Below are 72,089 nucleotides of genomic sequence, written 5' to 3'. Positions count from 1 at the left end.
ATCTAAGATAATGACTGGAGCCGAATCAACGAGTTTATCATAGTGGGCATTACCATCAATGTTTTTCATCACTTTGATATTCAACGGCTCCCTAACAATCCCCATATTCACAGTGTTCTTGTTAAACTTCCTCCATACCCTCCTCCTATTCTTCGTTATCACCTCCCCACTTTTTTCCACCAAAAGTTATGTCATCTCCTTAGTTAGAGATAGAGCAGGGCTAGGGTAGGAGTCTCTAGAATCTGGACATTGGTATCTTCCTGCAGTGAGGCCTCATCAGCTTTTCTTTTCCTAGGGTTCCTCATCACATTAGCTAAAACCTCCTCCTCCTTTTCACTTTCCCTCCCCTTCACCTCCTCCACATTTTCCTCCCCCTTCTCTTCTTCCTCTGAATCTATCTCCTCATCTTCATCATTGTCTTCCTCCTCTTCAGGCTCAGACTTGGGAGGAATGGGGGGAAGGATTCTAGGGCTCTTTCTACAAGGGATGCAGGCAGAAGAGGTGATATTCCTTTCTTCCTTAGGGATTTTTCCTTTAGAGGAGGTATTATCCTTGTCATCAAATTTTATGGTATGCACTTCCTCAGAGTCCAAACTCTTAGTTTCCTCATATGCACTCCCGATATCACTAAGGGATTTTCCCCTTGTCTAGGTCTTCAAATACGCATAGACTAGGAGGAGTAATCCTTCATGAAAGGCAGGATTAGCAGTGGGTATCCTCTTAAAACCCTCGATACCTTTGCTCATAGAGGAGAAAAGATAAAAAGGAAAAGAGATTTTGATACCATGCCTAAAATGATTAAGAAGAACAAAATGTTGTGTTCTGATACTATCAAATCTAGGGTCCAAAGAAATATATTCAATGATGACCCTAAGGACATACCTCCATAGCTTTTTAATGGACTCCATCTTGTAATATGTCTCTTCCTTGACAAGTTTCTTCCTTTCATCTTCATCCTTCACAAATTCTTTGACAGCATTGGCCGACATTTTCTTATCCCTGAAGAAGTTAATCCCTTCTAGAGGGATCTCTGTAACCTGAGCAATCAACTCTGCATTAACATGGTGGGTGACCCCATCTATTTTAACTTTCCTGTTTTTCCATGAATCCACCATTAACTTGATGATTTCCACATCAAAACCATGGAGCTGCTCTAGAAATTTAGTAATATAGCCCTTTTCTAGCTTATGTCAATCCTTCCTTTTATTCTTCTAGTTCTCCACCTCCCTTGATGGCTCCCTTCTAATTCTCTCACCTACCATGGTTTCCTCTAGTTCAAAAAGTCTCCCACTGCTCACAAAATTATAGACTTTGGCCTACTTTGAAATGCAAAACTCGAAAACATTTTTGCAAATTTTAGTGGTTCTATTCATGACAACCCATAAAGCATGCTGAATGTACACACTATAATTATTTGAAAAGTGTTTCACATGATTTTTAATAACTCCTAGTTTGACATGCAATTTGGCGTATCTAACCATTATTAAATAGGGATTATTTTGGTACTTCCCTGGATTCGGTCCTGCCAGATTAAATCAATCACTCTAAGGAAGTGCTTAACATAAAATCTAATGATGAGGATAATACCTCCTCTAAAGGAAAAATCCCTATTGAAGAAAGGAATGTCACCCCTTCTACCCGCATCCCCTATAGAAAGAGCCCTAGAAGCCTTCCTCCCATTCCTCCCAAGTCTGAGCCTTAGGAGGAGGAGGAGGAGGATGATGAAGATGAGGAGACAAATTCAGAGGAAGAGGAGAAGGGGGAGGAAAATGTGAAGGAGGAGGTGAAGGGGAGGGAAAGTGAAAAGGAGGAGGAGGTTTTAGCTAATATGACGGGGAACCCTAGGAAAAGAAAAGTTGATGAGGCCTCACTGCAAGAAGATACCAATGTCCAGATTCCAGAGACTCTTAGTGCTGGCCCTACTCTATCTTTGATTGAGGAGATGACAAAAATTCTGGTGGAAAAAAGTAGGGAGGTGATAACAAAGAACAGGAGGAGGGCGTGGAGGAAGTTCCCTAGATTTTGGTACTTCCCTGGATTTTGGTACACGCTATAATATATAATATAATTTTATAACATTATAATATATATTTTATCACAAGGTCTTCACTAGATAGGGAACATTATATCACATACATTCGTATTGGGGATATTATATCTCAAAAATATGATGTACTATATTGAGAATATAATATACACATAAGGGATTTAAAATTTTGACAAAAGAATAAATAGTTAAAAATATTTTTTATTCAACAATATTGAGAAGCATGTAAGAAGTAGCAAGAAAAATTATGGACAACCTGAAATTCAAAAATAATTTCCCCCATAAATTAAGCGATAAGTTGGACAAAACCATTTTGATCTTCCAAAAATTGAAAACATGTAGAAACCAATAGAGAAGTGGAAGAAAACTATCAATGAAGCGGAAGGACCTAAAACTTTAATATATTTATTCTTTTGGAAGCCACACACAAATTTCAGTCATAGGTGCACAACATTATATCTACTCATTTTTTACTTCCATTTTTTAAATTCTTAGATTGTTGTAACAATCATTTTTAGATTAAAGCTATAAATCCTAGCTTTCCATTTCGTTCAACTCATTTTTCTATGTACACCTTGATAGATTCTTTAGTAGAATTGTTTTCATATGTAATTTGTTTCCTTATGCAATATAAGATGATTTATATTATACATTATCCTCAGCACATGGGTCAAGGACTAATTTCATTATTTTCAATGTGTTCAAAGGGGTTTTAGAGAGAAAATTATCTTCTATTGATGAGAATGTGGGTAATTTTTAAATTTATTTGTATAGATAACTACCAACGTGTTAGAAATAGATAATAGTGAGCGGGGGGGGTGGAGGTGAATCAGTATTCTACAAATTTTTCCCACAACTATATACTATTAATTACTTTATAACTTGCATAAGAAATTAAACCAACAATATTGAGTAGTAAATAAAACCATACATGTTTTAGATTACGGTAAAAGTGGGTTTTGAAGGGACCCCGAAACCCTTTAACAAAAAAAAGAGAGATAAAGCAAGACAACCCAACCAGGAAAAAACCTGCAACAAACTAAAGAACAGTATCAAAATCAGGTTTTACAGGGACCTGAAACCACTAGAAAAGTCCAAAAACAAACTAAGCCAGGTTTTACAGGGACTTGGAACCACAAACAGTCTAAACTATAAAAAACCAGAAACCAAGACCAGAGTCCCCAACCAGCGACCAAAATCAGATAGGCACCAAACCAGAGAACCCACCCCAATGCCACTATTGCAGCTCCAGGATCAATTTAGCTGCTTCCTTACCAATTGGAGCAGTCTGTTGAATAGAAATAGCATCCATAGTAGTAGAAGCTTTCATAGCACTCTTCCTCAAGCTCTACCTTGTTCTTTTGCTCGAACCCTCAGTCAAAATGATATCTTCATTCGCCCTATTGCCCAGGCTTGCAGCGGCTGCACAAATACTCGAGGTGACCAGTTCCATCTTAGTGCTACTCTCCTTGATTAACATTGTGAGGTTTTGCTCATAGTTGTTAAGTTTGATAGGGATGTCTCCCATCTGTCCTTCCATATGACTAAGTTTAGCATTGATAGTATCCAGGTTATGTTGCAGAATTTCCACCTTTTTCTTCAAACCCATTATTTCATTGTAGATCTAGGAATCAACCTTGAGACTGGTGTTAGCTTTCTCCTTAGCAAAATGCCAGAAGGTAAGCATGGTATCCCTCTACATAGCATCACAATCATCTTCAGCAGTCTCGTGTGGGGGGGAGTAGACATTGTCATTGAAATCCTCCATTTCTGTTTGATCCTCCTTTCGACCCTCAGCATAGTCCTCAGGATGAGTAGAGTCCTTCCTTTTTTCTTCCTCTATCCCCTTAACAGGAGAAGCAGTAATAGCTGTATGGTCCTCCTTATTCTTCTCAATGGGATTCCCGATAGTTTTATCTTCCACTTTATTACCCCCACTAGAAATAACCTGGTTACCCTCATTGTTAGATTTACTCTGTTTGAAATTACCTTCACTATTGTTTTCCTCTTTTCCTTTTTCATTATTATCTTCAGTCTTCGGATACCCATCCAAATTAGAACTTAACTCTCCAGTTTCAGTATCATCCTCATCCTCAGGTTTCCAATTCTCACAGCTTACCGAATTATCAATCTCAGACTCCTCATCCTCAAGAACTTGAGAGGCAGAGGGTTTCAAATTTAGGGCATTTTCTTTACCTTTAACAGAGTCACCCTTCTTACTCTTAATGGGCTCTTTCTTCTTATCCTTAGAGGGAGTAGAGGAAATGTTCTTATTTTTACAATATCCCTCGATAAGAAGGATTAGACCTTCATGAAGAATGGGTCTGGATTCCTTTTTCTTATGGGCTTCTAAACTATTAAGTAAAGAAAACAGCAAAAAGAAGGGGAAAGATATTCTATCTTTATATCTAAAATGATTTTTTTTTTTTAAATGACATTTATGAACTCTTTTATTTCTTCCATCAAGTATGAAATACTCACAGATGCAGTAGAGAACATCCCTCCAGATCTCCTTTATCTGGTTCGCATCAAAGAAATCACCATTCTTTTCCAGAAGCTTCTCCTCTTCTTCTGTTTTCGGAAACTTTTTGTAGGCTGCATTTGAAATACTAGTAAATGCTTACTGAATTTTATGCCCACCATAGGAAGCCCCGTGATCTCAGCAATAAACTCCTCTGTAAGTTTCACAGTCACACCATGGAGAGTGACTTTGTCATTGGACCAGTTCTTAAAGAAAGCCGTAGTGATGTGTGGCTTAAAACCATTGAGTCGCTCCACGTAATGAGTCACTTTTCCTTTCTGTAGAATTTTCCAAACATCCTTGCGAGCCTTCCATGCCTCACAATTTTTTGGTTCTTGTTTGCGCGGTTCACCCCCCATCAGCAGAGAATAGTAAACACATTCAAACCAAAAAAACTAGACGCATAGAAAGAGAGGGTTAGAAAGAAATCTATTTTTCTTCCCACCAAAAGAGACACCTTTGTTCAGAGAAATGTGCGAACACCACGTCGCATTCATTTGAGTGTACTTCATAGGGGATGAAAATCTGGCAATAATTTGATCACTCCACGAAATCATTAACTTTCCAATCTTTTCAAATCTTACCCACCCACGCATGGATAGCTTCATAATGAATAATTGCTTTGAGATCAACTTGATTAGTTAATTCATCGATCCACCTCACCATTTGCCCCGTTAGGATAGCATAGTTGGCAACCCAATCAGCAACACCATTGGCCTCTCGAAAGGTATGAGATATGACAACTTTTTCAAATTTTTGAATAAGGTATTTAATCTCCTTGATAGTGGCCTCTATCGACCATGAGATAGCACTTTTATTATTACGGCTATTAATAATATTTAAAGAGTCACCTTCCAACCATAATTTTGGACATCCCAAATCCACTGCAATTTTCATAGTATAAAGGGCCGTCGTAGCTTCAGCAATGTGACTATTAGTCTGACCTATAGGGATAGCTATAGCATCTTTAACTATTCCCATATGATCTCTCAACACACCTCCACAACCCGCACTCCCCAAATTTCCCTTAGCAGCACCATCAAAGTTTCCTTTAATCCAACCATTCAGAGGGGGACTCCAAGTGACATTCAATCTTGGGTTATCAGTTCGAGTCTTAGGGTTTTCAAGAAACATAGGATTATCAATAGGTAAGGTTTGATCAGATATTTTCAGAGATCTGAAATTCTCCTTACAAGCTCTAATAATATTCTGACCAAGCACCCATCCAGGAACCTCTTTGTTTCTAAAAATTATATTATTCCTTTCTTTCCAAATACCCTAGCAGAGATGAGGCAGAGTAATTTTCCATACATGTTGATAATGTATAACACCATTATTTGTTAACTAGGGAAACCCTAGCCAATGGAAAACCTCGGTGGGGATGATACCCACAAGATGATCCACTAAACAAAAGAATCATGTTAAGGATATTGACCCTGTTAGGAGTCTATCAAATACATATAGTGTCTTGAGTCCTTGTTAAAAGCCTCAACCATGTTAGGAGTTGGTAGAACAATTACAATATATGCAAGAAGAGCCCATTGCCCTAACATGCAATATACAAATAAGTTTCTTTACAAGTATAGATATACATATAATAATGTCTTACTACTATACTTTGTGAATCCTCTCATTGTACACGAGATCTAGCATCATAAAAAGCTCACATGTCATATAAAATTCATTCACAATAGTTTGCATCACATCTTCACTTCCCATTAGCTATGGAAGATACGATCTTTACTTATACCTCACAAACTATCAAAACTCTTGATCAGTGGGCCTTAAAGCTTTCACATGCTTGGCTAATTAATAAAATAACTTTGAGGTTAACATCTAGTATTTTGGCCCATCATGGCTAAGTAATTATTTTTTTACCAAAATAATTCTTTAAGTCGTACAATCAATTTTATTGTCATACTCTATTATCTTCTGTTAATTACCTGTACTGGTAATTCCTCTATAACTATCACTCTATTGTCTATATAGATTTGCACTTTGACATACGTCATCATGATATTTTTGTCTATCAGTCCTTAACTGCACATAAACTAACTTGAACTATGTCATCCATACTAACTGAATCTCTCTTTGTGCTTTTGCAAACTATCTAATACTTAGACAATTTTCTAACACTGATTTCATAATGAAATACCAAAATATGTATGTTGCCATAAATGACAACAATTCAACATCTACTTAGCCATATTTCCAACACAAAGGAGTTAGATCTATTACAAATTGACCAAGCTCTCTTACAAGCTGACCAAACCCCCTTACTAGTTTGATGAACAAGCCTCATCAATAGATTCTATAAGGAGACTGTCAGTCTAGATCATATTCATCTTGCTCTATGTCTAAAGTTTCTTCTGGTTATCCAATATCCAAATATGCAAAAATTTTATTAATCTATGGTTGAAGTTAGTACATACTATACATTTTGCTATAGTAAGGTAACCACCATCTAGTACATTGACCTTCTCAAGATGAGAGGTGGTGAAAATATCACCATTATTTTTCACAAATTTGGCAAATGGATTAATGTCTAGATTTTCCAATCCTTCACAAAATAGAGTTAGAAATTGAGAAACATTTTTTCTTATTTTCTATAGCTTCAACGTCAAAAACTCCAATAATAAAACATTTTTTATGGTATATTTTCATTTGCATCATTGTCATTGAAATACATGTTTGTACTCATCATACAACAACACATCTATCATCCTTGAAGCCCAGTAACATGCTCCAAATATTTTAGACACTATGGTAAGGAATATTTCTAATAAATCTCAAATGTGGCAATGATTTGATAAAATTGGCCCAACAACCTACTTGATTGTAGGTAATCTTGGAGATTGAATAACATTTTCAACTAATTATCAACATTGTTCTCCTTGTAGTTGTAACATATACCAGAGTGAAATTGTCCTACCATACTTCTGTTTTAATAAACTCATAATAAAAAAATTCTATTCAATATAAAACTTTGCATCACCTTCTCCTTTTATAGGCAAAAGCCTCTCTTGTCAATCATTGAAATTTGAATCTTCTCCTTCCCCAAAACATTAGGAACAAATATTAGCATAATTTGTTTATTGTCCACTCATAATAAGAGTATATGTATTATATATCATATATTAGGCTAAAATAAATTTTTAATATGTCCAATTTAGATAACTATTCTATGGAATGCTATAACAAAATCTAGAAATGTAGAGGGGAATTTTAACGCCTCACTTGAGAACCCAAAAGAAATATACCAATATTTTACAATGTTCACTAAATATATTTTTTTAAGTTTATGCAACATCAAAATAACAACGCAAAAGCAATGTACATAGACACAATATTTACACTTATGCAATTACAATATAGATTTCAATTCTCAAGGGTTCCTTCACATTGAGTCATGTTTAAGAAATTATTATTAATAGTTTAATTCTTAAGCACAATGTCCATAATCATAAAATGAATCATAGATACATAATCTTGAAAGTACAACTTATATGAAAGTACATCCATATAACATCATCTGCTACACATGTTGCACAGTATGTAACAATAAATACAATTACATCGTTACACAATACAACATCCCATAGGATCTCAAGATACATGATACATGGATATATAAAATGAATAGAAGTCTCCAAGACAAGAAAAACAATGATAAAGGTACATTGCATCAACGAACATCCAATAACTACCAATTTGTGAGGGAACCCAATGGCAAGAAGTCACTACCTTCCGACCTTGTAGCCACCTAATAAAACACCACTCCCACCATGTAGGGAAGATAATGAATGATCCATACATATATAATAAAATCATAAGTCACTTCTAAGAAAGGAATCCCAATAGCCAAAGCTACCTCAGAGTTACATAAACTACTGATAAAGAAAGTCAACCAAAGTTGAGAAGACACTCAACCAATTCCAACACCACATACCAAAGTCAACAACAAATACCAAGTACAAAAAAAGTATCAAAATAAAAGAGACAAAACATTGAAATACTATCCATTTCCAAACCAAGTCCCAAATGTCAAAAGTGCAATAACCAATATATAACCAACTATCATCACTTAAAGTAAATCGTCAACAATAAATAACATCCAACAATAAAATACCACCAGAGGAATATACCAAAAATATATGGAGGAACTTAGGTTACATACTAAGGAGCATCATCACATGGTCAAACTACTTGAGTTACCCTAAACTGGTCTCTCACTAGACCCTAGACCCTTAAGCCTTGAGTTACCCTAGATTGGCCACTATGGACCCTAAAACCTCAATGTAACATGTGCAGAACAAGAAATGTCCTCTCATAATGATGAGGAATATCGGTCATGCCTCTCACTAGGTATCATCCCATTCCCATCCTTAGCCTATACAACTACTCAAGGTATGGACAAGGAAATATCTCTAACTTATCTTTTTAATTTATCTAAAAGCATGGACAATGCGAGATTTTAATTACTATGTTATCACTTGTTACACAACTTACCATAGGTTATCCTAGTACTAACCACTTTGGGCCACATACCTCTATTGTAAGCCACTCTCATAGACATGCACCTAGACAACCTCTCTTAAATCCATAACTTATATTTGTGTCCCATTCCACAAAACAATAATAATCAAACTTCGTTCTCTAATAGGAAACTTGAGAAAGCATTGGTTCTCAAATCCAGGTCAAAATTCCAACAACATAAAACTCATAAATTATAAATCTCAATTCAAAATATAATGTACATATTGACATACAGTCAAAAAATAACATAAAAGAAGACACTCAAAAAGCCTTTGGTGTACATCTCAGTTGGCCAACTAAACATCTCATAGGAAAATCACCATAAAATAAAACCTGTATGTTCTCAAATGACCAAAGAAAGTCTCAAATAAAGAGCTCTAATAAAAAATATTTTCTATTTTCTATTTTAAAAAAATTTCATCATTATTAATTAATGATAATAATATTTTATTTAAAATCCAAAAATTTAATTGTATTTTTATTTCAAAAATAATAATGAGTTGTTATTATTATTTTTACATGCCTATGATCTTTTAGCATATCGGATCTTTCCTAATTTTTTAGAGAATACTAATGTTTCCCTTCCATGAATAGTTCTTTTTGTTATTCCTTATCCAAATCCTCATGTTCTTTGCATGGAAGTACTTATTTATCTTCCTCGATTATAGTTTAGGCCATACTTTTCGATTATCATTGCCCACATCTTTATCAATTTTATATAATTTTGTTGTGACCTAATTGTGTAAAAAAAAATCTTCTTTATATTGGACTTAAATGTGTAAATTTGACTTTCTTTGTATTGTTTCTTCTCCAATTCACCAATCTGAGTTATTCACCAAATCACAATATAGTGAAATAGTGATATACACCTTCTTCCATATCACAACCCTCTTTCCTCTTTTATTTTAACCGTGAGTGAATGATTAGTATATGATATTGAAGTAAAATCATAATTTTGAATCATTTCTATTAAATTTTTTATGCTCTTTTTCAAAATAGCAACATTTTCACTATTTTGCAAATCTGCTACTATAGTGAATCATACATTCCTTGAAATAGTGATGTCTTTGATATTTTGCGACCCCTTTATTTGAACAAAAATTGTATTTTATGAAATTATGAAATGAAATTTATAGGCACATTTGGTTTGAGCTTTTTAATTATAACTTTATCCATTACATAGATAACTGATACATTCTTGTGGGTTTAAATATAGATGAATCCAATGGTGAATATTGAATATCAATGAAGAAAATTATATTGTTGGTGCAATCATTTGTCAAAAAAATTGTACACCTACTAACATTTATCATGAAAATGTGGTTGACAAATTTCAACTAATTGAGTATCCATTTATATATAAATCAAGAATTAAAAAGGATAACTACAACACATCTTATAGGCATTAAGAGGAAACATGACACTGTGTATATTGGACTGGTGGGATCAAATATGGTGGAAAGTACACCAAAATATTAAATACAATAGAGAGATTATGGACAAAGGTATGCATAAACAACCAATAGTTTGAGACGGATCTTTGTTAGTGGAAAAAAGCATAGTTGTTGATCCTAATGTATTGGCATATTGGAATCTAAGAGTGAATAGTTTAATGGAAGAATTTGTAGAGGATAAAATTATTCTCAAAGCATATTTATAAAATGGAGAACTTAAAATAAAAATCCATTATGAAATTTATGGCATTGATTATGGAACATGGGAAGCATCATAGTAGTGCAAACAAATCATAGTTACAAAAACAATAATAAAAAAACAATGTTCCATCAATGTCACAATTAAAGGGAGGAAAACAATGAAGATGATTCAAATAGCATAGAAATTTAGACAATATTGATTAGATATTGATGAAGAAACTAAAATTATTGACAATTTCAACAGGACAAAGAGCATAATTTTTTCAAGGTTCTTGTAATCTTTAAGGATAATAAAAAAGTAAGAGTGGAATGTATATGATGTAATAAATGGTTTTTTTTTTGTGTCAACAAGTGGTAATTTTGGTAGTTCTCATCAACACATGAAATCAAATAAGCACAACAATGCTACATATAAGGCTTCATATGGTACTATTATTTTAAGAAGCAGAATAGCTAGGAGATCTAAGAAGCCTACCAATAACAAGCTCCAATAAATTTTGAAACAATTATTTATCCTATCACCACCATTTGCACTAAATAGGGCTTCTACAAATAAAAATCATTCTAGTTCAAGTGTGTCAATTATAAAAGTTTAAATATATTTTGAATATATTTTTTGAAATATATAATTATTTTTATTATCATCTTGTTTAAGGGAGTTCATCACCATTCATGTTGTAATGTTGGGGATATTGGTATTTCCATATAAATAGAAATGGGGAGATATTAGACATAGAGGTCCTATGGATCTTGAATGGGGTGGGAAATTATGGGCCATGGATAAGCCTACCAAGATGATTCTATGTTGTGGTTAATGAATATTAAATACGCATATAGGAATATTCATTTTAAGAAAGGTTTTGAGATGCAGATCCTATTTGAGTCATTAACATGTAGATTTTGTAAGATGATTCTATAATGCAATGAATTTAAGATTTATTTATATCATGAACCAAGGTGTGTCACTAAAATTCGTGGAGAGGGATAAGACTAGACCTGTTGGAAATGATTGCAAGGATCATGAATGAAGAATAATGGAACTAGTAAAGAATGTTTTCAATCATTGTTTTGTTATTGATGTCAAACTTGCTACTTGTAGGAATGACAATTGCTTAAGTGATCCAAGTACTATCAATTGGTTGATTGACAAGGAGGAGACAATCAATAAGATGTAACTAGAGCACCTAGAGAAAGGTTGAAGTTATGATGTTCAAAAGAAGTATAAGGATCAGCTAAGCCATTGATGAAATAGTGTATTGATGACATACTCTAATACATAGAGAATGGATACACTAAGACACATCAAAGATGTAGGGTTTAACTAAGTCATTTGTAAAGCCTAGCTAAGTTCATTAGAGAGAGTCGAACAAGCTAGTTAGAGCCGAGCAGATTCTTAGTTGAATCCAAGCAAGTTCAACTTTAGTGTGTGCCAAGCAATCCTTTAGGTGTCAAGCATCAGAGAAAAAAAAGTAATGGATGCTGAGTAAGTTTTCAAGTGCTGAGCAAAGCAAAAATTCTATAGGTACCAAGCACCAATAAAACAATAGTGGGAGCCAAGTAACATAGAAGGTGTTGAGCATCAGTAAACCAAGGATGTCGAGTTGCTGCATTATTTGTTAAGTCAAAGATTTTCCAGATCTGTAATGATAAGTTTGTTACATTGAATTTTGTGAAATTAGTTAGATGATAAGGATGATGAGTAGATGTCACAAAATTCTATGTAAACCATGCAAACCAATTCAAGGCGAATGATGGTGGACTTATCATAAAGTTTCTAGAAGAAGCAATTTGGAGGGAAAACAATATCATTTTCTCAAGATCAAATTAAGATTTGAGCAGGAAATGAAGAAAAAAACTTCTTTATAAGGAGCTATAGGTCCAAGATCAAATAAGTGTGAGAGGGAGTTGGTCATAACTGTGATCATGCAAAGAAGAGAAGACAAGGCTAGAGTGAAGTGTCAAGAAGAGGACATAGTGAGGAGTAAGAACAGAGCATTAAGACCCTGAGTTGATCAAGTGACCATAAGAGTGCATTAGCATAATGAGTAGAAGAACTCAAGGAGACACATCTTGAAGGGTGAACAAGCTATCAGCACTGCAAGGGAGAAAAGCCAAGCAAAGAAAGGAACTAAAGAGTGATCTAAAATCTGCAAGGTTAGGGTTGCAATCTTTATCAGGTCAAAACCCTTCTAATACTCTCTTACCATTTTATTAGATATTGAAATCCTACATTGCTAGGTTAGCTTAATAGCTAGGTGGATAAGCCTTAGGAAAATGATAGAAGATCCCCAGGAGAAGGAAAAGAGATCCTTAGGAGAAGGATAGAAGATCCTTAGAGAGGGATAAAAGATTCTTTTGAGAAGGTGACTATAAATCCCATGCACTTGGGTGAGCCTAATAGCTCTATGTAAATCCTTTAATAGGGTGACATTGTAAGTTGAATGTTCTTAAGTCCTTTAACAGGGCACACTCCTAACAGGGTGTAGAAATCCTTTAACAAGGTCACATCTGATAGTGTGTAAAGCCTTTAACAGGGTAGGCCTTTAACAGGGAAAACCATCAAAAGTGGTTGAAATCAATTGCGCAGCTATTTTGTGGGTGTCATCCCCACTCCAGTTTTACCTTCTTATTCCTGGAGGGTTTCTGGGTCATCAAAATCCTTTGTGTTATGTGGTGATGCATGATTACTTTTCATGATTGTTTAATGTTTTATTGCATGCATGATAAGAAAGGAAAAAGGATAATACTTCTAATTCACGTCTATTTTATTAGAAAGTTTTATTGGACATTATTAGACCCTAAATAACTGATTCACCCTCCTCTTAGTTGATCTAAAGAATTCTAACAACCATTTGACTCAACATGACCTTAGAATAATTACTAGGGTTTCAAATGCTATCCAAATATCAACATTTCATGTTATTTGGTGGAAAGAATGCTAGGGTTTCTATTCTCTATAAAAAAAATTAGATCCCTAAAGGAGAATTTGTTTGAATTAATAGAAAGGAAGGATGTCTCTAGGTTTTGTAAGGATGTGTGTGAAACACATACACAAGTAAAATTAAAAGGTAAGGTTGCAGTTTGGAATTATTTCAAGGATATATTCAAAACCTAATGCATCTAAAGGAAGGGAGAAGGGTATAGCACATCCAGTTAATCCATTTTTGAGATGATAAATTTATGTGAAGGTATTAGAACATATAGCTTTATTAGCTTGAATCTAGATGGTCCTTCAATTTTGACAACTTTGAGGAAAGTTAGAAATTCATTGGCATGCATCCCATAGTAGAATGGCTATGTATTTAATGTAGTAGGAAAACTGAATACTTCTTATAAAACCAACCTTGGCATAGATGTCCCAATTCATGTGTACCTCAATAAAGATTAAATTGTTATAAAAAAGTATATTATTAGGTGGGTAGAAAAAACTAATGGTTTGCTTTTTTTATGGTAATAAAAAAGAACATAAATGTTAACTATGTTTCTTAGTGATAATTGGAAAGGGAGTTGCAAATTATGATATAATAATAGATTCTTTTAAGAAAAAATTTATTGTATACTATGTACATGTTATTATTGTAAATCCTTTACATGAATAGCATACTTATTTGGTTGTGATTTCTTATCCAACATGAAATATGTTTGATGCAACTTTCATTTGTAAAAAATGAGAAAAAAATAGAGTTATTATGGAAGTGGCATGTGGAAATAATTTGGGACCTATTTTTTGACATCCCTTAAATGGGGGTAGTAAAATAAGACACCTTATGTTGATGTAGTACTATTCAACAAGAGGTATTCTATATCAAATTCTATGGGAACGGTGGGGATGAAGTGGGTTATATAATAGTTGACATGTAATAGGATTACATAACCAGTCATACATCTACAATGAAAAAAAGCTAGTTGATCCTTTATTTAGAGGTTGGGAAGAATTTTTTAAGTATAAAATTGATCATTTTTAATCATTTTTGGGTGGTTCATATAAAAATTAAAGTGTATATGATCACAAGATCAAAAGTAATGTTATAGAGAGGATAGATTGACAAATTTGGGGTTCAACATAGTGCATTACGTGAAGGAATGTTCAAAATGTTAATCTCAGATTGGTTTTGACAACTGAGTGTCAACACACTTAAGCCATTTACTTATTTCATGTCAAACTAGTAATACATGCCAAGCACAACATATATATTAGACCATACTGAGTAACAATATGTGTCGAGTCACTCAAGTGTTGAGCAGATAGACCATGTTGAGTGATTCAAGAGCTGAGTAAATAGTGGATGTCGAGAAGTGTAGGTGTCAAGTTAGAACAAAAATATAGTGCATGTATCAGTGACTTCATATGTCGAGTGACACAGTTTGGACATATTTATTTGTAATGGCACAAACAAATGTGTAAACCATTTTTCAACTGACTTAAGAATAGATTACGATCTTTTGGTGATAAGGACAAATCTTTATTTGGATTCCCTATGCAATTACATGCAACCAATTAGAAAATGGGAAGGTTTAAGTAGTAATATGGATGAATCTCAATTGTAGATTCATACCTAACGCTAAGTCTCCTAGTCTTCTTAAGGAAGAAAAAACCCTAAACTTCATATGAATGTGGAATGAATGTCAAAGAAGCAAATAGAGAAGTTTGCATGCACAAACAGAGAATTCATGGAGACTTAGAAGTTATGAAGAAAGAGTGAATTACATAATCAGTTAGAGAAGAATAGAGGATAGAGAGAAGGATACAACATTGAGACATCTGATTGAGAAGGATCAAGAAGATAAGTGTTTAGAGGTGATCTATCATTAGGTAAGTAAGTGCCAATTGCAGGATCTATGCTGAGACATTTTAACAGGTTATTTTAGTCAAATCTCTTAATAGAGTAGTCCTAGCAGGCTATATGAAATCCTTTAATAGGGTGCTTACTTAGTTGTAAGATAAAATTCTCTAACAAAACACACTTCTAATAGGGTGTTGAAATCCTCTAACAAGGTAAGACCTAATAGTCTTTGTAAGCCTTTAATAGGGTAGACCTTTCATATGATAGACCATGATTCATGGTCAAATCATTGTAACCTTAATTGGATACACTTTACAACTATAGTAGTGAAGATTTTTGGGTGTCATCCCCACCCCAGTTTTACCTTCTCACTTGGAGGGTTTATGGGTAACCATATATGGTGTTATGTGTGTGATTTCTTACTTGTTTACATGATTTAGATGTATGTGCTTTACATATTATTTTAGTTTATCTATTGAATGCATGAGATGGATGTGAGGTGAAAGTTTTATGAGTTCAAGTTTTAACTTTTGATTCACCACCCCCCCATCTCAGAAGTTTACCTTTCCTATTGTAATTCCAACAATTGGTATCAGAGATTTGTTCTCTAAATGAGAAAATTTGTAGCTCTGAGGAAAGATCTTGAAATGGAAGTCTACAAGTTGGGAAAGACTATTGAGAACCAGGAGATTGAAATACATCTTATACTACATCAACTAAATGAAGCAAGAGAAGCTTTAAAGAGTTCCTTGAAGAGAAGGAAAGAAATTGCTATTGTAGAGAATGAAACACACTACAAAGAGATAGACACTACTAAGCTATTTGCAGATGTAGACTCAAATGAATTTGATGTAGCAATTGTAGATCTAATGGAAAAGAACAAAATCCAAGCTGAGGAAATCAAAAATCTCAAGTTAGAACAAGAATCACAAGCCATACTAGTGTGTGAAATAGTTGAACAAAAGAAGAAAGCCATGGAAGACAAAGCCATGATTGAAGAAGACAAGAGAATTTTGGGTAACAAACTAGAAGAAAAGTTAATCTAACTGACCAAGATTCCCAACATGCAATTGGATACTCTAAGTCAAATGATGAATGCCATAACTATAAACTGAATGTCAAAGACATTGAGATAAATGCATTGAAGTTGCAAAATAAACAACTGCAGAATGACATAAAGAGAGAGAAGGAATTTTTTGAAAGTATCAACAGACCAAATGAAGCCATCAAATACTTTGAGTAATTACTGAGATCCCCTAGATCTAACAATGATCCATTTGGACTAGGATACATAAGCACCGAAGAAGGAGAGTCATCTAAAAGTGTAGAAGAAAGAAACAAAAAAGGTAAGAACTCCAAACCTACTTATCATAATTGTGATTAGAAAAGACATACTACTAATATGTGTAGGAGAAAAACTATAAATCAAGATGCTAAGCCTAAGAACATGGTTCACTACCACAAGTGCAACAAGCAAGGTCATCAGGAACATGAATGTAGAACTAGGACCATGAACACACAAAGATTTGAAGGTTATTTATACAACTATCAGAAGTATGGACATAGAGCTTTTGAACGTAGATCCAAATCCATGTGTTCATCAAACAGGCAAACAAAGGTAAGGAATAATGACAACTCTTATAATTTGGACTATAATACAAGGTACAATTGTCATTATTGTCAAGAATATGGACATGTTCCTAAGAACTATATTTAAACACACTTTAGTGGTAACTACAAAAGGTGTCTAAGTCAAACCACATGCTTTAGCTATTTGAAGACTAGCCACATCAGTAAGCATTATCCAACTAGTTCAAAGGCACCAAGTTGTGAATTTGATAAAGGCAAAGGCAAGGCAGATGTTGAACACATCAAAGATGAGATCAATAAGATATGGAAAAAGAAAGATGATTTCAACACATCAAATGGATAAGGGATCACTTCACCCAATGGGTTAGGTGATCACACCTCATCAAACTAGACAATCAAGAGGTATGTAGGACTGATATTCAAGTGTTATATCATACATTAGTTCCAAAGGAGTTAGTGATGAAAAGTCTACATTAGCATGAATAAAGATGCAAGATGTTGTTAAAAATTCAAGTCAAATCTTTAATTTTTTCATGTTGTTGCCAAGCATGAAATGTTTCCTATGTATGCTGAGTGGAATACTAGTTGACACCAAGCTAGCAGTCTGGCTAGTTGATGTCGAGTTCGTAGTAGTTCCCAAGTGATGGAAATATCAATGGATGTTGAGTGATCCTAAAATTGGTTGATGCCAAGCTTACAACTATGTAAGCACTTAGCATTAAATGCAAGGTTTTTGAAGGGTATATGATCAATTTTTTATCATTATTCATCATTTTGAATTCAAGCAAGAGCGAGCAGAGCAAAAGGTGATTTAGAAACTTGCTCAAAGTTTTTATAGGGATTTTAGCAGTGATCTCACACCATTTTATTAGATTTCACAAGGTATTTATCACAAGCTGATCTACGCAGTTTAATTTTGCATAAACCCTAGCTTGATGATATGGCATCTAGTTCAAAAAATGATGAAGGGAAGGAATTTTTAAATGTTCAGCTTGTCAGTAATGAAGTTAAACAACCTATGTTTAAAGCCATTCTTGACATCACCTATAAACAAGATCCTTTTGGCGCATTATTAATGATCTCGCCTAATGTAATTATGGTGTAAGATGTGAAGAATTGTTACAATTGCAAGATAGGAGGCATTGGTGACATCAAAATTAGGGATGCATATAATAAGTTATGTGAAAATAGTATTTTAAAGGATGAATTTAAAATTGTTGAAAGAAAGGGTCTAACACGAGCCCTAGATTTTCCTAATGTGTTTAAAACTGAGTGGATATGAATTGTGTTGAGCCATATTCATGATGGTTCCTTATGGCTAGAGGGAGGACCTATCAAGATATCCAAGAGAATAATTCATAGGGTTACTGGTTACCCAACCCTAGATCAGCCAAAGACACTCAGAAGTGATTCCAAGGAAGTAATTGAGAAGAACATTGGAGCAAAATGGAATAAGAGAGGCATGACAATAGATACTATTACTAATCCATTGTTGAATTTTGTTGTATGGATAATCTCACATAAATTCTATCAATCTAGCATATTGAATAGTGTACCCTGTATAGTTGTGGATGTTGCCTACAAGATTGTAAAGAAAAACCATACATATGATCTGGCAGAGCTACAATTGCAACAACTGATGGAGAACCTTGGAGCTATCAAAAAAACCAAGATTGCACAATGCAAGTTTGATTCAATATTGATTTGCATATTCTTTTATGTGCAAAATACATTCCCCTCTTTTGGTGTTGTAGGATGGAAGACCAATATGTTAGTTGTAGTGCATATTAATGAGTACATTGAGTAGATGGGAGAAAACTTTGAAATTTTGATGACAAGTTACTTTGAAGATTTCAAGAAATTAATGAAGGAAAGAATGAGGATACCATTTTCTTTAGTTGAACAACACTATAATGATATATGTTTTCTTTTTTATGTTGATTACACTTTTGTGAAAGTTTCCACACAAGGGGTAAGGTGGTTGAGACCACTTGGGTATGAAATTAATGTTTATAAAGCCTTAGTAGCCATCACAACACTACTAGTAGAGGAAATTGATAAAAGTTCAAAGATATTTGGCAACTATGATATGGTAAAGTCTAAGGTTACCATGGAGTTGAAAACTACATCATCCATCAAGAAGAAAGATAAGATAGTGAAGAAGTTGAAAGCCAAATTTGGAGAGGATGCAGAGGAGGAAGAAGATGAAGAAGAAGAGGATGAAGAGGAAGAAGAAACACAAACTCAAGCAACTCTTGCATTGACCCAAGGCATGGGAGAAGACAAGGAAGAGGAGGAAACTGAAGGTGCCAAGGGAGAAGAAGCTAAGGAGGCACTTACTCTTGTCAAGCCAAAGAAGAGGAAGGCTAAGATATAGCTAGTGGAAAGGGAAAAGAAGATTGTCAAACCTAGCCCAAACAAGCCCATTTCCCCTACCACTAGAGCCAGCACACATGCTACAACTTAGAAGGCCAAGGAGAAGACATAGAAAATAGATCAAGGAGACCAAGTGCAAAAGAAACAAAGAAGAAAGTATGTGGCATAGCCAAATTCTGATTAATAGAAGACATAATCAGATGAAAATAGCCAATTCAAGGTGGTGAGTCATAATCCTCTCTCAGATTTGAGAACTTATGTGAAAATGTTAAGAACAATGTAGACATGTTAGGGTTTTCACATGTTGATTTTGATAAATTGGGTAAAGTAGAAAAGAATCAAGTGGAAGAGGCACTATATACCATGATGTCAAAGTTTAAGACTACTCCACTAGAATTTTCTAACTCAGTACCTAAAATTCTTTATAGACATAGTTGAGAAAAAATGGCACTATTTTCTAAAGTTGGAAAGACAAATTAGGGAGACCCAATTAGCCCAAGTAATGCTAGAGTTAACCAAGGGACAAACTTCTAAGGCTATCAAGAAATATGCAATTAGGTTCACACCTAAATATAAAGCCTTCAACATTCTTCAAAATAATATTGAGGATCTTATGAAAAAGTCAACACAAATATGAAAACTCATTTATGGGTTAACCATAGTGAAGGAAGGAGAAACTGATTCTTCAAAGACTAAAGATGATGAAAATAAGGATGATGATAAAGATGATGATGACAAAGATGATGACAAAGATAATACTATAGGAGGAGAGATAGAAGTGAAATAATATGACATGACAATAGCTAAGTCTGAGTAGTAAGAAGAAAAGAGTGTGCATGACACACAACTACCAAGTGTCAGTCCTCCTCATGACACAAGTGTAACAACTGAGACTATAATTGTAAAGGATGTTCCTGATGTTTTAGCTTAAAACATCAATCCACATACTACAAAAGACTTGAAAAATATTCTAGACCAATCTACACTTCAAGCTAAACTCTGTAAAAATCTAGTTATGGTGACTGTAGAAGAATTACAAAAGGCAGTAACTGAGGTCACAAGGGACAAGGTGAATCCATAAGAACCACCTTCTATCATCCCTCCAATTACTAATGTATAACCTTTGGTTCAAACAATAGTAGATACATCTACTAAGGTCGATACAAGTGTTAAAGTTGATATTGTTGAGAAGAAAGTAGAAGAGAAAGATACTACAAGACAATAGAAAATAGGACAGATAGATTCATCTGTACTTACAGCACAGGAACAAGGTGCTAGCCAAGTCATAGTTATAGACCAGGGCAAGCTTGAAGAGCATGAGCAAACACTAAAGGTGAAGGAACAAGAGGCCATCTAACCACTGGTAGCCCTACCCACATCTAGCACTCCTTCTACACAAAGTCTTCAAAAGCCAGGCACAAAAGCCATTCCATTGCAAACCTCAGTGCCAAGCCCTAGCTCATCAAAGTTTGATAAGGTAATTCATTATGGAGACATAATTCTTGATGAAGAAATTTTTATTCCAAAGTATGACTATGATACTATGACATTGGAACAAATAGGCATATTATAGTAGGCCTTAGAAAGGAAAAAGCATCAAGCAATGCTTAGGAGAGAACATAGGCAGAAGTGATCACTCCAAGATATTAAGGACATAAAACAACTCCTGAAGAGACCAAGCCACTTATAGAAAAACTAATAGATATAGTGGAAAAGGTCAGTAATGAAGACCTTGTTACTAATGTAAAACTTTTAGAATGGTCATAAAATAAGTTTCAAGGCAAGGTGAACGAGAAAATATCTAGTGAGATAGCACTAAATCAAGTTGCATTGGCAACTAAGGTTGAAGAGGTGAAGAAGGCAATTGAGAATATATTCTCATTGTACACAAAACTATGTGATCTTGCACTCTTCACTCAAGAATACAGAAGTCACATTCTGACACTGGAATGAAGGATAACTACATTAGGTGCAACCCTACCTACAAATCAGCTCAGAGTGAGAAGCATTTCAGGACATTGCTTTAGACACAAAGTCAATTAGTTGTATTAATAGCAGAAAAGGCTAGCATAAGAGCCAAATTGACATGTATACAGGCATCTTTCAGTCCACAAATGGAGATATTGCACAAGGAGCTAGGTTATGTCAAGACTTTACTGAAGAAATACCCTAATCTTTCTACTTTAGATGGCCTAGTGCACCTTGTTGCCAAGCTTGCAATCCAAATCAAGTCATTGGATGTTGCATGTGATAACTTAGATGTAGCCCTCAAGATAATAATGGATGTCCATAAATATTTTTTGGACAAACACATTACACGTGTATAAGCCATTTGACATAAGTGTCAAAAGGAGGGAGATAGATATACTATGGGGAGAATAAATAATAAAGCAAGGGGGAGATAGAAAGGGGGAGATATAAAATGTGATAGAAAATTTTGGGAAGATACATCATTGAGATAGAAATAAAATGAAGGAATATCAGCTAAGGGAGAGCATGAAAGAGTATCAATGCATTGAAGTCAAAGAGTATCAACAAAGACACATTTACTTAGAGAGGAGCATAGATTTTGGATACATAACAGACATATTAACTCAGGGAGAGTTATCAAATTTTGAGGTATATAGGTTATTGCAAATTTTTGAAATTTTGAAGTTTTGTATATAAGTCGAGTCATGGAAATGTTATGCTCAAGAAGATTGAGATTGATTATGTATATTCAACTATTTTTGACACTCATGTCAAACGGGCAGATTGTTGATCTCAGATTGGTTTTGACAAGTGAGTGTCGACACACTTAAGCCATTTACTTAGTTCATGTCAAACTAGTAATACATGTCGAGCACAACATATTTATTAGACCATGTCGAGTAACAAAATGTGCTGAGTCACTCAAGTGTCAAGTAGATAGACCATGCTGAGTGATTTAGGAGAGAGTAAACAGTAGATGTCGAGCACTGCAAGTGCCGAGTTAGAACAAAAATATAGTACATGACGAGTATCAGTGACTTCATATGCCAAGTGACATAGTTTGGACATATTTGTTTGTAATGGCACAAACAACTATGTAAACCATTTTTCAATTGACTTAAGGATATATTATGATCTTTTGGTGATAAGAACGAATCTTTTTTTGATTCCCTATGAAATTGTATGTAGCCAATCAGAAAATGGGAAGGTTTAAGTGGCAATATGGATGAATCTCAGCCATAGATTCATACCTAACCCTAAGTCTCTTAATCTTCTTAAGGAGGAAAAAACCCTAAACTTTATATGAATGTGGAATGAATGTCAAAGAAGCAAAGAGAGAAGTTTGCATGTGCAAACAAAGCATTCATGGAGATTTAGAAGTTATGAAGAAAGAGTGAATTATAGAACCAGTTAGAGAAGAACAAAGGATAGAGAGAAGGATATAGCATTGAGACATCTGATCGAGAAGGATCAAGAAGATAAGTGTTTAGAGGTGATATGTCATCAGGCAAGCAAGTGCCAATTGTAGGATCTATGCTGGGACATTTTAACAGGTGATTTCAGTCAAATCTCTTAACGAAGTAGTCCTAGTAGGCTATATGAAATCCTTTAATGGGGTGCTTACTTAGTTCTAAGTTGAAGTCCTCAAAAAAGGCACACTTCTAATAGGGTGTTGAAATTCTCTAACAAGGTAAGACCTAATAGTCTTTGTAAGCCTTTAACAAGGTAAACCTTTCATAGGGTATACCATGATCTATGGTCAAATCATTGTAACCTTAATTGAATACACTTTACAACTGTATTAGTGAAGATTTGTGGGTGTCGTCCCCACCCCAGTTTTACCTTCTCACTTGGATGTATGTGATTTACATATTATTTTAGTTTATCTATTGAATGCATGAGATGGATGTGAGGTGAAAGTTTTATGAGTTCAAGTTTTAACTGTTGATTCACACCCCCCCCCCATCTCAGAAGTTTACCTTTCCTATTGCAATTCCAACACAAAAGATTTTAAAAGATATGAGAAGTACATCTATGGAAGGGTAGAGAGGATATTGGGCATACATACATATCTAATGAGTGTTCTTGATGACATTGACATCATTATGTCTTAGAGTTTGACTCTTTGAGAAAGAGTGCAAAATGCTTCACAAGATCATCATTTCTTGAAATTATTGTTATTTTTGCTACAAAAAGAATCTAATAATAATGTCAACATAAATTTCATCTAGACAGAGGCATATCAAGATGTCAAAATTTATTTCCACTTTGTACTCTATTGAGATTATTAATATCACTCTCAAATGTCATGTCCTTTTCACTTTTATTATGTGGGAACTTCTTTAGCAAAGATCGTGGGATAATTGGAGAAAAAATGGCCTATGATTTCACTGACTTGATTCACATTTTTAGAACCCTTAGTAAAATTGTAGAAGAAGAATCAAATTCCCAAGCGATTCATAGTAATAAATATCATAAGAAGTAAGAAAATATTTGGAATATATTGCACCAATAAAGGATAGAGTACATTAGCATATTATAATAATGTGATTCAATATCTATAAATTATAAAATTATATAAACCCTATAGATAGGATATAAGGATGCACAAGAAATTATCAACTCTTTGCATGCAACCAAAGAATCCCACATAATCTTCTTGGTGGGTTAAACAATGAACAAAAGATAAAAATTATCTAACATTCCAAGTTGTGGATGAAGTATAAGTTGATTAATCTCCACAAAATTATTCCAGATCTATATTCCAATCTATGTATTTAGTGTTACACAATCATGGTGAATTTAAAATAATGGAAAGTGACTGAATTCAATAGTTGGACGAAATGTTAGATTTCATTGATAAAAATGTAAATAAAACTATAAAACTTGTGATAGATCTTGATGGTAAGGATATATTCAAATCTTTTTTTGGTTATCTCGTTGAATGTAAATTTGATGTTGTGAAAAGATAGGTTGACTAAAGTGAGGAATGGGACCACATGTCTCATTCCTCACTTTAGTCAACCTATCTAAAGTGAGGAATCATGAAGAAATCAGATGGAAAGTGTGAAAATAATTTTCTATGGGCTTTGAATAAAGCCTATGCTTCGAAGGAAGCCCCCCTAGGAATTCGTTTGAAACCATGCTCCTAGGGGCTACATTTGAAGCCCTAGGCTTCATTCGAAGTCCCTCGTGTCAATCGACACATAGGGCTTCGAATGAAGTGACACATAGAACTTTGAATGAAGCCCCTAGGTTCAATAAATGGTCAAAAAGTGGGCTACAGGGCTTCATTCAAACCCCCCAGGGCCAATAGGTGACCAAAAAGTAGGCCAGGGGGTTCATTTGAACCCCCCTAGGGCCACCCAAAATACTCCTAAAGGGCTTTGAATGAAGCCCCCTTAATTTGAAGCCTCTTTTAAGGCTTCATTAAAATTCCCCTTCATTTGAAGGTTCCAAAATAGATTTTTTTACAAACTTCCTAAATTTTCTATCAAATTTTGCCTTTTTGAGGGCTCAAACAAGGGCTAAATAGATCCATTTTTTGAAATTAAATATATCACATTTTTTTACTCTAAATAATCTTTCTAATGACAATAATTTTAATATAAATTTCATTTATTTTCATGATTTATTGATAATTTAATTAAATATAGGTTGTTTGGCCATTTTGATAAATCATCGTTTGAAGCTTCGAGAAAAATAGAAAATGAAACAAAATAATTTTTGAAAAATATGTTCATCAAAGGTATGTGTGTTACCTTTCTATAAAAATAAGAAAAAATCCATTTTGATTTATAAAAAATAAATTATATCAATCAAAATCAACCTATGTCTAATTTATCATTGACATAACTTTACCATTGAATAAAATCTATATTTTTTTACAAAAATTAATGAAACCAACAAAATTTTCTAGGTGTTGATGTTACCATTCTATTCTTGAAACAATTTTTTCATTATCAATTTTTTTTTAAAAAATTATGTTGATCAAAACAACCATCACTCTTTAAAAATATTGATTTTTCATATATACCACTTCTTGAAGGAGAATGAAAAATGGACATCAATCAATTGAAAATGTAAAATAAAAAATGTTTTTAGAAACTAGAAATAAAATTCTACAAATCACTAGTTTACATCATCTTCAAATTCATTACTATTTCTTAGTAATAAGAAAGTGAAAGTGAGTTTTTTTTTTTAAATATCTAATTTAGTGTCAAAATTGGCCAAAAAGTGGGAACCATTATTGTGGGACCATATACAAAGGAAAGATGAGAGGGTCCCTCAAAAGGGTGTTTCAACTAGGTTTGGTATTAGAACATATTGCGAGGTATTTTTGTAAAGTAATTAAATACCTCCCACTAAGCATGCTACAAGAAAAGGTATTTTCTGAAGTACAAGACAAGGTATTTTTCAAAGTACAAGTCAAGGTGTTTCTTCTGGAACCTAGTACACTATGAGTTATGTAAAGAAAGGATTTTAGTAGGATGTTTTATCTCTATAATGAAATTGACTTTTTGGATAGTCTATAAGGCATCAAGCTTAAATTATGTTGGTATAATAGAATAAGGGACAACACATGTATAACATACTAAATGGTGAACAACCCAATAGGATAAATCACTTATCAAAGAAATATTTTATGTTTAGGAAGATTCCAAGACCTTGAACTAAAGGAAACTCAATTAGCACAAGATAAGGTACCAATTCACCATTTTATGAAAGTAGGGCCTTGGTTTCTTATTCCTTTCCCTGAGAGAAGTTGTAAATGATATGTAATATAATATATGAAAGTTAATGCTATGAAATGATAAAGAGGTAAGTGTACTCACCTTGAGGGATAGTAGAAGATGCAAGTTAAAATATGATAAATGGACTATAAGACTACACCTGAACCTAAAACAAAGCTAGATCTGATACCCAAAAGTTGGAAACTTCCAAGTGTAAAAATCTAGTGCCCTCAATAATAAGTAAAATTCCCTAGTATATGTTAACATTTTGGGTATAGGTCGACCTCAACCTATACCTTATATGCTCAAAACTTGAAATTTTTTATCTATAATGACAAAAATTGCAACTCCAAATCTTCCAAACAAAATCCGAAAAATTAAAAACTCCTTGAATTTGCTCCTACACACAAGAAAAGGGGAATTTTTTGATAGGGAAGGGATTTCCATGATCAAGCCCCATTTAGAAATTAACCTTGAATTGAAGTAAAGGAAATGCTAACATGTAGTAAAGACTATATCTAACAATGGAGTAGCATGGTATATAAATGCAATTGTCCTTAGTATGTGATCAAGTATACTATGCACTAGCTTTTGACTCAATACAATAGCAAAAAAGTTTAAATCATGTCAGATAAAACCATACATGGTGGATACTTGTAATTTTCCTCAAATGTATGATTGAACAAAAAGAAGAAGTCTTCAATGTATGAATTGAGATCTATTCCTTTGATGGCCAATTTTTTGGTCTCCAATGAAAAAAGAAGCTACATCTATGGAAGGAAATTCTTAAGTTATGGATGAATGCCTTCAATGATTATTCTTTGCTTGAAATTACCAAAATATTTTAAATACTTTCTTGAGAGTAGATTCTCATGAATTGTGGATGTCTTTCAATTTATGGAATGAGTGCCTTGTCAAATAAAGGAAGAAGGTATCTTTTTATGATGATTTTGGGCTTCAAAATTGAGAGGGATGACTACATTAGGTGGTAAAAAGTGGAAAAATTTAAAATAAACCCCTAAATCCTACAAGTTAACAACATTGGGTATCGGTAAACCTAGACCTATATGAGGTATAGGTCAACTTGTTGGACCTATACCCAATAAATTATATTTAATGGGAAAATCTCAAAGCTCTTGACTATGAAAGTAGTTAAGAGAGGAACAAACATATAAGTGAGAAAAAGTGATTTTAGTGTGAAAAGGGTGGATACATAGAAAATGGTGAGTATAAATTAGATCAAACATATATTTCAAAGCAAGATTAGAGAAAGAAAGAGGACCTTAATCTAAATTATGTGTATAATTAACTGCAATATGAGGCCTAATATAAGAAACATTATAAAGAAGGCTATAATTTTCCTAGAAACTGTATAAAAGTAAGTGCTTATATTTTATTAGAGTGCTATAAACTATAAAAATATGATTTTGAAGATCATGCTTTTATAGAACTTGAATCTATCATAGTTTACTATTCTAAAATGTTAACACTTAATTCTTGCTCATGTTGGAACCATTTTGAGCCTACTTTAGTGTTTTTATTATGGTAGGACCTCATATTACACTTAAAATGAATAGTTAATAAAAATATAGGTCTTCCTCCTCCATTAGACGCGAGGTTGGATCCAACTTTTGTACATGATTTATCATTTTTCATCCTACCACATAATTGATCTTCCACCTAGGACCTATGCTTCACTTTTAGATTTTGGGATTGGTCATGATCTCGTGGCAAGTTAGTATTTTAAACACTACTTCTTAGAACACTTTTCGACACCTCAATAAATTTTAAGAAAATTTCTCTTTGACTAGGTCATCTATTTCCTAGGTTTTTGTGCTTATACTTATCTTGGATCCTCGTATGGGGGTTTTTTTTCAAGGTTTGAAATCATAGTCTACCTTGATAAAATTTGAGGCTTGAAATGTGTATAAAAGGATACTCTTCCTAACATTTTTGGATCTCACTATTATAAAATCATTATCAAGTAAGCTATTTTGCATTCATGATATCCAAGTGCAAGAAAAAATATATTGGTGAAAGCATCCATTATAAAAAACTAAGAAATAAAATAGTCAAGTGTGAGGAATCCATCAAGATACATTAAGCATTTCAAGTATTCATTTTCATCATGAATTGAATAAATTTCCTTCCATGTATCAATAAGTTTTGTCTTAAATGAGTTCATTTTGGTTTTTGTGTTGAGTCTAATCTATTGCATCAACATACTTGATCAAATTCTAAGAGACAACTATATTTACATGGTATTATATATTTCATTATTCAGTTCTATTTTTTCTACACAAAAAAACTCTCTTTATTACATTTATTTTATTTCAAGTTGGATTCCTAAATAAGGGTTTGACAAATGAGAACCTTTCCTCTCAACAATAAGTGTTAATAAATCTTGAACGAATCTCAATCTCTAGACTTTGGCTTCTCCTATCCTCCATACCTTGGTTTTGTGAATTACCATCAATGAGAGAATTCTCCCATAATTCTATCATTATTTATAAGTAATGCATCACCTTCTTCCAATTCAAGTTTGAAGATTTTGAGTACCATAAAGATCTTTTTATAGATAAATCTATCAAATATGGAACCCTAAAACATAGAGTCCAAAATTCTCAAAAGTATCAATAAATTTGACTTATTGATGATACTATGGTCTTGAAGTAATACTTTGAGAGAAATGAGATCATCTATGTTGAGAGGTATAATCCTACAAGTTGGACCTTCTTCTAACTTAGGGAGGAAGACTAAATATGAAAGGGCACTTGAGGATCTCCCAATCACAATTAAATGTGAGAATGATGGAGCTCTCTAGGCCTCCAAAATTAATAGATAGCTCTAGAATATCATATATATATAGATATGCTAGAGAATGGGTTAAACTAGTGGAGCTCAAATAGAGTATTTATGAAAGAAAGTGAAATAGGGATGATTTATCCACCAATTTTTATAGGTTTGAGATCCCTCAAGATGCTTTATTTCCAAACTCCATGCAAACTTTGGATTTAGTTCTTAAACTCACCTAGTCCTAGAATGCCATACTTAGTTGGTTATCGTGCCAATCACTGAGCTCATTTTTTCATTAAACCAAGACACCATCAGTTTAGCATCCTAGATCGTATACTTTATGTATTTCATAGTGATGAAAAGATCCTAGACTCATGAACAATTTCCTTCATTGAGGAGAAGGAACATAACTACTTGAATAGTCACTAGTTGAAGAACCACCATAGGGATGTCTACAAGATTTCTCTTAGTATGCCCTAATCTAATTTCATCAGACTGATCTAGGAGGATGTCATTTTTTAATGTTGGATCTTTGGTGAACCCATAATTAAGAAATTATCCCTTTGTATGTACAACTTCCTCTACTATATCACGATGGGGAAGGCATATTCTAACTAGACTAGCATCATCTCCAATCACATCGACCTTCAATTTTAAAACATTTCAAAATGTAACTATTTCTATATAACTTTATATTTTGTGTGGTCAATGACCTAGTACGTAAGAGGAAACTAGGGATTAGAGAAAAAAAGTAAACTTGGCACAAAGATGCACCAGGCTCTCCTATGGGACCATTTCCCTCATATTCAATAGGATGCTCATTTTCAGGCATTTTGCAAGGTGAACAATGCCTTTTCAATATAAACAACATCAAGGAATTCACCAAGGATGTGGAATTCTAATTCATCCTAAAAAAGATAGATATAGTGGATCTATGGTTCATCTAATTCTACCAACATACATATATTTGAGTATTTGAATTTTCATGACAATCATTCCTCACGCCAAAGCACTGTAAAAACCATATTATATATTTTTAATTTTTGTTAAAAATGAACTATAAATACACCAAATCTCTAGAGATAATAAAATTTAGATGGTGTCAGTTATGGTAACTTATGATAAGTATACTTGCACCCTAATAACTATGCAAGAGGTTGAGGCTAAGCTGAGAAACCTAAATCTGGTGCATTTCTATTTGCAATGTCATAGTTTTTATCCTCACAAGAGGATGGAGAAGGTAATGCCCCATAGAGCCTAACCCCATGTGCCACACTTATAAAAATTTTGGGAAAGTTTCTAGGATGGCTTCAAATTCCATGAGAGACATTATCATTGGCGTACAAAGGGCCAAATAAAATCATTAGCATATGTTCCTTTCCTAAGAATTTTTAAGATTGAGGACTAGTCAAAGACCTTCTGTACATGAAAATGGGCATCAAGAAATAGAGCCTCCCTTTAATATATTGTGATAACCCAAAAAAATTTACAATAGAGGATATGTTGGAAAACATAATCAAGCATAGTTATACACAGTTTTAGAACGTGTGTCATCTTAAATTAGAATCACTTCAATTTAATGATAGTTTAGCACCCATTTAATATGATTTCATCATAAATTGCATTTAATTTGTATTGTCTCATTTATTCTTATCTCTATTTATTCCTCTTAGATAGAATTAGGGTAGGACCTAATAGCTCCTCCTTGGTATTCCTATTTCATGACACAAAACTCAAGGTAGGACCTATCCACTTGGGTCCTTCCTTTCTTTTCTTCCAATCACTTGAAATCTCTTCTATATACCAAAATACTTTTTTTTTCAAAATCTTCATATGATTTCCCAAAAATAGAGCTTGTTCTAGGACACCAAGGGAATCTTTGGGGTTTTTGTGCTTGGGAGTTAGGGATACAGTGTATCATTGATGATGAACTATGTCATTTGTGATGCAACGCATCCTTCATTAAGACCCATTTTTTGGTCCCCTTCTCGGCTCATGTATCAAGGTTGATCTAAGGAATTAATTTCTTTCTTGGTTAGTTGGTAGGAGAAATTGTATTCCAAATTCTTTATAAGCTCATCCATTTGCCTTATTTTGACATCCATTGTTCACATGCACAAGAACTCAATCTTTCAAGCACTCAAATGTCCTTTAATCATTCAATACATTCAAGAAAATTCTCCATTTAAGATCAAGGATTAAAGTATTCAAGCAATTGAAGGGGTTTATGCAAGGTCTTTCATAGCATTTTCAAAATTCAAAGATATCCCTTCATACATTTGGGATCTTTTGTTGCGTCTTCTACATTTATCCCTCCATTATCCACATTCATTTCTAAGGTGAATTTCAAGCATATCCATTAATGAAGGTTTTGATTTACTTTGATTATCTTTTCTATGTTTTTTTATGTTGAGTCAAGGCTATTGCATCAACATTTTTTATTTCATTCTAAATTCAAGAGCATATTCATACATTTAGAGTACTTCGTGTTAGATCCACTTCTTCTACTTTCTATCATTTCCATTTATATCTCATTTCAAGGTTAATTCCTAAACTAGGGCTTGACCAAGGAAAACCCCCTATCAACAAAACAAAACTATTTTTCTTGTGGGTTACATAGTTCAAAGTAAATATAGAGCGCATATTTGGATACCCTTTTTTCAAAACTTCAAAGATTTGGAAGTTATTTTGTGATCAGACATTGAATATTAGGGATGCAATGAAATCATGACCTCCCTCCATTTTGACCCTAACCATTTTAACCTTGACCTAGAGCTGAATGATTTAAGGGTTTTGTAGATCTGAGAATTTTAAGTTGAGATAGTGAGTTTCAACAATTTTAGAGATCATTTGACTGCACATTTATAGGTTTTTATTATGCAAAATGACTCTTCTTTCCTTCTCTATATCAACACATATTTCCATTTCCTTACATTCAGCTTTATATATATATATATATATATATATATATATATATATATATATATATATATATATATATATATATATATATATATCTTCATAAAAGCCCTCTCTTTGTGGAGGTTCGGGAGAATTAATTCACCCTTTTGCATTAGGTTACAAGTTAAGGGTTTATCTTATCTTAATCAGGCCTACATTAGGAGGTTAATCTTAGTTTTTACCCTTCATTTTTGCATAGTGTAGTGGATTCATTTTCCCCCTATACATAATTGGTGATCTCGCATGTGACAACTCTTTCTTTTGTGGTGCTAGATTCCCCCTTGTGTTCTAATGTGCATTCACCTTCACTGTACATTTTTTTGAATCCATGCTATAACACTTATACCTTTTCTCTTAATGATTAGATCACCTCCTTTGTTAAATTTTGGAGTTAGATTTTCTTCCTAGTGTATCTACATCTAGTTTGTATGCTATTTTTTGCATTAGTGGTATTTAGATCTCCTCTTTCATTTACATATATATTGCATTTTGTATATTTGCATTGTTAAAATACCAAAAATAATGCATCTAGTTTCTTTTAGAGTCATTATATTTCTTTTTAATGGGGTTGTTATCTTGTTTTCAAGTTTTCTTCATTATCTTCAATAAATTCTTTTTAATCCATATGATGAGGCTTCATTGTGTTCTTTCATTGAGGCTCGCCTTTTTTTTAATGATGTTGATCCACCTCTCATGCATCATGATGTTCCTAGCACATGTACTTATTATTCAAGATGAACCCTTGGCTAAGGACATGGATTACTATCTTCCTCAGGAGACAATTTTGATGATGACATAGTTATTTCTTCTAACGGTTTATTACTTTTTATACATTTCATTGACATTTCTTCTATAAATGAGGCCTTGATGATTTTTTTTTGTTCTTCTCCTAAGAGTTGTTTTGTCTATAGAAGACCACACACTTTATGCTTCTTCTTGTTCATTTCAAGACATGTCTTAATTCAAATTAGATTGTATAGAAAATAATTATCATTATGACCTTATTTTCACCAATCCAAACTTAGATCATAACAATCCTAATCACATTGACCCTATAAGTGGCTTCTCGACTGTTCAAGATTGAGAAATATTATATTTCACACCAAGATCCTACATTATTGACTTTGTGAATCAAACATCTTTTTTTAATGAGTGCATGCATATTGAATGATTCTCTTTCAATTTCAATGTACTTATACCTAAGAGGTCTTCATTTATTACGCTTCATCCTAATTTGAAATCTAAAGAATTCATTGCTTATATTATGTTTCATATCACTAATACATTTGGCATCAATTTGTGATGGCTATGTGTCACAATTACGACAACAATGTGTCGCCACTGCGACAGTAATAGATGTCGTAGTTTTTTAATTGCAAATTATGATGTCTATCCTTTACTGTCACAATTACGATGCCTATTCATCACTATGCAGCCACTTTATTATGACATCAACCTCACCACAATTCTTGTGTCTGACGTCACAATTGTGACGGCAATGCTAGAGGTTGATGTTGCAATTGCGATGGTAGTTGGCATCGCCTCTACAGAAACCCCATCGCAATTGTCAGGGAGTCCGTCGCAATTGCGATAGACGCCTTGGCAATTGCGAAGGTAATGCTAGAGGTTGATGTCGCAATTGCGATGGAAGTTGGCATCACCTCTACACCAACCCCGTTGCAATTGCTAGGGAATTCGTTGCAATTGCGACAGATGCCTTGGCAATTGCGACGGCAATGCTAGAGGCTGACATCACAATTGCGATGGAAGTAAAGTAAAACAAAAAAAAAAAAATCCTTAATTATATTCAATTGTCAATACCTGCCCATACTGACCTTTGATGTCCTCCTCATCTTCTTCATAATCTGCCCTTGCATTAAGGGCAAGCATTTGGCATATAAGCCAAAACAAAGAAGCATCTAAAGCCAGGAAGGCAGCTCCACCATATAAGCCAGTCTTTGCAGTTGGGCATTTTTTTGTGAGATCGTGATGTACATTTTGTGTTCTATGTAGACTCTCTATGATTGTAGCCCACATCATCAAGGCTTTCATGAGAAAAGAGACGGCCCTAGTAAAAAGATACATGATATTAGCACAGGCAAACACATTTAGCTATCCAGACACCCTTTTATTTATATCCAAAATTGAAAAGGTTAAAGTAGTAAGTTGTTTCAAATAGCTAGTTGATTAAACTCCACTGGCTCATCTTATGTTAAATTATAACAATGTTATCCAATCCTTGAATTTTCTCTTCCATTCAAAATTTACATCCTCAAACACCTAAACAGGGAAAAGAAATTGACTATACACTGTAGACAGAGAATATTAAAAATATGTTGACTCGTATATTGAAAATGCACCTATCATTTTTCTATTTTGTTTTTAAGATTCCAAACATTGATGATAAAAAATGCTAGCACAGTTAAATTCAAAAGCTATCAAGACATATGTTTGCAATTACTTACACAGCAATAACGAAAAACACCAGCAGAGAAGTGGTCCTCTAGAGAGCGTACATAGGAACAGCTTTCCCTTTGTAGGGATAAAATATAGCTACAACCCCAAACACAGTTGATAAGAATGAAAATATGATTGAGAAGCTACCCAATGCAATAGTTGGATCAGAAGGGTATTTGCAGATGACAATGCCCTTCCCTGTAATAGCGGTTCTCGAAGCAGGCTGCAGAACACATAAAGGAAGTAAAATATTAAAATATTACCCAAAAATTTATTGACTAAATGGTATGTTGGAGTCATTGATTAGAAGTTGGTTTAATAGTATGTACCACCTCCATGATAGTAGCCTCATTTGTATCTATGTGGTTCAAATTGTAATCAATAAGAAGCTCTTCCCCTGTACATATTGATTTTATCGCATAGATGAATACACGATTTCCCTTGCGCACCTCAAATATGCAATTGGGTTGCTTTATAGTTGACCCGGGTCATGTACTATTTATAAAACTTGCAATATTTCCTGTTGCTTTTGGCCTTCCATTAATGTATATAGCCACACTTTTACTTTGATTATTGTCTTCCTGTTGTATATAATTTGCCGAGAGGGCATACCTACGCATACTTTTTTTATATTGAACAATATGCATCCAACTTTTGTAATCATAACATGGTCCAACATACTCCATCAATTCAGAAACTTTTTTGTAAGACACCTTTATGCCATCCATAGAAAATAGGCCCAAACCATGTAATGATGATGGTGCTATGCGATATATCCTCTCGTTAACACAAAAATCAGTGTTTATTGGAGGAAGTTCCTTGGGTACCCAATGTTTCTATAGATGTTGGTACCTCAAGGGCACCTCGATGTCACCTTTCATCTCATCATCATAAGAACATGACCCCCCTTGAGCAAGGAAAAATTTCATGCGTTTATTGAATTTCCTTCTAGTCCTTTGACCTCTAGTTAATCTCCCTGTTCTAGATAAACTGCATGTCTCACTTTCCTCTTCTATTCCTATATTTCCCTCACTCGAGGAAGACACTTCTAACAAATACCTATTCACGGTACCTGCAAATGGGAGAGGTCTTAGAAGACATCAATCTTACTATTGATAAGTGTATTAAATAGACTATCTATAAGGAGTATTGACTTATACCTATCGATCCATGAGACTATGTGGGATGCTCCTGAAAGGGGTTCAGTTTCTTGCAAATGTAATTCAATTATCATGAGCATAATCACATCATAATCATAATCACATCCATCATAAGCATCACATAAAAATTAAAAATATTAAAAGGTACACAATATAACACTTAAATCAGGCTCACATTATAAGCCTACTAGGGAAGTAGGCATAGTGAAGGGCTAAGCACTTATATTATGTTTTCCCTATAAATTTTATTCTAGGTACAACTCCCTTTTATAGATATTTAATGAATTCCCTTTTCTAAACTAAACACTTACAAATGCTTTTGACCTGAAAAAAATAAAGCTCAATAAATTCATGCATCAATATGTGTTTTAAATAGTTTTATTTAATTAATTTAGATTAATAGTTAATTTAGACTAGCAGTATTCTATTTCTAGTTGAAACTTGTAGCTTTTAAATAGATAATGAATAAACTATGTAACCATATAAGACAAATATATTTCTATCAAGAAATGAATATTAAATAGATTAAGGATTGATGGCATACCTCTAAATTTCATCATCATCATCCTCGTCATCATCATCATCATCATCATCATCATCATAATCATCCTCATCATCATCATCATCATCATCATCATCCTCGCCATCATCGTCGTCATCGTCGTCGTCGATGTCATCATCAACATCATCATCATCATCATCATCACCAACATCAACATCATCTTCATCTCATCATCAGTAGCAGCATCTACATCATCTTCTACTTCTTCGGTATCTTCTTGTTCCATCGCATTATACTTTATTGGCCTTCCTCTCGGTTCATGTCTAACAACAAATGACCAACCCGGTTTATGTGGAACCTTTGAGTAAAATACCTGCTCACATTGGCTTGGAAGAACATAGGGCTCATCCTCAACTGGCTCAAATGACCTTGTATTAACCATTGTAAATCCATTATCATGTTCAATAATAGTTCTATCAGGATCATTTGGATTAAGTCATAGCCTGTACCATTTGACAATGAAGAGTACTAATTTGAAGGAACTAAAGTCACACTCAAGTACATCATCCAAAATGCCATAGTATCAATTTTTAGACTCTCGAAGATGTAAGTCATTTCTAGATGAAATATTAGTCACTTGAAAGACTGCAGTTATTCCTGAATCACAAGTTTTCTTTGTGTCATCCAACACTTTGATGCAAAAATTTTGACCATTACAGAACATAGCCTTGTGGTGTTTAACCTGCAATAATATGTGAAACATGTCAAAATTATTGTATCATGAGTTGATAAACATACAGGTGATTAATAAATTTGTACGTACCTAGAAATCTCTTAAACCACGTGCTAAATCTATTTCCCTATGCGTAACATTGGAATCTCCATTACGATGAGCTTCTTTAACTAATGAAGATACACTTTCCCATGTTAATGTCCGACCAGAATGTTGACATCGTTCAATCCATAATGTCATCCAATCAAGATTGTTTGCAATATACAAATGTAGTGCATCCCACTCTCGAGCACCTGTACAAAAAAAAAAATAGACAACTTACAATTGATTTATTTTGAAGATTAAGAAATAATTTATTACAATAACATCTTATAATTTATTACCTCTCACTTTCCTCAATTTACCTTTCCCCATCAAGTACTCCCCTTCTAATTTTTTAAAAGGCTCGAGATCCCAAATGCGATCTACATGGATATTTGATGCAAACTTAGAAAGATATTCAGTAATGTACACCATAGTCTGGTATACCATATATCCCTCTACCATAGAATCCTCAAGATGTGCTCTTTGTTGAACCAAAGCCTTCAAAGATTTCAAGTGCCTCTCAACCATCCACATTGACCTAGTGTGTACAGGTCCACACAATTCAATCTCCTCAACTAGGTGTATGAGGTAGTGTTCCTATGCATTGAAAAAAGTTGGAGGTAGACACTTTTGCATTTCACACAGTAAATGAGGAATTCTTCTCTTCCAATAGTTTATATCTTCTTTATGGATTTCTTTAGATGACAACCACCTACATTAAGAGATTCAAGTCACAAAAAATATATAGATACGAGACTTTACAAAATAATATACAATAGATTACATAGCAAGAAAAAAAATCATGAATATAATAAATATATACAACAAATTGAACAGATATTACTGCTTACCTCATGTATTTTCCAAGATCGTATATCACTTGTTTGATGTTATTGTTGAAGGGCTCTGGGAGAGATAGAGGAAGCACATACTACAGTAATTATAAACCAATTATTTCATTGTTTTCTAACATAACATAATGAACAGTACACATAGTTTATGAATATATTGTAAATATAGAAGAACATAACTTACCTTGATGAAAGTATGCCAATCATGCATTTTGAGCCCTGGCCCAAATTCACTTTTTTTTGATATGAGATTGTTTATGTTCACAGCAAATCCTATGGGAAATCAAATTTTTCGTATGACTTCTTTTATGGCATCACTTTGCTACTCTGTTAATAACCAAGGAAGGGCACTTATATTAATCTGATCTCTATTGCTATTTGAGTGAATGAAATTCTTCAATGCATGATTGGATTCATGAATGTCATTAAAAATTTTGACAATTTTTTCTTTGTCACACCTTCCATCCAATATTTTCCACAATGTCTTTGTTATATTCTCTCCAATATGCATAGTATCAAACAAATGCACAATTTGTAAGTGCTCGTAGTAGGGCAACCTGCTAAATTTTCTGGGATAGCTTTTTAGTCTCTTTGGAAGGTTGTCAGTACTGCCTTGACGACCTTCACGGTCATCAATTACACAATTAGTAAACAAAAATCACAATAGAAATATATAAATTACAAACATAAACCATAGGTGGAACGACATTACCTGGACGATTAATTCTATTATATTCCAACTTCCATAGGTGAGGTGTCATTCTTCGTGGCTTTGATGTAGTCTCTTCTTTCCCATTGAAAAGATGTTTTTCTGTACTTCGATACTTATGTGTTAACTTGTGGAGGAAGTGTCTACACTCATCAAACACCTACTTTCCTAAACTTTTTGAATGACGAGATTTCATCTTTGGACCACAAATTGGACATGCAAATTTTCCCTTTGTTTGAAGACCTACAAGATAATAATATAATTGGATTATTAAATATGTTGATTTTTATAATTAGAATTATTGTGCGCAACTTGAATTCACTATAACAACCACAAAAATGTGTTAGCCCTGGGGCATCATGTATTGTCCATGCAAGTATTGCATGGAATTGAAATTGTCTTTGTCCTATTAGTCTAGACACATCATACATTGTGACACCATTCCATAACTCCACCAACTCGTCGATAAGAGGCTCAATATATACATTCATATCTTTAACTTGATATTTACCTACTTGAATGAACAGTAACATTACATAATTATTGTGACTGTTTTACTGCAAGATTTGTAAGTACATGTAAATTAATAACTATCAAATGATAAGATACCTGGAACAATCATTGCCAACATAATGTGATCCATCTTTATTGACATCCACGGAGGAATGTTATTGTTGATAACAAAAACAGGCCACACCGAGTAAATAGACCTCATCTCTCCAAATGGATTGACACCGTTCACTGCCAATGAAAGCCTGAGATTACGAGGTTATTCTTTGAAGTGTTACCACTTTTCTTCTATGTGCATAAATGCCAAACCATCCGTAGGGATTCAAATAATGTCATCTTGACTTCTATTGCGTGCATGATAATCCATAAATTAAGCCAAGCTACTACACCTGAATAATTGTAGCATCTATGGAATAATGGGGATGTAACGAAGAACCTTTTGAGGCACCTTTTTTGTTAGTCAATCTATTCGATATCTACTCATATGACATACAGGGCATTGTGTTGAAAATTCATGTTCTTTATAATATTTAATATGATCATTGGGACAAGCATGTATTGCTTGATAATCTATTTCAATATCTTTCATAACAGCAGATAATTCTCGATATGAGCAAGGTAGAATATTTGATGATGGTAACAGAAACTCACCTATCAATCTACAAAAAAAAATATAAGTTGTTAATATAAACAATATTAGTGGTACATTATTCACCCTTTGTTAACTATAAAGATATATATGACATACCTTAACATATGTGACATTATTATGTTGGATAAACCATTCATAACCTTCAAGTTCAACAACAACAATCCAGCAGAGAGAAGAGCTGTTTGGGAGTCTTTGTATAGGGGTTCGTATGCCTTCTTAAGTAGAGGTACATCGAGGCTATCATCGTCATCATGATCAGATACGCTTGGACTAAATGTGTTATGGATCAATGTATTTATACCATCATCTTCAATTGTATTTTTTGGCGCATGATCATCATCTTCCATGGGATCATTATCTTCACCTTGGATATTCGTACCTCCATGTTCCTCCACTTCAAAAACCATATTCTTTGGATTGTTTTGGTTCATATCATGTACTTCCCTAGGGAGATCAACCTATATAAAATTGATTAACGTAAATAAACCATGATCATCAACTCATCATCAAGTGATTTCATTTGTATATAAATTGTTAAAATGATATAATGAACAACTTACCAGTGGATTATAGTCATGCCCCCATTCAATGTGACCATTCTCCCTACAATGTCTCTTAACTATTTTGATTAGCAGTCTTCTATGGTTTAAGCCCTTACAAATTTTGCAAGGACAATAACATTTTCCATCACCGTTTCTTTTCAAGTTAGACCACAATCTAGTGATTGTCTCCCTATTTTGTTCTTCACTTATATTATCTAACATGATCGTTCTTCGCAGGAAGCAAAAATTGGGCTATGAAAACTTCAGTCTACAACTTTCACAAACTAAGAAAAACTGTCGAAAGTACACAAATATTCTTAGACCTAGCTAAATACTTTAATATTTTAAAAATACTTTCTTTGACTTTATTCCTAAGACATTTAACCCAATCACTTTTTATAACATTCAGTCAATCGCTCTAGGCAAATTTGTGGATAAGATTATTTGTAAAACTTCGACCAACTGCCTAAAAGTCTTATTTCAAGAGACCTTACAACATTAAGCCATGAAAAGAAATTTCAAAACATATAAGCTAAAATTCTAGTTAAAATATAAATTAGATTAAAAAATATACAATTTTCATACCCGAGCGCACGGCTATAACTTGTGCAACGGCCTTCTTTCTTAGCTGTAGAAGTTGTCCAGTAATCAAATTATACAAGCTACAAGGCCTGACAGAAATTTCAAAAAATATAAGCTACAAGTCTAGTTAAAATATACATTAGATTAAAAAATATACAATTTTCATACCTGAGCACGCGGCTATAACTCATGCAACGACCTTCTTGCTTAGTTGTAGAAGCTCTCCAGCAATCAAATTATACAAGCTACAAGGCCTAACAGCAATTTCAAAACATACAAGCTACAAGTCTAGTTAAAATATACATTAGATTAAAAAATATACAATTTTCATACCGACCGAGCACGCGGCTATAACTCGTGCAACAGCCTTTTTGCTTAGCTATAGAAGCTCTCCAGCAATCAAATTATACAAGCTACAAGGCCTAACAACAATTTCAAAACATATAAGCTACAAGGCAAGACATATTACATGACATGGAAAAAGGAACAAAATTTACAAGCTTTAGCAAGACATATTAAATGACATCATAGTGCTAGAGAGATCATAATTATATGAGTCAAACATAATCATGAAAAAACACATAAATTAGTTATTATATGTAATTAAAAGATATATAGTTAGATAGGGACATCCATAGGGCATATTGAAGAAATGAAATGGTCATATAGATTTCATATGGGATTTTGAATATGTTAGTGTTCTAAGGCAAAGAATCCATTCATATAACCATAATGACTCTATTAAGGTTGATTCTAGTGAAAAAAGACTTGAAATTTTTGAAACTCCCGTGCAACAAGATATAACTGAAGAGGTTGAGATGCACCTAGTGGAAAAGAAGGAATCTCCAAGCATAGTTCAATCATCAATTGAGATCCTGTCTGATGTAGAGTAAAACGCTTTGGAAGCACCAAAAAAAATTTGGCACCTTGGAAAAACAAAGAAACTAAAATCACCACCCAGTCTTCTACAACCTCCACCAAGTTATACAAGGCTTGACTCACCTTACAAGGAGGACCTTACTAAGGTTTGCTACTGCTGCTTGAACTCACAGACCTAAAACTTCATGAAATGTTGCAACTCTTCTTCTTCTCACTTATACAACCCAAGCATCACACACCAACCTTGGAACAAGGTGATCAAGCAACCCCAACCTTCCTAGAATAAATGGAAACCAAAACAAACATCAATACACCCAAACAAATCAGGTCTTATGACAAACCTACTGTTACCATTCATAAGGTAAATTGCAGCACTTGACTCTTAAACCATACACACACCAAGAATGCAATTGGACACTTCAGGGCTTCTAAACACCTTGGACAGTTAAAACAATTCCAACATGACCAAAATAAGGTGAAATAAACATTGGAAACCCTGCCAATCACTTACCATGCAAACTGTTGCAACCAACCAAACAAGTACCTAGGTTTCTTAGCACTTTTTTTCACCAATAACTCAAATTTTTTACAAAGGACTAGGAAAACAAAAGACACATTCAAATACCCTTTTCAAAGTATCAAAAGACTCCAAAGTTTCAAAACCCAACTCCACTCTAGCATACCATAACCTTAATCTTGCACTCAGGCCTAATTAGCAACTTTAGGCTTGGTCTACAATGAAAAGGCTAAAAATATGGGTGCATGGATTAGTTCTTCAACTCCAGTATATTCCCTTGGTCAAGTTTAAGATGCCTTGCCTCCACACCAAGTCCCAAGTTCCCCTTTTCACTCTAACTCATCAAATTGCAAAAACAAGGTCTAATACATGGGTCTTATTAGACCTAGGGCTTGCTCTTAAAAATGCCTGCTGCAATCTCCTACCTCTGGGCTTTTGACATTTGATAATACACTACCCTAGTTTTCTCCATGCCAAATTGGAGAAAATTCCAATGGTGGGAATTCAAACTAAGGCCATTTCTTTGACCAAAACCCTTTTTTTGAGGGTTTCACAAGCAGCAAGGAAGAAAAATAGATATCTTGCAAATGAAAACTGATCTTTCCTTGAAACCAATTCCAAAACCTCTTAAAATGCAACCTCCAACTTTTCAATGCAAAATAGCCACCGTACAACCTTCAAGAGTTCGTACAGTACAGAAAAAAAGTCAAAATGGCCCAGAAATAGCAGATTTTATTGATTTCAAAGCAAGTACATCAATTCTCATACATCCAATGGATGTTTTGAGGCTTTATAGGCTTGTACAATGTGGGCAGAACCACCCCATGGTAGTTTCAGCCGTTGGGAGTGGTTTTCATTAGGAGTTATAACATTTTGCAAAAAGTTGCTAATGCAACTTTTGCAATTTTGTGCATTTTTTAATATTTTAACTACCCACCATTCTAAAAAGGTTCTAAACCTTCCAAATGTTTATTCTAAGACTTTAGACCCCTAAAAAAACCTAGAAAACAAGGAATAAATCCAACTCCACCCTAGGACCAATTGATGCCCAGGTTCATATTGTTACATGGGGTCTTGTGTCTGTTACAATGGTGGATGGCCTTGAGGATATTTATTAATCCTAGGCTTTATGACATTGCATAAAACATAAAACAAAAAAAACAAAACAATTGTTTAGGTGCTTTGCACCACTATCTCGGAGTGATGATATTGTGAAGTAGTAAGAAGAAGCGTTGCTAATTGTGGAGCTGGTTGTTGGAGTTGATGCTAATGCTTCTGCTTCTAAAGAACCCAAGTCTCAAGGGGTACATTCTGGTGTTGATGTTCAGAATGAAAAAAATGTGGCAGATAACTTTTCTGCTGAAGCCATTGAAGGTAGTCAGATCTCTGATACACTAGATATTGAAGAGGGAGAGATTCTTGTTGAATTAGATGATGTTGAGATTGCTTCAAGTAATCTGGATAGTTTCATAGGAGATATTGAGCTAGTATCTCATGATGAGGATAAGCGTGAAATGCAAGATGAAGGTTCTACACAGCTGGAATTTGTCTTGCCCTCTGAAGAAATTATAGAAAATTTAAATTAGACACCAAAATCAACGTTGGTTGAGCCATCTTCTTTAGTTTTATGTATCCTCGTCTAAAATCAGAGAGTTTATTTGAGAAGCAAGATTAGTTCTTCTTTGTAGTCTCTATTTTTTAAATATTTTAAATATATATTTTCAATCAAAAAACTATTTTCATTTAATTTTCTTTCATTGGATTATTTTCTATTGGATCAAGTCATCTATTTAATGAGAAATCATTAGGAAATTATAATGAGGGTTTTATCTATTTTTCTAAATATTCTATAATGTTTCTATTAGACCAAAATCAAGAACAGTTCATCACAAAATTAAGAAGGGTTCTATCATTCTATATATTTTGTGTTATTTCCATTGGATCAAGTGGTCTAATCAAGGAGATGCCATCACAAAATCTCAAAGAGGGTTTTATCTTTCCTCTAAATGTTCTATGATGTCTCAATTAGATCAATGATCAAGGAGAGCTCATCAAAAAATCTCAAAGAAGTTTTACCAATTTTTCTAAATGGTCCAACATGTCTCTCTTGGATCAAGCATCAAAGAGAGGTTATCTCAAAATTCCAAAGAGGTTTATCGATTTCTCTATATGTTCTATGATGTCTCTATCAAATCAAGTGGTCTAATCAAGAAAATGTTCGATGTTCAATAATGTCTCCATTGGATCAAGTGGTATAATCAAGGAACTGTTCTATGTTCAATAATGTCTGCATTGGATCAAGTGGTCCAATCAAGGAGAGGTCATTGAAAAATCTTAAAGAAAGTCTTATCTATTTTTTTTTATGTTGTATTATGTATGTATTGAATCAAGTGATCTGATCAAAGAAAGGTCATCCAAACATTTCCAATAGAAACTTGTATATTTTTTAAAGTATTATATAATGTCTCTAATATCTATTGCAAAAGATTTGATTTATTTCTCTAACTATTATATGTTCTTATTTATGAGGACTGGCCTTTAATAATGTTTTTCTAAATGTGATAAGTGAGCTTATCTCATGGAGGTTCTGAGCATTGTTCATTATACCCTCAATTTGAAGAGGAAAAACCTCGGGGTCCTACGGTTAGGATTTATTGTGAAGCCAACCCCAACTTTTTCATGGCTGCCCATGGCCAGCTTGTTGTCCTTTCTTTAGGTAACTTCCTTTTGTAATCTTAAAATATTTTCAGGGAATGTATTATTAATTTACTTGAACTTGAATGTGGCTCTTTTTTAACATCAACATTTATTTCTCTTGGTAGTAATGGATCAAAGTGGATTCGTGGGGTCTTAGGGTGAAGGGAAATGTGCAGTCATAAAATGAAGATCAAACCATTGATTTGGAATATGTCAAAGATAGAAAACAATGATATTCAATGGAACAGTGATATTCAATGTAACAGTGATATCAACAGTGCTTTAAGACAATATGCATCTCTTAGACAGTGAGATATCACCAACTTCCTCAACACTTTCTGAAAAATTACTATTAGTTACACATTTGACAAATTAATTCTTCATCATTCCATGAGGATTAGACTCTCACATCAATGGAATGATCATTCTTCCATGTAGAAACTCAAAATAGGTTAGAAAAAGAAAGCAAATTCCTTAACCTTGTCAGCAAATAAATGAACCAAGGTAGCAACAATGGTTTCAAAACATTCATAGTGCTTTTATAGAGATCTACTAATGTCCTTAGACCATTGACATGTCATGGAATGTGAAATCAAACAACCATCAACAAGGAAAATGTAAAAATGGTTGTTTTGTGAATGATTATGCAATGATTTTGTGAACGATTATGCATGTTCATGTGTTTGATCCTTTCTTAAGATTAATGTAAGATATGCCCTGTAAAATTTGTTGATGCAACTATGACTTTAAGCCTTGGAATAAGATTAACTTCTAAGGCAATTTATAACCTTTAGAGTGAGAGATATTTCTATTCTAAAATTGTAGCAAATAACTCTGACTTGACTGAAAACCAAAATGCATGTAAAATTCAAATAATATCAGTAGTCCAGCTACTATAGGTTTCAAACTTGAGTTCGAATTCTTCAATATTTTAAAATAGACATTATTCTTGTTCTATAATCCTATTCTTGTGAGATTGATGGACTGAGCATTTCAATATTTGCCTTTGTACTCAAGAAATTGAATGCATATATTTCTTTTATGCTCATCAGCGCTATTATGCATGGATATTGTATATGTCAGCCTTATCGAATTTAATAATCACACTTGAAACACATATCTAAAAGAAATGAAAAGGAGAAGTGTTGATATAGAAAGATATTGTTTATATTGGTTAAAACTTAAAACAAAAGTATCTTCCTTGGCCAATCAAACTAATAAGCCTACATTGTCATCCTATGTTGATAAGAGAACCACAAACCAAAAGTGAGGCCTAAGCCAAATGTGTAAATACCATTAACAAACATTAGCCTAAGCCTAGCTTCACATTCTATTCAAACTCTTGCAACCTGAATGGAAGCTTTGGGATAAAGTATGGACATCGAACAAGGCATAACAAAGAGGAAATTTCATTGGAAGTATTGATTGCAGTTGTCCTCATAGGCATAGAAGAAAACATACCCATGTCATGTGGACCATTGATAGAGTAATTAAAGAATATCAGAATGGAGATAGCTCCAACATCCTCACAGCTCATCCCAAGATATGAGTTTGAGATAAGAGGTAGCATTCCTCAAAGCATGTTGGACTTGTATGTGAAGCATGGACATGACATGTGACTGTTTGACCAAATTCCCCAAAGAAATGTAATCTCTTGGGTTGCCTTGTAGTCAATGCAAGATGTGTACAAAATGGATCTGTTTAAGGCCAATCAAATGCATTTTGGTAAGTGTAAAACCAAATTCTATAAAATTTTGCTAGCATAAGCACAAGAGGTAATTACTTGTAACACCTTAGAATGGTGTCAAGATCCTCAAATAGCTAAAGGTATCTTGGAAGTAATAGCACATGACAGGAAATAATTTGAAGGGTTAATAGTAGAGAAAGGAAAAGCTCATGAAATAGTAGAAAAGGAAATGAACAGTCCTATGCTAGTGAATAGGAGGAAACTAAATTAATAAAAGAGGGACATTGTATTGTGAAAAAAAGTTAGTAAAATAAACAAAAAGATGGAGGGCAGCTAAGGGAGGTGTATGTGGAGAAGTGAGATGGTGGAGTCTCCAAAATAGAGAGGAAAGTAATCTTCTATAGATAGTGGAGATTTAGGAAAAAATGTGAATAGAGAAATTGTATAAATTGATCAGTGGTATTGTATTAATAGGTTTGTTGAAAATATAACTATTTGGTTTCAATCATTTTGAGATTATTTGATTATTGTTTTTGTCTCAGCTTAGTCGTAAGCATGTGAATACCTTGTGTCATCCACCAAGGGAGGATTGGATATGATTTGGATAGTTAAAATAATAAAACTATCTCTGATTTCCTGCATGTTTCTGGTTTGCTCACTATTGGAGAGCTTTGTAATGTGAAACTATGGAGATCTTTTGCAGGCTTGGAGGACAAGATCCCTCTATGCTAACATTCTTCTCTCTATTGTGATAGACAATTAGGAGGATTTAAGGTTATAGTTTCAAGGTAAAGTAGAAGTGTTGAGCTTCACATTTTCTATTATTTAGTTGCCAACAATGTCAGATTTGAAGATAACCTATAGCTTCCATGTAAAGTGTTCTTCAACTTACTTAGGGGTCAACTTTGAAATTTTGAAAACATCTACAGAAGGATGTACATATCTATAGACATCTACAAGAGGATTGAACTGGGCTTCCGTATTGCTCTGAAACATCTTTAGAGAAGCCATACCAGGTATGGAGTGATTAGAGAAGGGTGTCGAACTCACTACTAGTAGCATTGCAAGCTATATATTCCTGATTTGAACTGTATTAAAATTAAATTAAAGCTCGGTCAAAATTGAGCACATATCTCTATATTGCTATAATAATATAGTGGATGGAAAGTATCTTATTGTTGCCATAGAAGAATGAATTTAATATAGTAGTAGTATTTCATAATATCTGTTGTTACAGTTCAATTTGGGTTTTGTGTTATTTCATTGTTGTTTAACTTAAAAAGAAAGGGCAAAGGTTAAAGTTTGTGAAATAGGGCAGACTGTTGCACATTGTAAACAAGGTGTGGGAGGACCTACCCCTTCTCTCACCAAGGTATCTGCATGTTCAACTCTCTATGAGTTCTCTCAAGGACATTCATGCCCAAGAGACATATATAAAGTAGTGAAATCATTTTTTATTTCAATGAGCCCAGTTTGTAAGGCCAAGTCCCCATTTGGTGATTTATAAACCATGGGTTGTCACTTTGGTCAAAGTGCATAATTTGGTCCTAGAATGGAATAGGAGTAAGTTATGGTTTCCTAGTTTATTTTAGGCCTCTAGGGCACTTTCCTAAGGTCATAGTTCAATCGGATTGCAAATATTGCATAAAATGCAAAATGTACACTTTTGCATAAAAAGTTGCTTGACAACTTTTGCAAAAATTTGTCAACTTATGTAATTTGAATTTCCAATGGTCTTAACCCCCCAAAATAGGTTGAACCCATTTGGAATTATCTTCATATAGCCCTCATGGGTGGGTGGAAGATAGATATGATGTAGTCTTGCTTTGAATAAATAAAAGACCCTATTTTCCTTGTAATTTTGCTGCAAATCTACGTTGTACAGTTTGGTATAGATTGGTGGAGGGAAATGAATTATTGATCTAGATTCCTAATTGAATATTTGTAGTTGGGGGATATTTTTCTTCTTGCATCAGACTAGCATAAAAAGCATATACAAACATGTAAATGATTGCTTTCGATAGTTGTCTTCTTGCATCAGACTAGCATAAAAAGCATATACGAACATGTAATGGATTGTTTTCAAGAATTAATGATGATGAAACTAATAAAAAAACATCTAAATTGGTTTAAATAGGATTAAAACATGATTGAATTCTTTTTATAGTTAACATATAGAATGAACAGTTCTTACCATAGATTGTTCCCTTTTCCTAAAGATGCCCTTGATTTCTATGAAGAATATGAGTATGTATGAGGTTCTGGAGGAAGAAATGTATGTTGGCCATTTTGTAGCTAGTACTAGAGGGTTTGTGCAAGAAAATTATATCCTCTTCTTCTGGTTTTTTCAGTACGCCACTGGTGCACCCTTCTCCAAATCAAAATAACACGACGGAAGGGTGAAAATGTTTGAAATGGCATATATTGTATGTCGCAGAACAAAACCCGCGTGCCAAATGTTTTTTTTTTTCAATTATAGCTTGACAACATTGCAATTACAACACCTACATTGCCTGATGTCACAATTGCGATGTCGTCGGGCTATAATTGAAAAAAAAAAGGCCAAAAACACATAACGTTTGCTCGTCGTTGCAAATTAACCCCTAATGTATTAGTGTATGAATTGCAATGATGAATGGTATATTTTCCATGATCAATCTACTTGATACATCTACATCTCTATTACATTTATCCTAACTATGTGACATTGTTAGTCTATCCTTTGTAGGCTTATTGTCTTACTTCGTGAGCGACATAATAGTCATTTCCCTTGTCTCATCACTTGGGGGAAAGGGACCTTATTTCCTTTATGTATCTATATCATAGGATCCATTTTATCCCTTTTTTGTCTTGTTTTCCTTTTATATGATGACATTTTTTTTTTCATTCATTTATTATGATTACTTATGTATTAACATCTTGAGTGCAATCTTATGTTTTCTTGAAATTATATGTCTTATATAAATTAAAATCACTTAGGTAGACATAATGTGTTTGTATTCCCTTGTTTAATACATCCAATATCATTTACAAATTTTCATTCTCTTGTAATTTGATGTTCTCTCTTACATGCATTTGTTGCTACATAGGGAGTTGAATTATGAGTGCAATCTTATGCTTGTAAGTGTATCTTTATTATACATCATCTATCATTTAGGGCATATGTTGGAATTTTTATCTCTCTTCTCTCAAGGATCTATTATCCCTTTTTTATTCTTTCATGACCACTATGTAGGCATAGCATGTTATCCTTTCATCTCCCTCTTTCATTTCTCTATATATTTGCATTATTTCATGGTACATTCTTATTTGTAGGTATGTAATGCTTTAATACATGCAATATTTTGTGTCTCTTCCTAATACTATATTTTCATGTTATGGATTTTAATTCTTCTCATTTAATAATAATATATAGTCTACTTCATATGTGATATCTTTCCTAGCATATAATGTGGCTTGGAATTTTATATCCTATATGATGTTTCTTGCTTTAATTTTCTTTATGGTGTTGCATTATGCTATGATACCTCTTTTTGGATATATGGTGTTTTGTTTTGTGCATGGATGAGGTTTCTAGTTACAATTCATGTTTATATCTTACAAGATTTTTTATATAATCCATCATGTACTTTGGTTTCTTTCCTCTCACTTGATGGGCAAGGTTGTTTGTATATTCTTTATCTCTCTTTGTCTAAGGATCTACTTTCCTTAGCATAGCGACACTTATTTATTTTTTGACATTGTTCTTTCCTTATGAAGAATTGTGTCTTGACTAGAGATTCTCACATTTTTAAGGGGTGTATGTCCTACTATAACCTCTTCTTTATATGCAAAACTATGTTCACTATAAACATTTTACCTTACTCCTTCATCCAAGGATCCATATTCTATAAGTAAAAAGGGGGTTGAATAGGTGCATTCTTTTTCTTCTTCCCCTCTTCTTTGTCTTGAAGGTGTTATCTTGTTCAAGCATTCCTCCTAGGTATATGTCTTGCATCCAAGATTTCTCCCTTTTAAGGATTCTCTTTCCATAAGTGACATATCCTTTTCACAATTTTTTGTGTTCTTAGATTGTAAGGGTTAATTCCCTTCATTATGAATATAGGCAAAACTATTTCTTTAAAGATATATCCTCTTTTTGTGAAGTAGGTATCATCTTTCTCTTCCTTCTCATGTCTATTTTATAAACATGATAAGAAGGGGATCATAAATATACCCTCCTTTGTATATAGTTCTTGTGCTTTTACAATATGTTAAATCCCATACATAGGTAAAGCACTCAAAAATATATGAAAAATCTCATATGTGAGAAATGAATTCAAATATACGTTAAATCGCATATACAGGTAACACATTCAAACAAAATACACTAAGTCCTATACAAAAGTAACACATTATTTGGGTCATTCCATGGTGATACAAGGACATTGATCTATGAGTGTAACTTTGTTGGATTGACTAGTGAGTTACCACCTTGTTAGACCATTCAATGCCATATTGTGAAAGTAGCTTTTCCTATCATTTAGAGTAAGGTGGTCACCTTAGTGGGTGAGGTGATCACTTTTCTCTCTCTCTTTTTCTTTTATGCTAGTAGTAATAGATCATGAAGCTATGTTATTAATGATGTTGTCTTTTATTTCTTATTTCATCATTTATGCTCTTGTCATAGCCTTCCAATTATGATATTAGTGGGTAGACATTGTTGATCAAGGTCTCTTTACTAGTTGATTTGGGTTTGTTTTAGTACTAACACCTTTTTGTGTCTTTTTCTTTGATCTTTGTTTTTTTTTGGTTTTCTTATCCACCCTTTTGTATGGATGTGGGATTAGAACCCTTTGGCTTGGGGTCACATTCCATTTGACAAGGTTCAATGTTTAATGTCATTTTGATTCATCAAACTCTTCCTTCTCTACTTTACCATGAGTTTGGTTTGACCCATCTTCTTGCTAAAGTGGGGGCTAAATCTATCATCATAAATTTAATGATGGTTCAACACACATTTAATGTGATTTAATTATAAATTGCACTTAATTTGAATTTTCCCATTTCTTCTTATCTCTTTTTATTCCTCTTAGATAGAATTAGGGTAGGACTTAATATATGTTCCTTAATATTCCTATTTGATGGTACAAAACTTGAGGTAGGACCTATATAATTGGGTCCTCCCTTTTAGTTTTCCCAATCACTCAAAATATCTTTTCCACAATGAAATAGGGTTTTTTTAGATCTTCACTTGATTTACCAAAATTGGGACTTATTCTAAACCTCAAGGGAATCTTGGAGGTTTTTATGTCTAGGATTCAAGGAAACAATGCATCACTAGTGATGAGATGCACCCTTCACCAGGACCCATTTTGGGTTCCCTTCTTGGCTGATGTGTTAGGATTGGTTTGAGGTAGTAATGTCTTGCTTGGTCATCTGGTAGGAGAAAGTTTATTCCAAATCATTTATAAGCCCATATATGTGCCTTCCCTCTCCCTATCAAACACTTTTGTGTCAAGGTGAGAGGAACCTGTCCCTTATTCTTCCTCTCACATCCCAAATGATTTCTCCTTTCTCTCATAACCAAATCAATACTAACCCTACACATATCCAAATTTCATTATCTGTCATTAGATAGTGCCACCTAGGCTAGGGTCTCGCAAAACTCTATAAAAGGAGACTTCATCCTCACTTGAGAGCTAAATAGAAATCATAAGTTATCTTGAGAATTTAAGCATTATAGAAATCATTTAGAAATTTTGAGCATCCATTAGTATTTTTAATATCATTTTCATAGCATTTTTTATCATGGCATCATTAGGATCATAGTTTTCATTATACCATATCTCATCATTTTGTCTAGTTTATAAAAAATTATAGGATCATTTCCATAGAATTGCATTATAATCCATAATTCTCCAACACCTTGAAGCATCTTGAAGAAAGGAGTTGGCTCAAATTTAAGAGCTCACTAATCCAAGAAATCAAAGCTAGGACAACAATGGAGGCACATGGCATTTGGTATGTTGAGGTAAAAGTTACATTATTAGTTTAGTTTATTTGTAATTATTTATTAGGTGTGCTTAATTATATTAGATTAATTTATTTATATTCAATTCTTTATTACACATAACTTTACATACATTATTGGCTCCCATTGTGGGGCCCATCCCCTAAATTTTAATATTTCTTTTGATTTTAATGTGTGCAAGTTCTTCTACAAGGTAATTTGGTACATACATCCTTTCTTTGCGTGCATACATCACTTTATCTTTCTCTTCTATTTTTTAAAAAACTTTATGAGTCCTTTGTGCACATTTATTCTATAGAGTTGTGCTTCGATCTTCCTACATTGTGTTTTTCTTTTCTTTTCCACATTCAATGATACATTTGCACTTAAATTTTGTTTTCTGAAAAAATTTAATCTCTGCACATACATCCATTGTTCATGTGCTTTCATACAATATTGTTGTGCTTTACCCCTTTCCATGATTTTGTTTTATTCACCTATTCTTGTATCCATTTCTATTCCACCTAGTTCTTTTATGTGCATTTATCAGTTATTTATGTTCTTTTATCTTCTATTTTTTGTGCATTTCTTTCGACAATTTATTTTTCAAAATTTTAATTTTATTTCTAACCACCTAATTATTTCTTTTTTTAGTGGTAGTACTATAGGTTTTTTTCTATATCATGTGTAAAAGGCCCCTACATAATTTTTCTAATCCTTGTTTATAGAGGTTTAAAGGGGTAGTTAAATAAAAAGCATAACCTTCATATGGGCTTAAAAATATAACATATTTTTATTAAGTCTTTGGAAAATAAATATCTATATATAGTTTTATTATGATAGGCACATTAGTTATTTCCTAATATTAATATAAATATATCCTCTCCCCTTTCCTTCATCTATTGTAGGTGTAAGAGAAGTTTGTACTAATCTTTAGTGGACCCACCTCCTCAGATTTACATTAGTAGGGTTGGTGAGATGGTACAACCCAAGTGGTAATATGTTAAGGACAAGCTCGTTTGATCTACTATATATAAAAATACATAGTGGCTAAAGTCAGATGGAGTGGATAATGTTATGTCAAGGTGTGATTCTAGCATACTACGTGCATAGTGCATTAAAACCTATAGAGTGCAACCTCTATAGGTTCAGGGATCTCGTTAACAGATATAAGATTCCATAAGCATAATCTTCCAAGCGGATGCACTCAATAAAATCCTTATTTTATATTTCCAAAAACCTTCTATCTAGTGGTGCTAAGGGTTCCTAAAGACATCCCACATTACTCATGGATTTTTGTAGAGATAGAGGTTCTTGGAACTTCATCACCCTTGCAATTCAAAGCTTGGTGTTCCCAAAAAGAGAGTGTATTATCAAGGGGATCCTATGCCACCAAGCTTCTCATCTATCTGCATTGAGTTAGCACAACTAGACTTAGTCCAAATGGGAATTCAACAGCTATCATTATGGCCTGTCATAGGATTGTAAAGTGTTTGTTCATTGTATAATATAAACAAGTTAGGGAATCATTCATTAGTTTTACATGTATGTATATATTTCTCACCAAATGTCATGCCCAAAATATGAGGCAAAAATAAACGTAAATGTTTTATTTTATTTTTAAAGATTAATAGAACTACTAAGTTGATAAAAGGTTTAGATATAGTCTGCTATGTTTGATTCACCACTTAAACTATGGTATGTTGCAATACAGATAAATGTTCCCTATCAATACCTTGACATTCCATTTTTTTTTAAATTCAACGTGTAGGAATAGGTCGTTAAATTTGAACATTCATTATTAAATTGATTTTGACGTTTGTTTTGTTATTACTTTAATTTTAAAATAATATATTATTTTTCATTTACTTTTCAATATTCCATGCATAAAGTCAACAAAACATTTAAATCTTTTAACACTACTAGTACTAAAAGACTATCTAAAAACACTACCATTAAAACATGCTAATTTAATCCAATTATTTTCTTAATATTCAAAGTCTAAATTAAACTCTTGTCATAACTAATTTATCTAATTATTTAAAATTAAATAAATTATCTAACATATACTTAAACAATATGAGACAAGTAATAAGAACAACTAAATTTTTTATAATAAAACTTTACACTCCATAATAAGATATAAAAAAAATTAAAATGACTAACTACATTTAACTAATAGAAAAATAAAACTAAACATCTTTTAAATCTTAAACTAATATTTAATAAAAATTATATTAATTAATTACTAAAAAAAACTTGACAAGAAAATTTTATCCAATACTAATAAAATATCTCAACTCAACAAAAAACTAACTATCTATATTTAACATTATCTAATTTAAACATACTAAAATCTAATTTAACAAAATACTAACTACCTTTAACTACTAATAAAATAAATTCTAATATTAAAATATACTAATAATAATTACCTAACAACAAAACTAACTAACCAATCTAAATTTCCTAACATCTAACTTAACGAAATCCTAAACTAAAATCAAAACCTATTAACCTAACTAACCTAACCCCATACTCCCACTAACTTTCTACTTTCCCCACTAACCAAGCACTGACCCATCTCTTTTCATGGCCGCTTACCAAGGAGACAATAAAGGTAAGGGTGTTGGTCAAATCAAGAGGTGGCCAAAGTTTACAATTTAAAACGTTTTCTTTTTTAAATCATTTACTCCTAACTCCCTCCTTATTCCATCTTGGTGTCAGGTGTACTTTAATGGGACATAGATGTGTGGGGATTTCCCATGCACGTGAAAACATGGTGAGCAAGTGGGAAGGGGGATAGGTGCAGACTTAGGATAAGGGGGGGTAGTAATTGATTAAAGTTTGTTAGGTAGAACTTAGGATAAGCGATATTTATTTTTATGTATTAATATTTTTTTTATTTTTTTATTTTATTTGCTTCTCCTTTTCCTTTTAAACATATAATATTAAATAAGTACAAAAAGAATATTAAAGGAATCTTTTATATTATGCTCTATTCCAAAATGGGGATTTATTTGCTTTCTCATACAAAAGATAGAACTAATTTGTCCCAAGGATGACCAATTTTTTTTTAACTCTTATATTTTTTTTCTAAGTATGGATTTTTCAATGAAATTTATATTTTTCAAGACAAGGGGGATTATAAAATTTTCTCTAAGTAAGGGATTTTCCAATTTACTTAAATAACCAAGGGGGAATATTATTTTGTCTTTCTAACATTGATTATAATCATTAAGTTTAAATATTTTGTTTAAATAATAACGTAGGAATTTCTTTACTTCCTAATAATTACAACAATACAATGAAGTCCAAATCAAGCATTCAATTTTCTTTAACATACTTTGAATTTTAAATTGCATAATTATATATCATCATTTTATCTAATTAATCTAAATCAAATGAATATGATTACAAAACATAAGAATGCCACAGGAAGAGTGAAACATCATTTTATCCATTTTTCGATACACATACATATAACTGAATTAAAAGAAGACACTCATATGAAAGAATACTACTCTCTTTTTTTATTGAACCACCTGATTCAAAGGCTCCACAGAGAAATAACCAAGAAGAAAACCTAACATCATAGCCATTTCCACAATAAGTTTAAAAATAACATTTTTACACAAGATTATTATCCTGAAGAGAAATCTCCCAACATATTTGAATTTCAATAACAATTCTAAATTTCCTTCTTGGCTTCACAATACGGAAACCATTAAGAAGTTTTCAACACATCAAGGTGATCATGGAGAGGACAAAAATTGACTAGGAGACAACCAATCTTAACATGAAGACAATTTGAAACATTCACTCCCATCCAGGTCTGCAAAACAGATTTGAAATTGAACTAGACTAGGGAGAAAGTAGATTTTTCCAATAGGAGACATTGGTCACAACACCATAACAGGTGCCCTTTCAAGGATATAACTCAAGAACTTATGTTCTTCCATTTCTTAAATTCCAAAACTCAAAACATAGTTTGTGCTGACAAGTAGGGGCCCATAACACCCTACTCTCTCTCCCTCTCCTCATCTTGAGAAGAGACTCTGCACTATCGGAGTCCAAGTAAAAACCTCCTCCCATACATGGCCACTTTTTCCCTATCCAAGGGTGAGTAATTCCAATACAATCCATACAATCCCTTCGAAAATCAAAGAAAAATACTAAGAAAAAACATTTAGGAAAAAGTCATTTCAATCCCTCCCAAACATATTCAACAAACACATGAACATACACATGCAAACAAAATGACTTAAGCATGAAACACAACATGAACCAAAAGAGCTTGAAGGGTTCCTACCTTCACAATAAGGTTATAGCAATTGAAAAATTTGAGATGAATTTCCTTTCCTTCTCCTTCTCCTTCAATCCTAAATTTCTCTCTAAAACTAGAGGTTGGGTGAACATGCATCCTCTCTTAAATTTGCCTCTAAATAAGATACTAACTCAACCACCTTCAAAAAATGTAATAACTCCCCCACTTGCCTAAGGTTCTAGAGACTTCTAACTCAACTTTTCACAAGGCAACCATAAAAGTCAACAAAAGGAGCTAGAGGGGTGAAAAATGCCCCCAACCAATACCCATACCCCTTAGGTACTTAGTTTTCATGATTTTTGTCTTCTAGGACTATTTAAGGGACCTAACAAAAAGCTTAGAAATTTTTGGATTTTCTAACAACCTTCAAAAATAAAAATTAATCACTAATCCTAATTAGGATAATTAATCTAGATTAGTAATTGATTAGTAAAAGGGTCACTAACCTAGTCCAACTTAGATCTTTAGGTTACTCAGTTAATCATAACTGTCATGTTGAAATGCATATACAAATCACGAGTGTCAAGCAACACTATTAAATCACTGTTACAAAACATTGACACTTATTGATTAGAGAGTGATACATTCATTCAACTCATGATACAAATAAAATATGAACAATGGGATTGCATCTTTTTTTAGACTCAACCCTAGTTTCCATAAATGGTACATAGGGTTCAGTTTTGATTCTCTGTTAGATATTCTGGCTAAAATATCCTGCACACTCATTGCACACATCAGTAGCTCAAAAAAATCACACACACACACACACACACACACATATAACTTTTTAGGGAAATCACATAAATTAAAACATCCATCTTTCAAATAACTAGTTGTTTATCTCATTTCTTCTCACATTCTTAACCATTACAATTGCATAATCAAAGTATTAATTTTGCATTCACTTTCTACACTTCTTCATCAGTATACATGTTCATAAAACATTAAATAACATAATTAAACATTTAAAAGTAAAACATCACACAACATAAGATAACAAAATAATTTTCAATGTATCTGACAGTGTCTCGACATATCAAGTCATGAATATCAAAATAATAATGTATCAATTATGCTATGATGGGTTGGGGCGAGGCCTTGCATCCTCCCCCACTAGGCATGAAGTTCCTCTTGGATTTCATCAAAAAGATATCGGTACTGAGATTGTATCTATGTTGTATCCTCACATGAAACTGTGACCTCATCATAACAATCCCACTGGACCCTAACCTAGTCCAGCTCTTGACCTCAAAGAGCTAGGGTTCGTCTGGCAATAATATGGATAGGCTCTAGTGCTAGCTACCCGTCTAACTCCACCTGCATGACATTCCAATCTATAATATGAGACTCATCATAAATGTATCCTCTAACTACTAAAATGTGAAACACATCGTGGATGTGTGATAGGCTAGATGGCAAAGCTAGATGGTATGCAATTGGTCCTATCCTCTCTAGGATCTCGAATAGTCCAACAAATTGAGGTGCCAACTTAGAGCCCTTTCCTAATCGAATCAGACTCTTTTGTGGGTGCACCCTCAAGAAGACTCTATCTCTAGCCTGATACTCTCGATCTATCCTCTTCACATCAGCATAATTCTTCTACCTATCATGTGCCTCTCTCAGGCGTTGTCTAATCAGGGTCACTTGTTGTTCCATCTCTTTGACTGACTAAGGGCCAATAGATACTCATTCCTCAATCTTATCCCAATTCAAGGGCATTCTGCAAGGTCTTCCATACAAGGCCTCATAAGGCAGCATACCTATGGAGGAATGGTGCCCATTGTTATAGGCAAACTCAACAAGATGTAAGTATTCCTCCCATTTGACCTAATGGTCCATCACGTACACACCTAACATGTCCTCCAAAACTTGATTCACTCACTTGGTCTAACTGTCCATCTAAGGATGGTACGCTGTATTAAAACTGAGCCTAGTGCCCAATGCTACCTACAACTCTCTCCAAATGGATGAAGTGAATAGTGAGTCTTTATTAGAGATGATCTTATGGGGAACACCATGAAGTCTAAAAATGTCTCACAAAAACACCTGAGCTATGTCTTGTGCTATGTATATAGTACGCACAGGTGAGAAATGGGCAACTTTGATCAACGTGTCAACTGTCACCAAAATGGCATCATGGTAGTGAGATGACATGGGGAGACCAACAATAAAATCCATAGATATAGCATCCCACTTCCACTCTACAATCTCATGAGGTTGAAGAAGCCCACTAGGATGACGGTGCTCTACCTTCACCCTCTAACACTTGAGGCATCTCACAATAATGCTATCAATCTACACTCTCATACATGGCCAATGAAACATTGTCTCAGATCTGCATGTAACTTCTTAACACTAGGGTGCGCTACGTAAGGTGCTCTGTGAGCCTCAAGTACAATGAGCTCACACAAACCCCCAATGGAAGGTACATACATACATCCTCTATGATGCAAGAGTCCATCAAACTCCAAAGAATACTCTGAATACTTCCCTTCCAAGGGTCTCTGAGAATGCACCATATGACTAACTTTTGCATAAATCTCATCTACTAGCAAGTGTTGTAGGATCTGTTCCCTCAAGTCAGTGCAAGTAGTCACAGATGAAAGCTCATGGCACCTTCTACTTAAGGCATCTGCAATCACATTCTCCTTTCCCTTGATGTAATGAACATTGAAATTGTACTCATAAAGGAACTTCATCCACCTTCTTTGCATAGCATTAAGGTTTGATTGCGTAAATATGTACTACAAGCTCTGGTGGTTAGAATGAATTTTTAATCTATGACCTAGAAGGAAGTGTCACCACCTCACTAAAGCATGAACCACCACTGCAAGCTCTAGGTCATGAGTAGGGTAATTGAGTTTGTGAGTCTTCAACTTCCTAGACTTGAAGGAAATAGGTTGTCCCTCTTGCATAAGGATTGCCCCTATACCATCCAAAGATGCATCTATGCACACCACAAAATCTACAGATGGATTTGGTATTGCAAGAATTGGTGCACTCATGATGGCTCTCTTGAGCTCTTGAAAAGCTCTATCACACTTCTCTATCCACTCATACTTCTTCCCCTTTTTCTGAAGAGATGTAATTGAGTATGCCAATATAGATAATTCTATAATAAGGCATTGGTAATATCTTTCTAGTCCCATAAAGCTCCTCACTTTAGTGACACTAGTGGGTGCTGGCCAATCCATGATGGCCCTAATCTTTGATGGGCCTACTAAGACACCATTGCTTGATATGGCTAAAATAATGTATCTCAAGTCTATAGAATGCACACTTTGACAAGCTATCATACAATTGATTCTCTCTCAACTTCTACAACACTTGTCTCAGGTGCTCTTCATGCTCCTTCTCATCATGAGAATATATCAAAATGTCATCAAGAAAAATGACCAGAAACTTATCCAAAAAGGTACTGAATACTCCATTCATGAGGCTCATGAATATAGCTGGAGCATTCGTAAGGCCAAATGGTACCATGGTGAACTTTTAGTGATCATACCTCTTATAGAATGCAGTCTTGGGGATATCACTATCCACAATCCTCAACTAATGATAATTCAACTTCGTATCAATCTTTGAAAATACTCAAGCACCCTATAACTAATTGAAGAGATCATCAATCCTAGGAAGCAGGTATTAGTTCTTGATGGTTACTTTGTTCACTAATGATAATCAATACACAACCTAAGTGATCTACCCTTCTTCTTTACAAAGATCACTGGTGCACCCCAAGGTGACATACTAGGTCAAATATGCCCTTTCTCTAAGAGTTCCTCAAACTGAGTCTTTAGTTCACTGAGCTCATGAGTAGTCATCCTGTATGGTTCTCTTGATATTGGCTTGGCTCCTGGCACAAGATCTATATGAAAATCCACTGCTCTAGCTGGAGGCATACCAGGGAGCTCTGAAGGAAACACATCTACAAACTCTTGCAGGATTGGAAAATCATCGAGGGATGGCTCTTCCTCTCTGTCACTAATGGTGATAGCAAACAATTGACATCCCTTTCACATGCATTGTCTAAGCTGCATAGCAAAAATCATATGAAAGGATATTGGTCTCTTTACCCCAAAGATCACCCTAGACATCCCATTTTCATCCATACATTCCACCCTCTTCTGTTGATAATCCATCTTGGTGTTGTGGGCATAAAGCCAATCCAGGCCAAGGACAACATCATAAGAACCTAGAGGGGTGATGCATAGATCAGACACCATGGTCATATCTTCAATCTGAATCTAGCAATTATTCACCATGGAACTAACTGACACTCTAGCTCATGAGGCTAACTCTACTTCCCAACTAAAATCTTTTCTAACTTCCACTAGCCCACAATGCTCCACTACATATGGAGATATAAAAGATTCAATAGCTCTAGAATCAAATAAAAGAGCAACCATACTACCCTGTATTATACCTATGGCCTCGATAACTGTGGTCTCATGCTTAGCCTAGCGGTTGTCAACCACTGCAAAAACTCTATGGGATCTTCCCATATCACCAACTATTGGCTCTGAAATATCCACTATCTAACCACTAGATGACTATCCCTGTAGACACTCTCTAGCTATATGACCCATGCCACCAATGGTGTAGCATGGTCCTTAGGTATAAGACCGTACGCCCTATGCTCTAGACTGTTGTGGGCCTCCTGACCTGTTAGATCCACTGTACCCACCCCTGGAAGACTACTGAGTCTTCACTAAATGTGGTTGTGGTCCATGTACCTTCTCATCCTATTTGGGACCCTATGACTTCCATTGCTTGGGCTTGGAGCCCTGATAACCTTGTGATAGTTTCTATTATTGTTGCTATGGTTTCTGCTATTGAGACTGTTGGCCCTTAGAGGACCCTGTTATATAGTTTTGATTCCCTTTCCAAGGAGGTTTCTGGTTTCCTAACTGTTGGGTACAGTTTTGGTTCTAAGATTGATCTCGTAACTCCTATCTACCCTAAGTATCCTCAACAACTAGTGTTATCTCAACTATCTATCTGAAGGTGGTAGGGAAGGCCAAATGGACTGTACCCTAGCGTGAGAAATTTAGGCCCATGATGAAGCGATGTACTTTTAATTTCTCATCATTCATGTATTCAACATATGGAAGGAGCTCAAGAAACCTACTCTCATACTGAGCTACTATGAGGCCCCTCTACTATAGAGAATGAAATTCCTCTATTTGCTTCTACTTGAAGTGCTCAGACAGGTACCTCTCTCGAAATCTAAGCAAGAATGACTCCCATGTGAGGGTATCCATCCTCACTCCTCCTATAGTTTCCTCCTAATGCCACTAATTAGAGGCAACTCCCTGTAGCTGATGGACTGCTAGACATGCCTTCAGATTACTCCCATAAGTAAAAAATCCAAAACACCGATGCAAACTCTATAACCAAGCCTTTGCTATTGTTCCATTAGTGGAACCAGTATACAATGGTGGTTGGAGTCGTATCAACTCCTTGATCTCATCTCCTATATGTCTAGGAGGTCTATCGAGTGGTGGTCCTCTCTGATGTATCAACTCACCCTCATGCTCACCCTGTCCCTCAACCTACCTCAGTGGGGGACTCCTACTCCTCTCTTTGCCATCGAGCCCACCTCCTTTGTGTCCCTATGCTTCCTCTTCAGGAAATTTCCCTGGTTGTACTACAGATGGTAGCCTCTGTTGGACTACACCAATCAATGTTTGAAGGGCATCCAAACTATCCTAATTCAGGTTTGGTGGTGGTGTTGGTGGAGGTGGTGGTCCATGCTTCTATTCTGCTCTACCACCTCTTGCCCTACAACCTCTACCTCATTGGTTGCTTCATGTAATGGGAGGCATCCTACAAAAATTTAAAGTTTAGATTAAGTTGAAGTGTAATGGTTTTAGGTTCCTAGTGTTGAAACACAGGCTCTGATACCAAAATGTCATGCCCAAAATATGGGGCAAAAACACACATGAATTTTAATTTTTTTTAAAGATTAATAGAACTACTAAGTTGATAAAGGGTTTAGATACATTCTGCTATGTTTGATTCACCAGTTAAATTATGGTATGTTGGAATACATATAAATGTTCCCCTATCAATACCTTGACATTCCATTTAGTTTTAAACTCAAAGTGTAGGAATAGGTCGTTAAATTTGAACATTCATTATTAAATTGATTTCGACGTTTGTTTCATTATTACTTTAATTTTAAAATAATATATTATTTTTCATTTACTTTTCAATATTCCATGCATAAAGTCGACAAAACATTTAAATCTTTTAACACTACTAGTACTAAAAGACTATTTAAAAACACTAACATTAAAACATGCTAATTTAATCCAATTATTTACTTAATATTTAAAGTCTAAATTAAACTCTTATCATAACTAATTTATCTAATTATTTAAAATTAAATAAACTATCTAACATATACTTAAACAATATGAGACAAGTAATAAGAACAACTAATTTTTTTATAATAAAACTTTACACTCCTCCATAATAAGATATGAATTTTTTAAACAATGACTAACTACATTTAACTAATAGAAAAATAAAATAAAACATCTTTTAAATCTTAAACTAATATTAAATAAAAATTACAATTAATTAAAAGCCAAAAAAACTTGACAAGAAAACTTTATGCAATACTAATAAAGTATCTCAACTCAACTAAAAATTAATTGTCTACATTTAACATTATCTAATTTAAATATACTAAAATCTAATTTAACAAAATACTAACTACCTTTAACTAATAATAAAATAAATTCTAATATGAATATATACTAATAATAACTAGCAGTTGCACGTCTTAATACGTTCAATGAGAAGTCGATAGGGATGATATCGAAATTGGATAATTTGAAATGATGACAAATAGATGTAGATTTTGAATTACGTAGAAATTTGCAAGTTATGGTTGATTGTAAATTTGATATTTTGAAAAAGAAGTAGCATGCATTAAGAAATAAGAAGAAAATAGAAGACATTTTTTTTTCTATTGGATAGAGTGAATAACAATAGTTTAAAAGAAGCCATATTTTTGTAACACGTGTAAATTTTGAAGTACCATTGTAATAAGGGAGTAGTAAAATTGCATTGTTGTTCTAGGAGAGTACTTAATAGTGTAATGTTAATAATTAAAAAGCAATAGAACAGAACAGAAAATAAGAGCATTCATTTTATGTTGTAGTGAATGAGCTCAATGACTTTGACTGTATTTGAGTTACCTGCAATAAAAAATTATAATTGTTAATTTGTATGCCTTTTGTGTATTAGATAAAATGATTATTTATTGGTTGCATTTTTTTATAGTGAAATAGTCATGTGAGTTACTTTTTAAAGAAAGAAATATTTGTTTCTTCATTCTTTCACATTAGTTTTAGTTGAATACCTTGAAATATGTGGAGTGTGAAGTTGGTAGTACTTACCCATGAAGATTTGAATGCATGTTTGAGAAACAGTTTGCAGCAGCCAAGTGAGGAATGGTTATGTGTTAGTTTCCTGCAATGTTTTTTGAGCTGAGTTAGTAAAACATAATAGAATTTTGAAGTTAAATTTTATTTTAGCTATAGGAGTGAATTTATACATATGACTAAATAGAGAGAATGGACTCATTACATGTGTGGCTGAAATATTACTTTTTGTGGTGAATGAGTTTGGTGATAGTAGTTGTAGACGTGCTTCCTCTTTTTTCCTAGCAATTGTATAAGTATTATTTTCCATCTTGCAGTACCTTTCAAAAGGAAATGGTTAGTGAATTCACAGGTTGTTCAAATTTTTGACTCTTGATATTGCTGTAAATGCCAATCCTTGCCTTTCTCTTCTTCTGATGTCTATTGTCGCTCTATTTAGTGTGAGTCCTTGAGATTTGTGTATGGTAATAGCCCAAGCCATTGTCAGTGGAATTTGTGTACGACTACCTCTTGTAATTGGAGTGATTGGAACATTTTTTGAGTTTTGTGCATCCCAAGGTGGTCCAGTGTAATTGTCAAATTTTACAACTACGTATTTTGGTAGATTTGGAGGAGATGAAATAGTATCGTAAACTATGGAATTAACTTGTCCAATTGATCTGTTTACAATACCAATTTGTATCCATAAGTTTTTTGTTAGCATTACTTGTTGACCTATGCAAAGGAGCACCTCTTGTGGGAGTTTTTCATCTTCAATATGTTCATTTGAATTGTGTGCAACAACTCTAGCAGTGCTACGGGCAATTGGAAGGTTCAAGTTTTTTAGCATTTTTCTATTATAGTTTATTGCGTATTCATTGGTTACAAATAGATGGGTGGATTTATCAAACTCATTGTTTTGATTTTCATTGAGATTTTCTTTTGTTCGAGTCATTAGTGTTTCCCAATCTTGTTTGATTGGTACAGCATTTTGAATATTTTGCAGGATTTTACAAAACTATATCTGGGTTTCAGTATGTCCTTGTTGGCAAAAAATTGTAACTAATGTGATTGCGACATTGAATGTGTTCCACAACATGAGAGCTGTTGAGTGTGAGGCATAAATTGGTTTGTCCATAACTGGTGGAAGCTGGCCTAAGTCACCAACAAGAATGATTGAGATTCCACCAAATGGTTCATGTTGGTTTTGAGGAAATGCCTGGCGTAGATGATTGTCAATTTTCAATAGTAGTTTTGGGCCCAAGAAGCTCATTTCGTTGATTAGAATGTATCTAACATGTTTGAAGTCTTCTTGTAGAGTTGTTAATGACTGACCTTGTAAGGGATGCATATCTTTAATTGGAATGCTTAAGCATGTGTGGATTGTTGTAGCTTGTATATTGTATGCAGCAACACCCATAGGAGCTAGTGCTAACAATGTATTTTTTCCATTTTGAGTGCTTGTATTAATGATTTCTCTAATGCAATGAATTAGGTAAGACTTTCCAGTACATGTTGTTCCTTGAATAATCATGCGGAATGGTGTATTTTTAGATTTGTTTGTCCAATGTTTAATAATCATATCTAATGTGAGTTGTTGTTTTTTTCCGAGTTGGAAATTTGGATGTGTTGTTTTGAAAGGTGATATTATGTTATTTGTATCTAATTTCCCCTTTGAGATGAATGTCGTAGTTGATTCATCTAGTTGGTGGCAAACGTTGTTGGTATTCCATGAGTAGTTAATGTCAATATCTCTTTTTCCTAGCATGTGAAGGTCATTAATGTTCAAGTTATTGGATGCACCCATTTGGGATAATAATTCCCATTCGTATAGGTTAGGGTCTTCAGGATTTTCAAGCTCATCATTGTTAGTATCATATGTTGGTTTTGTAGTGGGTATGTTTTGAACTCTATTAATGTGGCAAACCATGTAATTAGTTGATTGCAATGATTTCCAGTTTGTAACAATTTCGTCTTTTGTAATGCTAATTTCTGTTGTGATGTGTCGAAATGGTTTGTATAGTAAGAGTTCTGTCCAACAAAATGTCTCAAACGTATCACTGTTTTTGTCTGGAATGTTTTGGAATAGGGGGTAGACATTGACAATTGCATTGGTTTTCCTTTTTTGCCATTGATTTTTCCTACGTTTTGATGAGTATGAGTACATCTGGGTTGTTTGAAAGAGTGTCAAAGAATGTAGGTCTTCAGGCCACTTAGTGTATGACTGGATATAAGTGGTACTCAATTCTTCTTCTAGTTTTGAATTGTTGATTCTATGTAGGATTTTTTTGCTAACATTCAAAGACACAAAGGTTCGGCTACAAATTACAAGCGATAATTTTTGCAACATATGACATGTTTCTTGTGCACCAATATCACGTTCTGCAATGAAACCCATCATGAATTTCTAATATGCAATTAATGCATTATCATCTGATTCATTTGCATCAGCTATTTCTTTTTAAATGGCATTGTATGTTTCTAATTTTTTTTCAATTTTTGAGGCATATTTTGAGATGTAGTTGAGCACTACTTTCCTTGAAGTCACTGGTTGGCAGTCTACATTAGCCCTCCATATGGCTAACATTTTTGGGTTGTGGATATTGAGGCGATCATCATTTCTAGCTACATTATAAGTTTTATTTTCTTCTGTGTCACATGTTAGGCTAGATGTTTGTTGTTTTTCCCATGGAGCTTTGTAGCGACATTGCATAGTTTGTCCTTTTTTTCGTAGACATGTTGACTCAGTGCATTTTGTATGTCATCGTACAGTGTTTAAAATTTTTTGTAATCTGTCAATGGGTCTAGCGATAGTATTTGTTGAGTATTTAGTATGCAAGGGTCATCATTAAGGCTGTAGTGTAATCTATTTTGTCTATCAAATTCAGTAGGGGGATTCCATGCGGAGACATATCTGTCAAAGAATTTTCTTGCCTCATCTAATTGAAGTTGGTTTTTCCAATCAATTGTGTCCATATTTGGTGCATTGTGTAGCCAAATGAAGCCATGTATATGTGTGGAACCTCGATGTTGCCACTCATACCTATACCAATAATCTTTCGCTTGCAGTAATTTTTCTATGACTTCTTCACGAAATATAGTGAATCTTTGGTGAATGTATAAGGATGTAATATGTGGGTTGTCAACAATATTTTATATGAATTTTTTCCTTGAGAAGCATACTGTTGAGTTGGTATCCTATGGGAATAATGAATGTAGATCTGCCCATTTTGTGTCTGTTGAGCTCAAAGTGAAGAAGAGTGTAGGTGTCCCTAGTTGGTGTATCATTGTTGATAATCCCATTCTTTTTTTATTCCAATAAGCTCTTGTGCCCCGTAATGAAGTTCCAAAATGCATCAGTTGATTTGCTAATTGATTATCATGTAAATTTTGTAAACTCTCACGAAGAAGGTGGATAGTTTTTGGTATATGGTCATGTAAGGTTGTTTTAAAGAAAATAGCTGTTGTTTGTTGGCTACGATGTCTCATCATTAAGTTGTAAATAAAATATCTAAATCGTACATGTTTCCCAAATCTATTATCATGATATCTTAATAAATGTAATGCATATTCATGCTTTTGTATTGGTTTGCTTCTCGTTTGTAGTGGCAGTGATGTTCCAGTTGGGAATAGGGTGGGAAAAGCCATGCTCAATAGGCCCTCGGTATTGTATTCATTAATTGGTGAGTTACAAATTTTCGGCCAAGGGAGGATGTGTGGTTCATTTCCTTTGATGCCCATCATTTCCTTAATTGTTTATAGCTCACGTTGTTTATTAGGCAATTTTGGAACAAATGACAATGTATCATAGTAGTCTATTTCATCAGTGGGAGTAGAAACATTGTCACTGGCTACTGTTGTATCAGGAGATGTTATTGTTAAATTGTGGAGCAAGGTTGATATATCCATTGTTGTGTCAGGCAATTGGTTTAGTGCATCAATATCAGTAGCGACATCCTTATAGTATGGGTCATATTGCATTTTGAAATTTAAAGCATCTAGAACAGTATATCTATTGACGTAGCAATCATAGTTTTGTCCTTTCACATTTTTTCTACGTATAATTAGGAGTTCAATGTCTAGTAATCTTCTAGGTAGAAGAGAAGCAATCATTGAAATATCTTGTGGGAAACTAATGGTGTGTCCACTATATTTGTATTGTCCTCCTCTTGCATGGGTGACTAATAAGACAAGGGTAACCCTTGCAATAAGCATTTCTTCAACTTGGGAGATTTTTGTGAGGACGTTTGGCTATTTTTTGGGGTCTAAGTTGTTTTCCAAAGAGAATCGATGAACCCCTTTTTCTGCAAAACATCTAGAACAAGTGGTTTGGGTTGTGTTTTTTCGTATGGACATACCTATGTAGCTTTCATTACAAATGATGCATGTTTTTAGTTTTGATAATGCATCAATTCGTTCTCTAAACTTTTTCATTGATTTTGAGAATTTTGTTGTGAAAATAGTTCTTGGATTAAATGTTTGTACTCTTTGTTCTTGCAAAGGTAAGAAAGTTTGGTTACTATTTGTATTTGTTAACGACATTGTGTTTTGGTTATGTTTTTTCCTTTTTAAATCATGAAGATTGAGGCTTGGTAATGTAGAGTGAGTGGTATTTTCTGGTATAGTTTGTTCACTCTGTGTAAGACCTCTTTTATGATTTTGTGGTATAGTGGTATGCATTGATGGAGTTGAAGTTTGGTTGGGAATAAACAAGTTTCGATTTAGTCATTGGGTACGACGTCGAGCTGAAATTTCCTCCTTATGGCAATTGTAATATGTTTGATTTTGTAGTCTTTTTTGAAGTATCTTTTCTTCTATGATTGAAGCCTGCATCTATATAATTTTAAAATAAATCTGTGTCAATTTCGTCTAATAAGAGGACAAGAGAAATGAATTTTTGAATAAATGGACTGTAAATAAAAGTAGGCTTGAAAATTTTGAAGTCAAATTCAAGTTTACTTCAATTTGGTAATTTAAAAAAAAAAGAAATTGTAAATAGAAATTAATAAAAAACTATCTCTTTTTGAGTAGAAGGGAATGTAAGAAAATAGAAAGGATTTAAATAACTAATAAACTGAGCAAACAAAATATAGTGCAGGAGCAAATGAAATGATAACTTCTTGTTAAATTAAAATAGATAAGATCCTAAGTATAGAGTGATATAGTATATGAAAATATATTTGATATATAAATTTGAAGAACAACTGTGCAGATCACATTTATTTTAAAAAGAAATAGTACAATTGTACTTTATTACATTTCTATGTTCAAACCATTCTAAGAAAGGATGATTAATGGCTGAAAATAATGTTTCAGACAGACAGTTTTGAAATTTCAGAAAGCATATACTCATTCGTAGTTTGGAAATTTATTTTGTCAGCCTTTGCAATGGTAGCCTTTAGTCTAGTTTCTGAGTTGTAGATCTCAGTCATTAATGACAATGTGAAAATGAAACTATTGAAACACATAAACTTGAGGATGAATTCAGGAGTTGTGTCAACTGTGCTGTCATACTGCAACATGTAGAGATCCTTTGCTGAAATTTGTAGAAGATCAGTACCCACTTCATCAAAAGCAACAATCCAAATGGAACTTGTATGATCTTGTAGTTTAACCTGCAAGACGTACTTGTAGTTGCAGTCTGGAAAATTTGTGCAACATCTTGAACAAAACCACGTCTTATCTTGATTCTCAACACATTTTTTCTTGCACTCTTTCCCATCCACTTGAAGTGGGCATGCTGGGTAGCAAAAAGAATCATCCTTGATAAATTTGATAGTTGCCTTTATTGTAACCTCAATTGGATTTTGAATTGTTTTATAATCTTTGAAGATTGTAGAGATAGTGGCTGAAGTAGTTGAAAATTTCATTTTTGTTGAAAACATTGGCAATGAAAGTGTGTTAATCTGATCTGCTTTTATCTTTGATCTGAGGGATTTAGTTTCTAGTATGGATGGTTCAATGGTGAATACAGTTGTTGATGTACTATTTATGACCTTTCCTTTAAACTCACCAACACGGCCATTTCTAATAGCAATGGCAAGTACCTTTTTGGATTCTTTCAGTTGTTTGATTTCATCTCCCTCTGTATGACAAATTGGCCCCCATAAAGTAACATCAATACATAAGAGTGATATGTTGATTAACTTTATAGTCCTACAGAGGACCTCAGTTCCATCCCTTCATCTTATCGTTGAAATGTCTCCAACAGTAACAACCACTCCAATAATGTCAACCAAAGTATTAGTGTTGATGTTTGCAATTTCATTAATTGGCTTAAAGTTGTAGTGAACATTCCCAGTAGGCAATTCATCATCAGAACATTTCAAAATAGATGTGTGGTCAAGAGTGATTTCAATGCAGTTGTTTAGCTTGTTGTATTTGATATTTGCATCTTTGACAAAATCCTTTGAAATGGTATAGACAACACCTATTTGCACTCTATCATAGTGCAATTTAGCTACCTCATTATAGAAAACATTCCTAGTCTATGTACCTTCATTGTCCAAAATGTCAAAGCTGAAAACTTGTCCACTACCTCGCTGGTTATTAAATTGTCTCATTTTCTTTTTTGTTGTAACCCTCCCTTTGATTGTCCACCTACTTTGGTAAGGATTCAAATCGTTGATCAGGCTTATAGTTTGGGGCAATGGTAGTTCCTTGCGAGGTACATGGAAACCATATTTAGTGATTTTCATGGGTGAGACAATTGGTTTGTCTTCTTTCATTTGTTCTTGTTGACATTTGTATAGGTACTTAGGCCTCCCAATAATTTTGTACTCTTCATGAATGATGTCAAGGTTGAAGATGATTATGATCCTAAATTTGGGTATAAAAACAAAATTAGACATATATATGAAATGAAAGTTAAATAAGTAAGAATGTCATTATAGATGAAAAATATCATGGCCTACCTAGAATCTGAACTGGGCCGACAGACATATTTTGTCAATGATATTATAGATTTTATTTTCAACTTATCAGAGAAGAGAAGGTCATTGCATTTTTGAGGTAGCATTGCCACTTGCATGTAATTGCCATCAAATAAGACAATCTTATATCGGTCCATTTCATCATCAATGGTAGTTATTTTTTTGAAAAATAACATCTGCAATACAGGTGTTGTAACATAGTCTCCAATATTGATGGAACGAATCGCATTGGTAGTCAACACAACTTTAGCTTTAGTGGCCTAGAAAGAAAATGTAGTTAAGTAATATGTTTATAGTAAGGATGGCTATGAATTTATGAAGTAATCAATTTTAGAAAGTATGATAAAAGATTTTTGGGAAGGTCATTACACATAATTAATTAAAAAGTTTTGACAAAAAAAATAGACACATTGATTCTTAATAGAAAACAACAAATTTTGATGAAACAAATAGACACATTCTTTCTTAACAGAGACACAACAAATTTATTTCATAATCATAATATAATTGTATGAACTTTTAGAGTCATCTTATACTTATATATAAATATTGTAATAAAATTGGAATTTTTGTTTATAAAAGTACACAAATGTTCATACATCAATCCTAGAAGACTATATTATTCTAATATGAATATATACTAATAATAATTACCTAAAAATAAAACTAACTAACCAATCTAAATTTCCTAACATCTAAATTAACCAAATCCTAAACTAAAATCAAAACCTACTAACCTAACTAACCTAACCCCATACTCCCACTAACTTTCTACTTTCCCAACTAACCAAGTGCTTTCCTAGGATGTGGCTTGCTGACCTAAGTAGCCCAAGTGTTGACCCACCTCTTCTCATGGCCACCTACCAAGGAGAAAATAAAGGTAAAGGGTGTTGGTCAAATCAAGAGGTGGCCAAAGTTTACAATTTAAAA

Source organism: Cupressus sempervirens, chromosome 11, assembly GCF_028749045.1.
Source record: "Cupressus sempervirens isolate cs-2001-9-10 chromosome 11, ASM2874904v1, whole genome shotgun sequence".
NCBI lineage: Eukaryota > Viridiplantae > Streptophyta > Pinopsida > Cupressales > Cupressaceae > Cupressus > Cupressus sempervirens.
The sequence above is the reverse complement of the archived record's forward strand: the minus strand, read 5'-3'. Positions refer to the sequence as shown.